The sequence below is a fragment of the Pleurodeles waltl genome, chromosome 12 (assembly GCF_031143425.1).
Source record: "Pleurodeles waltl isolate 20211129_DDA chromosome 12, aPleWal1.hap1.20221129, whole genome shotgun sequence".
Lineage (NCBI taxonomy): Eukaryota > Metazoa > Chordata > Amphibia > Caudata > Salamandridae > Pleurodeles > Pleurodeles waltl.
This window is the reverse complement of record NC_090451.1, coordinates 134,492,918-134,565,006: the sequence shown is the minus strand read 5'-3', so window position 1 is coordinate 134,565,006 and position 72,089 is coordinate 134,492,918. Positions and strand designations below refer to the sequence as shown.

General features: G+C 46.2%; 5 non-coding genes across 5 annotated transcripts; all 5 read right to left on the bottom strand.

Moving 5' to 3' along the window:
* Positions 1–19,331: 19,331 nt before the first annotated feature.
* Positions 19,332–19,405, bottom strand: TRNAI-AAU (transfer RNA isoleucine (anticodon AAU)). The gene has a single exon. It is a non-coding gene; the product is annotated as a tRNA-Ile (tRNA).
* An 11,511-nt stretch (positions 19,406–30,916) lies between these two features.
* On the bottom strand, positions 30,917–30,990 carry TRNAI-AAU (transfer RNA isoleucine (anticodon AAU)). The gene has a single exon. It is a non-coding gene; the product is annotated as a tRNA-Ile (tRNA).
* Positions 30,991–42,505: 11,515 nt separating this feature from the next.
* TRNAI-AAU (transfer RNA isoleucine (anticodon AAU)) lies at positions 42,506–42,579 on the bottom strand. Its single transcript has one exon. It is a non-coding gene; the product is annotated as a tRNA-Ile (tRNA).
* Positions 42,580–54,083: 11,504 nt separating this feature from the next.
* TRNAI-AAU (transfer RNA isoleucine (anticodon AAU)) lies at positions 54,084–54,157 on the bottom strand. Its single transcript has one exon. It is a non-coding gene; the product is annotated as a tRNA-Ile (tRNA).
* Positions 54,158–65,669: 11,512 nt separating this feature from the next.
* Positions 65,670–65,743, bottom strand: TRNAI-AAU (transfer RNA isoleucine (anticodon AAU)). Its single transcript has one exon. It is a non-coding gene; the product is annotated as a tRNA-Ile (tRNA).
* Between the last annotated feature and the right edge of the window lie 6,346 nt (positions 65,744–72,089).

Below are 72,089 nucleotides of genomic sequence, written 5' to 3'. Positions count from 1 at the left end.
AGACCAGGGAAGATTTATTTTTCAAAAAAACAGGGTGGGGGTCTGGCTATTCGAGCAGCAGTAACCCCCCCCTTTCCCCTAGCGCCTTGAGACCCGCACGGGTGAGTAGCGCGCTTTATAAATGTTAATGATTTGATTTGATATGATTTGGTGTGGTCATCCCACACAGAAATGAAGGAAAAATGTCATTTTTTTAACCTAAATTTGAGGTTTGCTGCGGATTTTGGATAAGAAAACACTGGGGTATCCACGTAAATCACACCACCCTGGACTTCCTCGGATGTCTAGTTTTCAGAAATGTCTGGGCTTGGTAGGTTTCCCTGTACGGCTGCTGAGCCCAGGACCAAAAACGCAGGCGCCCCCGCAAAAACAGGTAGTTTTGTATTTGATCATTTTGATGTGTCCAGATAGTGTTTTGGGGCCTTTCCTTTTGCGGGCACTAGGCCTACCCACACAAGTGAGGTAACATTTCTATCGGGAGACCTCAGGGAACGCTGGGTGGAAGGAAATTTGTGGCTCCTCTCAGATTCCAGAACTTTCTGTCACCAAAATGTGAGGAAAATGTGTTTTTGTTGGTCGAATATTGAAGTTTGCAAAGGATTCTGGGTAACCGAACCTGCTGACAGCCCCACAAGTCACCCTGTCTTGGATTCCCTTAGGTGTCTAGTTTTCAAAAATGCACAGGTTTGGTAGGTTTCCCTAGCTGCCGGCTGAGCTAGTGGCCAAAATCCACAGCTAGGCACTTTCCAAAAAACACATCAGTTTTCAAAGTAAAAATGTGATGTGTCCATGTTGCATTCCTGTTGCGGGCATTAGGCCTACCCACGCAATTGTGAGGTACGATTTCTATTGGCAGACTTGGGGAAACACAGAATAGCAGAACAAGTGTTATTGCCCCCTATCTTTCTCTACATTTTTTCCTTTCAAATGTAACACAGTGTGTTTAAAAAGAACGTCTATTTGAGAAATGCCCTGTAATTCACAGGCTTGCATGGACACCCCAGAATTCAGAGATATGCAAATAACCACTGCTTCTCAACACCTTATCTTGCGCCCATTTCGGAAATACAAAGGTTTTCTTGATATCTATTTTCACTCTTTATATTTCAGAAAATGAATTGCTGTATACCCGGCATAGAATGAAAACTCATTGCAAGGTGCAGCTCGTTTTTGGCTCTGAGTACCTAGGGTTCTTGATGAACCTATAAGCCATATATATCCCCGCAATGAGAAGAGTCCAGCAGATGTAATGGTTTATTGCTTTCAAAAATCTGACATTGCACGAAAAAGTTACATAGTAAAACGTGTAGAAAAATATCTGGTTGTTTTCACCTCAATTTCAATATTTTTTTATTTCAGCTGTTATTTTCTGTAGGGAAACCTTGTTGGATCTACACACATGACCCCTTGCTCAATTGAGAATTTTGTGAATTTTCCGGAAATGTTTTTGTTTCCACAATCCAGCACTGGTTTTTCACACCCATTTCTGTCACTAACTGGAAGGAGGCTGAAAGCTCAAAAAATAGTAAAATTAGGTATGGGGAACCAGTAAAATGCCAAAATTGTGTTGAAAAATGTGGTTTTCTGATTCAAGTCTGCCTGTTCCTTAAAGCTGGGAAGATGGTGATTTTCGCATTGCAAATCCTTTGTTGATGCCATTTTCAGGGAAAAAAACACAAGCCTTCTTCTGCAACCCTTTTTTCCCATTTTTTGGAAAAAAACAAAAAACAATTGCTGCATTTTGGCTAATTTCTTTGTCTCCTTCTGGGGAACCCACAAACTCTGGATACCTCTAGAATCCCTAGGATGTTGGTAAAAAAGAATGCAAATTTGGCGTGGGTAGCTTATGTGGACAAAACGTTATGAGGGCCTAAGCATGAACTGCCCCAAATAGCCAAAAAAATGACCTGGCACCTGAGGAGGAAAAGGTATGGCAGTGAAGGGGTTAAGAACAACTGCTCTAGAATCACATAAAGTTGACGGCCAACCGCCTCACACCTGCATCAAGCAACAACATACAAAAAACATCCATCCACTGCGCACCTGACACCACTTAAGTCAGCCAAACCTAAATCAGTCACATTCCCAAGATGATGCCCCAACATTTGGGGAAGAGAGGTGGGGAACAAATAGTGCTCCAGCCACTTGGACTCCTATACCTTTGGCAGCATTTATACTTGGGCTATCTACTTCTCAAAAGTGAAGCACAAACATAACCCAACTGTAGCCTGGGCTGAATATAGGAGGCTGGCCTGGCGTATAATGGGTACCTGATGGTACTTACACCTTGGGCCAGGTCCAGTTATGCCTTATTAGTAGATTAGTAGTGTTCTAGCAGCATAGGCTGATAGAGGTAGCTATAGCAGAGCAGCTTAGGCTGAACTAGGAGACATGTAAAGCTCCTACCATACCACTTATATCATATAGGACTATATCATAAGAATCACAATACTCAGAGTTACTAAAAATAAAGGTACTTTATTTTAGTGACAATGTGTCAGAAATATCTCAGAGGATATACTCCCTTAGGAGGTAACTAAAATACACAAAATATACACACAAACCAAAATCAGGGAAGTAAACAGTTAGAAAAGTAGTGCAAACACTGTAGAATACAATAGGATGCAATAGGCCTAGGTGCAACACAAATCATATACTCTAAAAGTGGAATGCGAACCACGATTGGACCCCAGGCCTAGTGTAGTGTGTAGAGGGTCGCTGGGAGTGTAAGGAAACACTAAGGGTGTCCAAGATACCCCACGCCAAGACCCTGAAAAGTAGGAGTAAAGTTACCCTACTTCCCCAGAAACCCACTAAAGTTGTGATAGAGGATTCTGCAAAGACAACAACTGACTGCTAAGCACTGAACATGGATTTCTGGACCTGAGGACCTGCAAAGGAAGGGGACCAAGTCCAAGAGTCTCGAAAGTGTCCGAGGGGGGGCAGGAGCCCACTGAACCCCCGATGAAGGTGCAAAATGGCTGCCCCGGGTGGAAGAAGCTGAAGATTCTGCAACAATGAAAGATGGTGCATTAGCAGGGGGAAGATTCTTTCCGCCCACAGGAGATTTCTTCTTGGCTTCCAGTGCAGGGTGAAGGCAGACAGCCCTCAGAGCATGCAGCACCAGGAAACAGTCAAGAAAGCTGGCAGGATTAGGCGCTACAATGTTGCTGGTAGTCTTCTTGCTACTTTGTTGCTGTTTTGAAGGCGTCCTGGAGCAGTCAGCGGTCGATCCTTGGGAGAAGTGGAAGAGAGAGATGCAGAGGAGCTCTGGTGAGCTCTTGCATTCGTTATCTGAAGAAAAACCCACAGGAGAGACCCTAAATAGCCCTCAGAGGAGTACTGGCCACCTAACCAGGTAAACACCTTTCAGGAGGAGTCTCTGACGTCACCTGCTGGCACTGGCCACTCAGAGGCCTCCATTGTGCCCTCACACCTCTGCATTCATGATGGCAGAGGTCTGGGACACACTGGAGGAGCTCTGGGCACCACCCCTGGGAGGTGCTGGTCAGGGGAGTGGTCACTCCCCTTTCCTTTGTCCAGTTTAGTGCCAGAGCAGGGGTTGGGGGATCTCTGAATGGGTGTAGACTGGCTTTTGCAAGGAGGGCACTATCTGTGCCCTTCAAAGTATTTCCAGAGGCTGGGGAGGCTACTCCTCCCCAGCCCTTAACACCTATTTCCAAAGGGAGAGGGTGTAAAACCCTCTCTCAGAGGAAATTCTTTGTTCTGCCTTCCTGGGACTGGGATGCCCAGACCCCATGAGGACAGAAACCTGTCTGTGGGTTGGCAGCAGCGGTAGCTGCAGTGAAAACCCCAGAGAGCTAGTTTGGCAGTACCCGGGGTCCTTGCTGGAGCCCCGGGGATGCATGAGATTGGCACCCCAACACCAGATTTGGTATAGGGGGACAATGCCATGATTTTAGACATGTTACATGGCCATATTCGGAGTTACCATTGTGAAGCTACATATAGTTTTTGACCTATATGTAGTGCACGCCTGTAATTGTAATCGTATTTATATAGCGCTTACTACCCCTGACGAGGCGTCAAAGCGCTTTTCGATGAGTAGTACGCTACTCCGGTACCCAACAAGAATTAGTGATGGATTAGTATAATTTAATAAGGAGTACAGTTTTAGTATTATTATGAGTTAATTTGAGTTGCAGATATGAGAGTTTGTTAGTTAGATTGACTGGAGTAATGGAGGGGTGGAGGAGGAAAGAAATCTAGAAGTGTTAATTGGGAGTTTATCCTTCATTTACCCAATCCAAAGGCTTGAGATGAATAATAGGGGAGCGGAGGGGAAAGAGGATGTGGATGGGTTAGGGAGAGCATAGAAGTAGGGTGAGACGAATGCAGGAGAATTTAGTAGGGTTGTGTGGGAGGTCACAGAGGTAGGGTGAGGTTTGGTGAGTTAGATGTGGAGGTGGAGGGGAAGAGCTTAGGCAGAGATATTTAGGAGATGAAAGTGGTCGAAGGGATTTGGGATGAGTCCGAGTGAGAATGGAGGATAGTTTGATAGAGACATGACATAAGAGTGATGGGTAGATAAGTGTGATAAAAAGAGAGCAGAAATTCATAGATATCAGGAGCCATGCAATGATCCACAAACATGCCAGGCACAGAAACAACATATACACATGCATACACATATATATATATATTTATACACACACACACATGAATAAAACACACATATGCACATACAATACATAATTAGAATCATGGGTAAAAAATACTTAGTCAGACAGGTTTAAAAGAGTGTGTGTGTATTTTATTGTTATTGGTTTAGTTTCTGTAAAATGAGCATCGTGGCCTACCCAACCGGAGTATTTTCTACGAGTATGTCAGTAAGCGTTACCTAGCATGTTTTATACGCCCCGTTTATATTGTACAGTAAGAGTACGTGATGGGCCACGGGGTAAAAAAAAACGTCTCCAGCAAACCTTGTGTGCCATTGGCAATGTGATTGTTACTAGTGCGTCTTTGTGGATATGTCCTCGTGCTTCTGAGCATCAACAACGCACCCCCGGAATCGGCGGTAAATGCAGTGGGGTCGTTTGGAAAGCTGTCCATCATCGTGGTAAAAGGCGGGGAATTCCTTTACCTACTTCGAGGGTGGGCGGGGCGTGGCTCAGCGGGCGGAGCTTACAGGTGCTTTATAAAGGGAGAAACCTTCTACTCTGTGTCTCCAGCAGAGGGAGATAGAAACCTGCGCGTCACAGTCAGATACAGATTACGCTCTAGTACATCATCAGTTCACCTCCAGGATGGATTCTAGATCTTTTCTGCTATGGGATCTCTGAGCGCACAGCCTTGCTTTATCCTTGCCAAGCCCAAGAGTTAGGGTGGCTTGTCCTTTCCAGAAGCTGAGCTTCAACTGCGGCACCTGCTACGATTATATTTGTAAGTGCTTCTTTTGAGGTTTAGTTTCTGTAAAATTGAGTATTGTGGCCTACCCAACCGGAGTATTTTCTACGAGTATGTCAGTAAGCGTAACCTAGCATGTTTTATGCGCCCCGTTTATATTGTACACTAAGGGTACGTGATGGGCCACGGGGTAAAACGTCTCCAGCAACCTTGTGTTCCTTTGGCAATATGATTGTTACTAGTGCGTCTTTGTGGAGATGTCCTCGTGCTTCTGAGCATCAGCAACGCACCACCGGAATCGGCGGTAAACGCATTGGGGTCGTTTTGGAAAGCTGTCCATCATCCTGGTAAAAAGGCGGGAGTTCCTTTACCTACTTCGAGGGTGGACGGGGCGTGGCTCAGCGGGCGGAGCTTACAGGTGCTTTATAAAGGGAGAACCTACTACAAAAACGATTTTGTGTTTATATTGTACACTAGGGGTACGTGATGGGCCACGGGGTAAACGTCTCCAGCAACCTTGTGTGCCTTTGGGAATGTTATTGTTACTAGTGCGTCTTTGTGGAGATGTCCTCGTGCTTCTGCGCATCAACAACGCACATCTTGAATCGGCGGTAAAACGCAGTGGGGTCATTTTGGAAAGCTGTCCATCATCCTGGTAAAAAGGTAAAAGGCGGGAATTCCTTTACCTACTTCGAGGGTGGACGGGGCGTGGCTCAGCGGGCGGAGCTTACAGGTGCTTTATAAAGGGAGAACCTTCAACTCTGTTTCTCCAGGAGAGGAAGATAGAAACCGCGCGTCACAGTCAGATACAGATTACGCTCCAGTACATCATCAGTTCACCTCCAGGAAGGATTCTAGATTGTTTTCTGCTTTGGAATCTCTGAGCGCACAGCCTTGCTTTATCTTTGCCAAGCCCAGGAGTTAGGGTGGTTTGTCCTTTCCAGAAGCTGAGCTTCAACTGGGGCACCTGCTACATTTATATTTGTAAGTGCTTCCTGTTGAGGTTTAGTGTCTGTAAAATGAGCATCGTGGCCTACCCAACCGGATTATTTTCTACGAGTAATTCAGTAAGCGTTACCTAGCATGTTTTATATGCCCCGTTTATGTTGTACACTGAGGCTACTAATGGTGTCCCCACACTCACAAAGTCCGCGGAAATTGCCCAGAACATTGTGGGGGCACCTTGGCTAGTACCAGGGTGCCCTCACACTTAGTAACTTTGCACCTAACCTTCACCAAGTGAGGTTTAGCCATATAGGTGACTTATAAGTTACTTAAGTCAGCGTAAAATGGCTGTGAAATAACGTGGACATTATTTCACTCATGCTGCAGAGGCAGTCCTGTGTAAGAATTGTCTGAGCTCCCTATGGGTGGCAAAAGAAATGCTGCAGCTCATAGAGATTTCCTGGAACCCCAATACCCTGGATACCTAGGTACCATATACAAGGTGTTGGACTTTTGGCCATACGCATGGTCATCCCTAGTCTTTTTGCCTCCTTCCTCCTGGTTTTTCTGACCTCTCGCTGTTGGCTCTAGGACTCTGAGCACTTTATCACTGCTGACCAGTGCTAAAGTGCAGGTGCTCTCCCATCTAAAGTTGGTATGATTGGCTTATACCTAATTGGCATATTTAATTTACCTATAAGTCCCTTGTACAGTGGTATCTCTATTCCCAGGGCCTGTAAATTAAATACTACTAGTGGGCCTGCAGCGCTGCTTGCGCCACCCACTGAAGTAGACTTTCAAACCTGTCTCAGGCCTGCTAGCGCAGGGCCTGTGTGCGCAGTTTTCTGCCACAGGGACCTGGCATCTAAATTTACTTGCCAGGCCCAGAACTCCCCTTTTACTACATGTAAGTCACCCCTAAAGTACGCCCTAGCTAGCCCTATGGGCAGGGTGCCATGTATGTAGAAAGGCAGGACATTTGCCATATTGCATGGCCTGTCCTAGTAGTGACAAACAGCCTAACTTGGTGTCTCACTGCTGTGAGTGCTGCCTTCTCATAGGATTGCATTAGAAATGCCCTGTCTTATGTGTAAGGGGTATTGTCTGATTTATGAGGGGTAGCGTATGTGTGTTTGCTATGGTTGTGATGGTGATAATAAATACTGCTTACTGGTGTGGGTGTATTTTTTATTACTATCACAGAAATGCCACTTCTAGAAAGTGCGCATTTATCTGTGCTTATAATTCTGGTGTTTTGCAGCTTGACTCCAATCCACGTCTGGGCAGAGTGACAGTTGTGGCTTTGTGCATACTTTTCAGACAGCCTGTACACAGGGAGGGTGGAGGTGTCACCGAGGTGCATCTGCATACTGAATAGTCTTCCTGGGCTGAGAGAAGGGGGAGGCGGGGCACACCTGCATTTGTAAAGACTGTGCCCTGGTCTCACACAATAGGGTCGTTAACCCCCCACTGATGTTTGGAGCCTGTGCTGAAAGGAGAGAGGGGGCACTCCCAGAACCAGTTGTAACTGGCTGGAACCTCCTCTCCCTACCATTGTAAAACACTGTAAGAACTGACTATAAGTACAGGGGAATTTTCCCCACAATTTGAACATTCTTGGAACTTGAAACTGGACACAGAACGCTGATGAATGGACTCACCAGGAAACCGCCATGGACTGCTGCTGCTGTGCTGACCTGTGACCTGCCTGGTCACTAGGAGGAACTGCCACCATCTGCACCCCTTGTGCTGGCCTGTAGCTGGGCCCACCAGCCCTGTGCTCCTTCTTGTTTAGTTGTTCCCAGGGGCAGGGTGCTGTGGCCCCTGACCCCTGCAACGATCTTTTACATCTTTGCCAGGAGGGAGCGCGAGGCGCCCCCCTCCCCCTTTAAAGGATTTCCCTGACTTGGGCCCCCCCTTGGAGAGGTCAGGTGGAGGCCCGGGGGGCCCCCCAGTGATCACGGGTCCCAGAAGGGGCCGTCAAAAATTCAGAGAGGGTGCGTGCCGCCCCTCTCGGTCTGCCATGTTGAGGGAGGCCCCTGTTTTTGCGCAGAGGAGCGCCGGGGGCCCCATTAGTTGTTTTAGGCACTGGAAGTGCCTCCCCATCAAGACAGGTACTTTTAAATGGACCAATATGTTCCTAATCTAAAGTTCTTTCTACAGACTTTGCGATTATGATACATTGCCTACCTGTTCTATGATGCTTTTACATATGTGTGCACATGTTCCTTTTATGGGCGTGACTTGCTAATATGTTTCCCTAACTTGCCATAGGTTTTCTAATGTTCCTACTATGGGCGTTTTATGATATTCTTATGACAAGTGTTCTAATGTGATTACGTGTTTCCTGACTACTGCTTATGTTGCAGAATACTGAGTAACCTGTGTGTTATGTGTGACTACTGCTAGTTTGCAGAGTAACTAATGTGTAACGTTCTGACAACTGCTAAGGTAGCAGGATAGTACTATTATGTGATGTTGGTCTGATAATTACGTTGTGTACAATACAGTATATTTTCATATAATCTGGTGTTGTGTTTCCTTTGTGGTGGGGATATTGCGTCACATGTATGTGTGTGTTGTGCAAACGCTTTACGCATTGCCTCCGGGTTAAGCCTGACTGCTCGTGCCAAGCTACCAAGGGGGTGAGCAGGGGTTATCTTGGACGTGTAACTCCCTTGCCCTGACTAGAGTGGGTAAGTTCTGCCTGGCTGAGGTGATGTCCTCCCCACATCCTCGAGGTTTCGCCAGCACAATCTTCTTAGTCCAAAAGAAGGGCGGGGGAGCCAGATTGGTCCTGAATCTCAAACATTTCAACTCCTGGATGGTGTATCGCCATTTCAAGATGGAGGGCATTTACCTCCTCAGAGATCTTTTAAGAGACAAAGACTGGATGGTGCGCCTAGACCTCAAGGACGCTTACCTCTCAGTTCCAATTTTTGCTCCTCACAGGCGTTTCCTCCAATTTCAATGGGGTTCCCATTGGTTCGAGTTCAAGGTTCTTCCCTTCGGCCTCTCCTCAGCACCCTGGTGCTTCACCAAACTCTTGCGCCCTGTGGTACAATTCTTAAGAGAACGAGGAGTACGTCTAATTATTTACCTGGACGACATTCTAATTATGGCCCAAGAGAGGGATCTCGTTCTGACCCATTTAAATTGGACATTGCAATTACTCCAGTTTGTCATAAATTCCGAAAAGTCCTGTCTAGTACCAACTCAGAAGATAGAATTCCTGGGGTTCCAAATAAATTCTTTGGCAGCCCTATTAATTCTTCCGAGCAGCAAACGAAACCTGATCAAGAAAGAGTTGAGGAGAGCGCTTGCCTCTCCGACTATGTCATTGAGGACGTTAGCACGCCTTTGCACAGAAGATGTCCCACGGCGTGCTGGAGGATGCAGAGTTGTTTCCAAGCAGAAAGACCGCAAACATGCCTTGCTAGCTGCAAAGGTCGCAGTTGAAGAAAATGGGTGCTGCCTGGGCCCAGGAAGGACTAGGAGGTTGCCCCTTGGAGGAGGAGACGGAGGGGGTGCTCAGCAGCACAGAGAGCCCAGGCAGAAGCAGGCAGCACCCGCAGAAATCTGAGCACGGCGGTCATCTCAACACTACAAAGGAGGGTCCCACGAAGTCGGTGGTCAACTCAGTGAGTTGAGCAATGCAGGACGGAGTGCTGGGGACCTGGGCTATGCTGTGCAAGAAGGATTCCTTGCAAAAGTGTGCAGAAGCCCTAGCAGCTGCAGTTCACGCAGTACACAGGATTACTGTCTGGCGTGGGGAGGCAAGGACTTACCTCCACCAAATTTGGACAGATGGACCACTGGACTGTCGGGGTCACTTGGATCCAGCTCCTGCGTTCCAGGGACCACGCTCGTTGAGATGAGAGGGGACCCAGAGGACCGGTGAAGCAGAAGTTTGGTGCCTGCATTAGCAGGGGGAAGATTCTGTCCGCCCACAGGAGATTTCTTCTTGGCTTCCAGTGCAGGGTGAAGGCAGACAGCCCTCAGAGCATGCAGCACCAGGAAACAGTCAAGAAAGCTGGCAGGATTAGGCGCTACAATGTTGCTGGTAGTCTTCTTGCTACTTTGTTGTTGTTTTGCAGGCGTCCTGGAGCAGTCAGCGGTCGATCCTTGGGAGGAGTGGAAGAGAGAGATGCAGAGGAGCTCTGGTGAGCTCTTGCATTTGTTATCTGAAGAAAAACCCACAGGAAAGACCCTAAATAGCCCTCAGAGGAGTACTGGCCACCTAACCAGGTAAACACCTTTCAGGAGGAGTCTCTGACGTCACCTGCTGGCACTGGCCACTCAGAGGCCTCCATTGTGCCCTCACACCTCTGCATTCATGATGGCAGAGGTCTGGGACACACTGGAGGAGCTCTGGGCACCACCCCTGGGAGGTGCTGGTCAGGGGAGTGGTCACTCCCCTTTCCTTTGTCCAGTTTAGTGCCAGAGCAGGGGTTGGGGGATCTCTGAATGGGTGTAGACTGGCTTTTGCAAGGAGGGCACTATCTGTGCCCTTCAAAGTATTTCCAGAGGCTGGGGAGGCTACTCCTCCCCAGCCCTTAACACCTATTTCCAAAGGGAGAGGGTGTAACACCCTCTCTCAGAGGAAATTCTTTGTTCTGCCTTCCTGGGACTGGGATGCCCAGACCCCATGAGGACAGAAACCTGTCTGTGGGTTGGCAGCAGCGGTAGCTGCAGTGAAAACCCCAGAGAGCTAGTTTGGCAGTACCCGGGGTCCTTGCTGGAGCCCCGGGGATGCATGAGATTGGCACCCCAACACCAGATTTGGTATAGGGGGACAATGCCATGATTTTAGACATGTTACATGGCCATATTCGGAGTTACCATTGTGAAGCTACATATAGTTTTTGACCTATATGTAGTGCACGCCTGTAATTGTAATTGTAATTGTAATTGTAATCGTATTTATATAGCGCTTACTACCCCTGATGAGGCGTCGAAGCGCTTTTCGATGAGTAGTACGCTACTCCGGTACCCAACAAGAATTAGTGATGGATTAGTATAATTTAATAAGGAGTACAATTTTAGTATTATTATGAGTTAATTTGAGTTGCAGATATGAGAGTTTGTTAGTTAGATTGACTGGAGTAATGGAGGGGTGGAGGAGGAAAGAAATCCAGAAGTGTTAATTGGGAGTTTATCCTTCATTTACTCAATCCAAAGGCTTGAGATGAATAATAGGGGAGCGGAGGGGAAAGAGGATGTGGATGGGTTAGGGAGAGCATAGAAGTAGGGTGAGACGAATGCAGGAGAATTTAGTAGGGTTGTGTGGGAGGTCACAGAGGTAGGGTGAGGTTTGGTGAGTTAGATGTGGAGGTGGAGGGGAAGAGCTTAGGCAGAGATATTTAGGAGATGAAAGTGGTCGAAGGGATTTGGGATGAGTCCGAGTGAGAATGGAGGATAGTTTGATAGAGACATGACATAAGAGTGATGGGTAGATAAGTGTGATAAAAAGAGAGCAGAAATTCATAGATATCAGGAGCCATGCAATGATCCACAAACATGCCAGGCACAGAAACAACATATACACATGCATACACATATATATATATATATTTATACACACACACACATGAATAAAACACACATATGCACATACAATACATAATTAGAATCATGGGTAAAAAATACTTAGTCAGACAGGTTTAAAAGAGTGTGTGTGTATTTTATTGTTATTGGTTTAGTTTCTGTAAAATGAGCATCGTGGCCTACCCAACCGGAGTATTTTCTACGAGTATGTCAGTAAGCGTTACCTAGCATGTTTTATACGCCCCGTTTATATTGTACAGTAAGAGTACGTGATGGGCCACGGGGTAAAAAAAAACGTCTCCAGCAAACCTTGTGTGCCATTGGCAATGTGATTGTTACTAGTGCGTCTTTGTGGATATGTCCTCGTGCTTCTGAGCATCAACAACGCACCACCGGAATCGGCGGTAAATGCAGTGGGGTCGTTTGGAAAGCTGTCCATCATCGTGGTAAAAGGCGGGGAATTCCTTTACCTACTTCGAGGGTGGGCGGGGCGTGGCTCAGCGGGCGGAGCTTACAGGTGCTTTATAAAGGGAGAAACCTTCTACTCTGTGTCTCCAGCAGAGGGAGATAGAAACCTGCGCGTCACAGTCAGATACAGATTACGCTCTAGTACATCATCAGTTCACCTCCAGGATGGATTCTAGATCTTTTCTGCTATGGGATCTCTGAGCGCACAGCCTTGCTTTATCCTTGCCAAGCCCAAGAGTTAGGGTGGCTTGTCCTTTCCAGAAGCTGAGCTTCAACTGCGGCACCTGCTACGATTATATTTGTAAGTGCTTCTTTTGAGGTTTAGTTTCTGTAAAATTGAGTATCGTGGCCTACCCAACCGGAGTATTTTCTACGAGTATGTCAGTAAGCGTAACCTAGCATGTTTTATGCGCCCCGTTTATATTGTACACTAAGGGTACGTGATGGGCCACGGGGTAAAACGTCTCCAGCAACCTTGTGTTCCTTTGGCAATATGATTGTTACTAGTGCGTCTTTGTGGAGATGTCCTCGTGCTTCTGAGCATCAGCAACGCACCACCGGAATCGGCGGTAAACGCATTGGGTTCGTTTTGGAAAGCTGTCCATCATCCTGGTAAAAAGGCGGGAGTTCCTTTACCTACTTCGAGGGTGGACGGGGTGTGGCTCAGCGGGCGGAGCTTACAGGTGCTTTATAAAGGGAGAACCTACTACAAAAACGATTTTGTGTTTATATTGTACACTAGGGGTACGTGATGGGCCACGGGGTAAACGTCTCCAGCAACCTTGTGTGCCTTTGGGAATGTTATTGTTACTAGTGCGTCTTTGTGGAGATGTCCTCGTGCTTCTGTGCATCAACAACGCACCTCTTGAATCGGCGGTAAAACGCAGTGGGGTCATTTTGGAAAGCTGTCCATCATCCTGGTAAAAAGGTAAAAGGCGGGAATTCCTTTACCTACTTCGAGGGTGGACGGGGTGTGGCTCAGCGGGCGGAGCTTACAGGTGCTTTATAAAGGGAGAACCTTCAACTCTGTTTCTCCAGGAGAGGAAGATAGAAACCGCGCGTCACAGTCAGATACAGATTACGCTCCAGTACATCATCAGTTCACCTCCAGGAAGGATTCTAGATTGTTTTCTGCTTTGGAATCTCTGAGCGCACAGCCTTGCTTTATCTTTGCCAAGCCCAGGAGTTAGGGTGGTTTGTCCTTTCCAGAAGCTGAGCTTCAACTGGGGCACCTGCTACGTTTATATTTGTAAGTGCTTCCTGTTGAGGTTTAGTGTCTGTAAAATGAGCATCGTGGCCTACCCAACCGGATTATTTTCTACGAGTAATTCAGTAAGCGTTACCTAGCATGTTTTATATGCCCCGTTTATGTTGTACACTGAGGCTACTAATGGTGTCCCCACACTCACAAAGTCCGCGGAAATTGCCCAGAACATTTTGGGGGCACCTTGGCTAGTACCAGGGTGCCCTCACACTTAGTAACTTTGCACCTAACCTTCACCAAGTGAGGTTTAGCCATATAGGTGACTTATAATTTAATTAAGTCAGCGTAAAATGGCTGTGAAATAACGTGGACATTATTTCACTCATGCTGCAGAGGCAGTCCTGTGTAAGAATTGTCTGAGCTCCCTATGGTTGGCAAAAGAAATGCTGCAGCTCATAGAGATTTCCTTGAACCCCAATACCCTGGCTACCTAAGTACCATATACAAGGGAATTATAAGGGTGTTCCAGTGTGCCAATCAGAATTGGTAAAAATGGTCACTAGCCTGCAGTGACAATTTTAAAAGCAGAGAGAGCATAAGCACTGAGATTCTGGTTAGCAGAGTCTCAGTGACACAGTTAGGCACCACACCGGGAACACATTTATGCCACAAACTATGAGCACTGGGGTCCTGGCTAGCAGGATCCCAATGAGACAGGCAAAAACAAACTGACACACAAGTAAAAAATGGGGGTTACATGCCAGGCAAGATGTACTTTCCTACACTGAAATATTCCCCCAATCAACCAGGGGGCAAGCCTCCTTCCATCAGCTACCCCCCAAAACCGATTATGATGTTCTCTTGTCCGCTGCATTGCCAAGGGGAGAGGAAATCTGCTGTCATGGGTATTAATGCCTCGGTAGTCTGACTCAGATGGATATTTATCATGGTTTTAAGATGACTTTCACCCATTATGGCTTCATGATCGAGTTCTCAACCAGGCACCATCAGTATCTGGGCGGGCTCTACCCTTATCATCAGGAGAGTACATTTGGGAATGGGGATCTAAGATTGTAAGTGCCTATGGGGTGCCCCAGTTGTTACCGCTCACTCTATTACAGGTCTACTGGCAAGAGTAACAAGCACTGGCAATGCCAATAGGTCATGCCTATTTCCAAATTACCTTAGCTATGTAACTTTCTTCTAAAACAAAGACAACATCCTTCTTTTACAATTTAGTGTGATCACGTTAGTGCTGTGTTTTAGATTATCAGTGATGTTGAAGTTATTCTAAAAGGTATTGTTTGTAGCTCGCAGCATGAATGTAATAAAGAGCGTTTCACCGATTTAACTGCTCTTTTTTTTTCTTCTTCAAAGTAGACATAAAGTAACATATGTTGGTAGCTGTAAAACTGTCCCATGGTCTATGCCTCAGAGGATGAAGCAGGGAGATGTGATTACATGAGCAGAGCTGGGAACTTTGAAACCCAGAAACTTGGTTCGAGTCTCAGCATCAGCTGAGCATTCTGTGATTCTGGACACATCATTTAATCTCCTTGTTCATAGAACATACATGTGATAAATCAACCTGACAGCTCTTAAAATGATTTAAATCCATCCCAACACTGTGCATGGGAGAACAGCACAAGCCTCATGGTATGTGAGTGTGAGACGTTTTATGCTTGCTAGAGGATTCCAGTAGCAAGTCAAAGGTGGCATGTGTGCCCACCAGGTTGGTGGCTTGATGCTCTACTGGGTTTTAGCTGGAGCAATTAACATGCCGAGGTGGGGATATTTTATGCATATACCATTGTAGTGTGGTGTTTACTATTACAACATTGTACCCGCACTGGAAATGTATGTACATTTCAAAGTAAATGGTGTTGCATCATGAGTTAAACACGGTCCCTTAAGGTAAAAGAGAAACTCTATTTAGTTGAGATTGGCATCTCACCTTGAGCACAACTACAGTGGGGTAAAGGGAAAATGAAGAGACGCTGTGAAGTGAAGGCTGATATGTTAATCACGTGCATCTCTGAGTGCGCCAAGGCAGGGACCAACTGCTAACAAGCATTTGCAATGCAATGGATCTCACGTTTGCTCGAGTTAGAGCTAGTAGCGTTGCAAATTCCTAACTGGACTTTTCTTACCACATAAATTGAAAATGAAAAGTAAAACAGTTGACATAAGTGAGCCGATTCAAAGCACCACGGCCGCCATGAGCATAAAGGAGAGACAAAAAAGGAAAAATAAATTTGCTCACAGTCAAACGTATTGGCAAATGTGCAATTATCCATGTTACAGGGTCAATGGCCAAGGCAATAACAATACTGTCCCAAGGAGGGACAAACATAAAGCATTTACCAATGATAACAAAGGATTTTTCAAAGGCAAGCCCATGAATAAGTGATAGTGATGGGGGTGCGGGAGGCGTGGTCAAAAGCCCATAGATAGATTACAACTGGTATATGTATGGTAGAGGCATGAATGATAAAGGTTTTGTGTTGTAAACGCATTTCATGGTAAAGGTTTCTCGGTAAAGGCATTTTATTGTAAAAATATTGTTCCAAAGGATGTCTCTCACTAGATTTCCAGTTATCACAGTATAAATACTACATAATGCAGTTTTTAAAGGAGAAATTGGAAATAACTTAGGGCCTGATTTACAGGTTGGAGGAGGTGTCACTAGTCACATTTGTCATATGACTGGTATCTCGAACGCCATATTGCCATACCATAATAACCTATTCAGCGGATGGGATATTCATCACCTTTGTGACAAGTAACTCACAAGCCAAACTCTAACTCAGGCTCTTAAATTTATTTTTGGTTTGCAGGGATCTTTGAGTACCAATGAAAGTGTCACAGTGCCACCTAGAGGTCAGACTGTAAACTGTCTATTTATTGTATTGATAATTTTTTTAAGAAACTGAGCTAAGTAAGATTTTTCTTACTTAATTTACTAAACTTTGGCCCATATTTATACTTTTTTAGCGCCGCACTTGAGACACTTTTTGACGCAAAAGCGGCGCAAACTAACAAAATACAATTGTATTTTGTTAGTTTGCGCCACTTTTGCGTCACATAATGACGCAAATGCAGTGCTAAAAAAGTATAAATATGGGCTTTTATGTCATAAATAAGCTTATGCATCAGGAGCATAACGCAGGCCCCTACAGTCCCTATAGCACAGCGGGGGCTACTTGCCAGTTTAAACCTTATAAATAAATATTCGTGAGGTATGGAAGTCTGAGGGGCCATTCGACTCATTTTCCAGGACTGGGGTGAGGGTGGGGACGCTATTTCCCGTTATACCACTGTGTGTAGCAAGTAGAATGCACATGACTGCTGCAGAAAACAAGCATTTGCAATGCAATGATTCTCTTGTTTGCTCGAGTTAGAGCTATTAGCATTGTAAATTCCTAACTGGACTTTTCTTGCCACATAAATTGAAAATGTAAAGTAAAACAGTTGAGATAAGCAAGTCAGTTTAAAGCACCACAGCCGGCATGAGCATGAAGGAGAGACTAAAAAGGAAAAAGAAGTTTGCTTGCAGTCAAACATATCGGCAAACATGCAGTTATCCATGTAACAGGGTTGCTCCCCAGGGTGGTAAGAAGACCACCCCAAGGCGGGAAAAAGGTAACGCATTTATCAATGTCGTCAAAGGATTTTTGAAAGTCAAGCCATGAATGAGTGAAAGTGATGGGCGTGAGGTGGGCATGGTATAAATCCCACATAGATACCAACAAGTCAGAAAGGCAGCGCTTGCAAGCTGCTATGCTGGACCTAAAGTGACCCAGTCATTTGTTCAAGATTGGTCGAGGGGTCAGGCTGCAGATAATAGTAAGAGAGCCCACAGACTAGAATTAATAGAGCGGCTACTCTTGCTCCTGGCAGTCTGCAATTCTTAAAATACTTTACAGAGACTAAGGAATTCGGAGGAATTGATCCTTAATCAACAGTTTAAGAAATTAAAACCCTGGGGTAGCACTTTCTATATTTTAGCACCATCAATGCAATGCCCTACTGAATGTCCTATGTCAGTGAAGTAGTCTGCGTGTTTTCTTTTAGGAAAGAGTTGAAAATATATCAGTTTTACTGATATAGGCGGCTGACGCGGTAGAAAATCTTACAGAAATTTCTTTGTAGCGCTGAGGAACGTCAGAGCGTACCTTTTGCGCTTTATAAGTGTTTCTCTCTCGCTCACTCATGGCTATGAGACGCAGTAAAGTCAACAGAAAGGGAGGCGGTGAGGACTCCATGGAGAGACAGACTGTGCATTTTTTCTGCACAAAGACTTACAGGAAAAATGTCTAAGGATTGCGAGTGTTCAGCCCACGGAGCTCCTCTATAAATCTCTCTGACAATCACATCTATGGAGGCAGAAGTTTCCTTTGATCTAGCGGGGAAATAGGACGAGCGTGGAAAGACCCCTTGATTAGTGCCATGTAATTCACTGAGAAAGAAAATAAGCATTTGCAATGCAAAGGGTCTTGGGTTTGCTTGAGTTAGAGCTATTAGCGTTGTAAGCTGATTCAAAGCATCATGGCCGCCATGAATGTGAGTGCGAAAGAGAGACACAAACAGAAAAAGAAGTTTGCTCGCAGTTAAACGTATCAGCAAACGTGCAATTATCCATGTAACAAGGCCACTGGCCAAGACGGCAACAAAATAAATGTAAAGCATGTACCAGTGATAACAAAGGATATTTGGAAGGCAAGCACATGAAGGAGTGATAGTGACGGCCGTGCGGTGGGTGTGGTTGAAAGCCTACAGATAGATTACAACAAGAAAGACCGCTTGCGCGTTCGACCCAGTGCTTAATTTGTGCTTGTTGGTTCCAGTGCTGAGCACTGGCACTTATTTTTGAGGGCTGGCGCTTAATTTTCTGCCTCAAGCCTTTATTGCGAACAAAAGACACATTTGGGAAAGACGGAGGAAGAGAAAAACGAAAAAGCGTTAAAAGGGGATAGAGCAGAAAGCTGTAGGAGTGAGCTAAAGGGGCAGGGAGTGGCTGTAAATGGAGTGAAGAGGCCTGAGATGATTTTAGGATTATGCTGCTTCAGTATTTTGTGTTTGCACATTTAATTGCAACAGCCGCGTATTTAAGATGCGGGCTTTGGGCACCAAGGCACGTTTTTACTTACAAATTAAGCGCTGGCTCGACCTAAAAAGCCACACTGTGCCTGCTTGTCTGGTGGGACTGTGAAACACCACACATTTTTCGGAAAATAAAACCTTGATAATTTTTCTCCACCTCTCTACAGGAAGAATAACAAAACCTGATATAAGAATAGAAAGACTGCAAAGGGTGTCATGGAAAACGTACACATCTGTATATATTTTGAAATATGAAGACCATACTCTGGAGGAGGAAGTGCTCAAAAATACTTTAAACGAGCGATCACTGATATAAATGTTATCAATCTCACTCATGCTTCCACAACCCATGTGCTCTTTCCTTCACCCCTTGTGACCGCTGGACATCCCACCTAGAAGTCGAGGAACCGCCACTCTCGGGGTGAAAATGTGACCGTTAGTCGCGCAAGCACCGGTTCAAAGAGCGCTTCAAAAAGTGCACTTTGAGAGCCCCATGAAAGCGGGGTGGAGGATGGTGTCACAAGAGGAAAAGTCCTGGGGGCCAGCAGTGTCCACTACATGGCACTAGCAACAGACGTAGCGCTCGTGGTTTAAACATCAGCCACCACAGTCAATTATTTACTAAATTAACAGCAAACACTTATAACACTGTATGCACGACTTTCTCTTTTACTGGGATAAATGGAAAAACTACTGGCCCGTACGGGGATCGAACCCGCGACCTTGGCGTTATTAGCACCACGCTCTAACCAACTGAGCTAACCGGCCGGCTAAAAACATGATGCACAAAACCAGACAAGTTCAGTGACCAAGACAGGCCCGCAATTATTTCTTTTTTATGGGCATTGATTAAACATTCCCAGCCCAGCATAATTTCGCCCCAAGACATTCAGGCGCTGGTACAGTCATGATCTTACCAAGGACATGCACACACAAGGAACGATCACCAGAAAACACATACAATATTTCTTGAATTGCACTGAACGCGCTTCACTAAGAAGAGCTACATGATCGTCACTTCCGGGAAAAGATGGATTGAAGATCAGAATCTCTCTATAGTCCCCAGTTCCATACTCACCCACAAAAAGACGTCTCAGCCCTGCAGTACCGCGCATGCGCTTTGTTCTTCTCACTCCCGAGTTCAATCCTTACCGCAAAATATCACAACTGAGTTCTCCGTTCGTAGCCCTTCACTCCCTGTACCCCGTTCCCTGTACTTATTTCCCCCTTCGCCCCCCTCCAACATACGTTCATAGACCTTGATCATTTGCTGCACTTGTTCTATGATCCCCTCGAGTACACAGTTTACACGTTTCCAACCCTATGCTATGCCTTGTAGCCCATTATTCCCTACGCCGACCGATCAGGAATTATCCGAGCTTTGTTCTCCTCCGTCTACCGGGTGACAACACATCAACTATATTATAGTGGATTACAGGGCAGTGATTGCTGCTAGTAGGTGGAGAGTGGGTAAGGCGATAGAACGAAAATGTATAGGAGTCTCCGCAGTTAACAAGTTCCTATCTTGCTAACTGCCTTGTATTCTCAACAGATAATTCACGTTTTAGATTATCAGCCACATGCCCCCAAAGAGAAAAATATTGCGGAGTGAACGCTTTTCAAGTTCAGTCTTTCGTGAATTCACAGCCGCACTAGTACTAGTCAGTAACATGCATTGAGATTACCACAGGCCCCGTTCTAGCAGGGGGTCCGGGGGGGCCACTCAAACATGACCTTTGGCCCACTCAGTCACCGCAGAAGAGGCAATGGAGAAGGGACATATTAAGTGCTTCCTCCATCTCAACATTAGAACGTTCTAATGTTGTTTTCAGTGTTTAAAACTGCAACCGAGCGCTGTGTGGTGGGAACACAGCACTATTAACAGGGGAGCCAAGCCAGAGCCGAGCTAAGGGTCTGACTTGTCTACTAGAGCCCATGCACGGGCAGAGCCATTTTACTATGTAATACATACAACAAACCACTTAAACTACGGTACATTCTCTTCAAAATTCCAAAACGTGCATTTCCTTAACACATGAAAGCTTTGAATTTAATGTCACAACATAGTCCTGCATTGAAAAGTACTTATTAAAAGTTATACTTTTTAAACATTAGCTTAGAGTCCAAAATTTTCTAGCTTATGCAACAAGAATTTTCAATTCTATTAAGGACACGGAGTGAGGATTCTATGTCAGGACCGGAGGCTTCGGATTATGCTTCTCTTCACTTTACTGACAAACACAGCACCCAATGAAAGTGTAACAAATTCAAAAACTACAAATCCCATGAACCCCAGTCCACCAATCATGGGTCTATACTGTCCATAAATAGCCTGAACTCTATAGTCCTTCCTCTTTCTTTGCTGCTCCAGCAGCCAGTTAAGTGCAGCGCGCCTCTTGTGCTTGTCTTTATACATTGATTCTTGTTTAACGGCAGCGAACGCGAGCGCGCTGGCGAGCGCTTCTTGTTGACAGAGTGCCTCGTCCGTATAATAGTTCCAAAACTAGTGTTTTCTCGCCGGCGTGGAGTGGGGGCAGGCCGTTCTCAACGAGCCTAGGCTCGCCGAGAAGAGGACGTTGTCCTCTTTCTACTTCCTCGCTCGCGCATGCGAGTTGAGAGGAATCGGAAAATCTTCATTCCGACCGGCTCTCTCAACGCACGTGTGCTTCGGGGAAGGCAGATCTTTAAAAGTTATTATCCAAACAGCTAACAATCGCCCGTAGGGGCTGTAATAATACATTGAGAGCTCTGCTCAGGGGACTAAAGAGTATTTTTCCTGGTTAGCTCCTTTTTTAGCATAACACAGGTTAAACTCTGTAAGCAGGTGGCTCCCTCCACAACAGATTGCCGGCTGTACAGCTACTAACTGTACAATTTAATTATAAAAATCTCCTGCTCAGGGCTTTTTGTCCCCCCCTGCTAACTCCTCCCTTATCACTACCTTTAACATGGCGTACTACGCCAATGATGATGAGCAGTATGACGAACTGCAAGTGATGCCAGCTGAGCACCAAATGGAGGAAAGGCTTGTGAAGGCAATTGGTCATCATGTGCAAGACTCCGTGAATTGGGCCCTAATCCAGGCCCTGAAACCCTTTACACAACCCCTGTTGAACTTTGCTAAAAGGGAATTTTTGGGCAAAAATAGCCAGCAGCCTCGCCTTCAATCCGGAGATTCCGGGGAAACTATGGCTTTACACCTGCAACGTTCAAATAGCAGTTCCTCTGCAGAAATCCTGTTGCAAATGGCAACCTCTGTGTTGCGCGACCATGCCTATGGAGGTTATCCCCAACCTCAAGAGCCATCATCTAACTTCCTGCAATCCTCGCGATCTAGCTATCAAGATCCTTCTTCCTCAAAATCAGACTCAGACGAGTCTCAGGCAGATCCCCAGACGTGCAAAAAACAGCGCAAGACCCGACACAATATGCCCGAGAACAACCCCCCCCCCGGCAAAAACCTGCTATTTTCACCAGAGGATATTATCCATCCTCGCTCCACAGAATGGACCCCTAACCAGGAGGTCGCCAGCTACGAAAAAGTTTTGAGAAGGAGGTGCGCAACACCCTTCGGTCAGAATGTCCTCGGCCTTCCCTTCTCGGTAACGTAGCAGAAACTCCCGAGTTAGATCCAAACATGGCGACTTTTCTCCGAAAGTTCGCTAAAGACCCAAAGAAGGGTCTGGATCATGCATGGAGAGGATGCCAGGACAAATTACTGGACGTGTCAGGTCCCTTAACGAAAATTTTGGATCTAGCCATTCAATCTAAGGAAACAGAGGCTCCGTTAGACACAGACGCAATCCTACAATGGGCGCAGAGAGCAATCTGCCTTCTTGGCAATGCCAACTGCGCCATGTCAACGGAACGGCGACGATCCTTCCTCATTCGCTGAGACCCAAAACTTGCAGATTTGGCCACTAATGAGGCTGGGCCCTCGGCCAATGGTATGCTCCTTTGGAGATAAATTCATTTCCAATTTGAGCAAGTATGTGGCTATCTTTACAGCCCTGGACAAGGCTCAATCCAACATCAAAAAGGTGTTCAACAACGCTCTTTTTATCCGGGCCGGATGTTTCAGGGGCCGAGCGTCAGGCCGAAGATATCAGGCTCCCAAACACGCCGCTCAAGGCAATCATGGGGGTTACTCAGACCAACACAACTTCTACCCCAATTGCTACAGGGGTCGTGGTCGATCCTCCAGAGGATATCGTGGAAGTAACTCCAATCAGGACAACTCAAACTCAGGTGAGAATTATTCCTCCTTCGGAGGTCATTTTGGGGGGCAGGATACAACAATTTCTCCCAGCCTGGAGACTAATTACACAAGACTCATGGGTTCTTCAGACAGTTCAAGGTTTTCAACTAGAATTTTACGCCCCTCCGAAGCAATCGACTCCTCCCATGCCTCTCCTTTTTTCCCTTGCAGATCGCAAATTTATAGAAGAAGAAATATTCTCGCTCCTTCAAAAAGGAGCGGTGGTGATGTCCTCTCCACATCCTCGAGGTTTCGCCAGCACAATCTTCTTAGTCCAGAAGAAGGGTGGGGGAGCCAGATTGGTCCTGAATCTCAAACATTTCAACTCCTGGATGGTGTATCGCCATTTCAAGATGGAGGGCATTCACCTCCTCAGAGATCTTTTAAGAGACAAAGACTGGATGGTGCGCCTAGACCTCAAGGACGCTTACCTCTCAGTTCCAATTTTTGTTCCTCACAGGCGTTTCCTCCAATTTCAATGGGGTTCCCATTGGTTCGAGTTCAAGGTTCTTCCCTTCGGCCTCTCCTCAGTACCCTGGTGCTTCACCAAACTCTTGCGCCCTGTGGTACAATTCTTAAGAGAACGAGGAGTACGTCTAATTATTTACCTGGACGACGTTCTAATTATGGCCCAAGAGAGGGATCTCGTTCTGACCCATTTAAATTGGAAATTGCAATTACTCCAGGACCTCGGGTTTGTCATAAATTCCGAAAAGTCCTGTCTAGTACCAACTCAGAAGATAGAATTCCTGGGGTTCCAAATAGATTCTTTGGCAGCCCTATTAATTCTTCCGAGCAGCAAACGAAACCTGATCAAGAAAGAGTTGAGGAGAGCGCTTGCCTCTCCGACTATGTCTTTGAGGACGTTAGCACGCCTTTGAACAGAAGATGTCCCACGGCGTGCTGGAGGATGCAGAGTTGTTTCCAAGCAGGAAGACCGCAAACATGCCTTGCGAGCTGCAAAGGTCGCAGTTGAAGAAAATGGGTGCTGCCTGGGCCCAGGAAGGACTAGGAGGTTGCCCCTTGGAGGAGGAGACGGAGGGGGTGCTCAGCAGCACGGAGAGCCCAGGCAGAAGCAGGCAGCACCCGCAGAAATCTGAGCACGGCGGTCATCTCAACACTACAATGGAGGGTCCCACGAAGTCGGTGGTCAACTCAGTGAGTTGAGCAATGCAGGACGGAGTGCTGGGGACCTGGGCTATGCTGTGCAAGAAGGATTCCTTGCAAAAGTGTGCAGAAGCCCTAGCAGCTGCAGTTCACGCAGTACACAGGATTACTGTCTGGCGTGGGGAGGCAAGGACTTACCTCCACCAAATTTGGACAGATGGACCACTGGACTGTCGGGGTCACTTGGATCTAGCTCCTGCGTTCCAGGGACCACGCTCCTTGAGATGAGAGGGGACCCAGAGGACCGGTGAAGCAGAAGTTTGGTGCCTGCATTAGCAGGGGGAAGATTCTGTCCGCCCACAGGAGATTTCTTCTTGGCTTCCAGTGCAGGGTGAAGGCAGACAGCCCTCAGAGCATGCAGCATCAGGAAACAGTCAATAAAGCTGGCAGGATTAGGCGCTACAATGTTGCTGGTAGTCTTCTTGCTACTTTGTTGCTGTTTTGCAGGCGTCCTGGAGCAGTCAGCGGTCGATCCTTGGGAGAAGTGGAAGAGAGAGATGCAGAGGAGCTCTGGTGAGCTCTTGCATTCGTTATCTGAAGAAAAACCCACAGGAGAGACCCTAAATAGCCCTAAGAGGAGTACTGGCCACCTAACCAGGTAAACACCTTTCAGGAGGAGTCTCTGACGTCACCTGCTGGCACTGGCCACTCAGAGGCCTCCATTGTGCCCTCACACCTCTGCATTCATGATGGCAGAGGTCTGGGACACACTGGAGGAGCTCTGGGCACCACCCCTGGGAGGTGCTGGTCAGGGGAGTGGTCACTCCCCTTTCCTTTGTCCAGTTTAGTGCCAGAGCAGGGGTTGGGGGATCTCTGAATGGGTGTAGACTGGCTTTTGCAAGGAGGGCACTATCTGTGCCCTTCAAAGTATTTCCAGAGGCTGTGGAGGCTACTCCTCCCCAGCCCTTAACACCTATTTCCAAAGGGAGAGGGTGTAACACCCTCTCTCAGAGGAAATTCTTTGTTCTGCCTTCCTGGGACTGGGATGCCCAGACCCCATGAGGACAGAAACCTGTCTGTGGGTTGGCAGCAGCGGTAGCTGCAGTGAAAACCCCAGAGAGCTAGTTTGGCAGTACCCGGGGTCCTTGCTGGAGCCCCGGGGATGCATGAGATTGGCACCCCAACACCAGATTTGGTATAGGGGGACAATGCCATGATTTTAGACATGTTACATGGCCATATTCGGAGTTACCATTGTGAAGCTACATATAGTTTTTGACCTATATGTAGTGCACGCCTGTAATGGTGTCCCCACACTCACAAAGTCCGCGGAAATTGCCCAGAACATTGTGGGGGCACCTTGGCTAGTACCAGGGTGCCCTCACACTTAGTAACTTTGCACCTAACCTTCACCAAGTGAGGTTTAGCCATATAGGTGACTTATAAGTTACTTAAGTCAGCGTAAAATGGCTGTGAAATAACGTGGACATTATTTCACTCATGCTGCAGAGGCAGTCCTGTGTAAGAATTGTCTGAGCTCCCTATGGGTGGCAAAAGAAATGCTGCAGCTCATAGGGATTTCCTGGAACCCCAATACCCTGGGTACCTAGGTACCATATACAAGGGAATTATAAGGGTGTTCCAGTGTGCCAATCAGAATTGGTAAAAATGGTCACTAGCCTGCAGTGACAATTTTGAAAGCAGAGAGAGCATAAGCACTGAGATTCTGGTTAGCAGAGTCTCCGTGACACAGTTAGGCACCACACAGGGAACACATTTAGGCCACAAACTATGAGCACTGGGGTCCTGGCTAGCAGGATCCCAATGAGACAGGCAAAAACAAACTGACACACAAGTAAAAAATGGGGGTTACATGCCAGGCAAGATGTACTTTCCTACACTGAAATATTCCCCCAATCAACCAGGGGGCAAGCCTCCTTCCATCAGCTACCCCCCAAAACCGATTATGATGTTCTCTTGTCCGCTGCATTGCCAAGGGGAGAGGAAATCTGCTGTCATGGGTATTAATGCCTCCGTAGTCTGACTCAGATGGATATTTATCATGGTTTTAAGATGACTTTCACCCATTAGGGCTTCATGATCGAGTTCTCAACCAGGCACCATCAGTATCTGGGCGGGCTCTACCCTTATCATCAGGAGAGTACATTTGGGAATGGGTATCTAAGATAGTAAGTGCCTACGGGGTGCCCCAGTTGTTACCGCTCACTCTATTACAGGTCTACTGGCAAGAGTAACAAGCACTGGCAATGCCAATAGGTCATGCCTATTTCCAAATTACCTTAGCTATGTAACTTTCTTCTAAAACAAAGACAACATCCTTCTTTTACAATTTAGTGTGATCACGTTAGTGCTGTGTTTTAGATTATCAGTGATGTTGAAGTTATTCTAAAAGGTATTGTTTGTAGCTCGCAGCATGAATGTAATAAAGAGCGTTTCACCGATTTAACTGCTGTTTTTTTTTCTTCGTCAAAGTAGACATAAAGTAACATATGTTGGTAGCTGTAAAACTGTCCCATGGTCTATGCCTCAGAGGATGAAGCAGGGAGATGTGATTACATGAGCAGAGCTGGGAACTTTGAAACCCAGAAACTTGGTTCGAGTCTCAGCATCAGCTGAGCATTCTGTGATTCTGGACACATCATTTAATCTCCTTGTTCATAGAACATACATGTGATAAATCAACCTGACAGCTCTTAAAATGATTTAAATCCATCCCAACACTGTGCATGGGAGAACAGCACAAGCCTCATGGTATGTGAGTGTGAGACGTTTTATGCTTGCTAGAGGATTCCAGTAGCAAGTCAAAGGTGGCATGTGTGCCCACCAGGTTGGTGGCTTGATGCTCTACTGGGTTTTAGCTGGAGCAATTAACATGCCGAGGTGGGGATATTTTATGCATATACCTTTGTAGTGTGGTGTTTACTATTACAACATTGTACCCGCACTGGAAATGTATGTAGATTTCAAAGTAAATGGTGTTGCATCATGAGTTAAACACGGTCCCTTAAGGTAAAAGAGAAACTCTATTTAGTTGAGATTGGCATCTCACCTTGAGCACAACTACAGTGGGGTAAAGGGAAAATGAAGAGACGCTGTGAAGTGAAGGCTGATATGTTAATCACGTGCATCTCTGAGTGCGCCAAGGCAGGGACCAACTGCTAACAAGCATTTGCAATGCAATGGATCTCGCGTTTGCTCGAGTTAGAGCTAGTAGCGTTGCAAATTCCTAACTGGACTTTTCTTGCCACATAAATTGAAAATGAAAAGTAAAACAGTTGACATAAGTGAGCCGATTCAAAGCACCACGGCCGCCATGAGCATAAAGGAGAGACAAAAAAGGAAAAATAAATTTGCTCACAGTCAAACGTATTGGCAAATGTGCAATTATCCATGTTACAGGGTCAATGGCCAAGGCAATAACAATACTGTCCCAAGGAGGGACAAACATAAAGCATTTACCAATGATAACAAAGGATTTTTCAAAGGCAAGCCCATGAACAAGTGATAGTGATGGGGGTGCGGGAGGCGTGGTCAAAAGCCCATAGATAGATTACAACTGGTATATGTATGGTAGAGGCATGAATGATAAAGGTTTTGTGTTGTAAACGCATTTCATGGTAAAGGTTTCTCGGTAAAGGCATTTTATTGTAAAAATATTGTTCCAAAGGATGTCTCTCACTAGATTTCCAGTTATCACAGTATAAATACTACATAATGCAGTTTTTAAAGGAGAAATTGGAAATAACTTAGGGCCTGATTTACAGGTTGGAGGAGGTGTCACTAGTCACAAATGTCATATGACTGGTATCTCGAACGCCATATTGCCATACCATAATAACCTATTCAGCGGATGGGATATTCATCAGCTTTGTGACAAGTAACTCACAAGCCAAACTCTAACTCAGGCTCTTAAATTTATTTTTGGTTTGCAGGGTCTCTGAGTACCAATGAAAGTGTCACAGTGCCACCTAGAGGTCAGACTGTAAACTGTCTATTTATTGTATTGATAATTTTTTTAAGAAACTGAGCTAAGTAAGATTTTTCTTACTTAATTTACTAAACTTTGGCCCATATTTATACTTTTTTAGCGCCGCATTTGAGCCACTTTTTGACGCAAAAGCGGCGCAAACTAACAAAATACAATTGTATTTTGTTAGTTTGCGCCACTTTTGCGTCACATAATGACGCAAATGCAGTGCTAAAAAAGTATAAATATGGGCTTTTATGTCATAAATAAGCTTATGCATCAGGAGCATAACGCTAGCCCCTACAGTCCCTATAGCACAGCGGGGGCTACTTGCCAGTTTAAACCTTATAAATAAATATTCGTGAGGTATGGAAGTCTGAGGGGCCATTCGGCTCATTTTCCAGGACTGGGGTGAGGGTGGGGACGCTATTTCCCGTTATACCACTGTGTGTAGCAAGTAGAATGCACATGACTGCTGCAGAAAACAAGCATTTGCAATGCAATGATTCTCTTGTTTGCTCGAGTTAGAGCTATTAGCATTGTAAATTCCTAACTGGACTTTTCTTGCCACATAAATTGAAAATGTAAAGTAAAACAGTTGAGATAAGCAAGTCAGTTTAAAGCACCACAGCCGGCATGAGCATGAAGGAGAGACTAAAAAGGAAAAAGAAGTTTGCTTGCAGTCAAACATATCGGCAAACATGCAGTTATCCATGTAACAGGGTTGCTCCCCAGGGTGGTAAGAAGACCACCCCAAGGCGGGAAAAAGGTAACGCATTTATCAATGTCGTCAAAGGATTTTTGAGAGTCAAGCCCATGAATGAGTAAAAAAGTGATGGGCGTGAGGTGGGCATGGTATAAATCCCACATAGATACCAACAAGTCAGAAAGGCAGCGCTTGCAAGCTGCTATACTGGACCTAAAGTGACCCAGTCATTTGTTCAAGATTGGTCAAGGGGTCAGGCTGCAGATAATAGTAAGAGAGCCCACAGACTAGAATTAATAGAGCAGCTACTCCTGCTCCTGGCAGTCTGCAATTCTTAAAATACTTTACAGAGACTAAGGAAATCGGAGGAATTGATCCTTAATCAACAGTTTAAGAAATTAAAACCCTGGGGTAGCACTTTCTATATTTTAGCACCATCAATGCAATGCCCTACTGAATGTCCTATGTCAGTGAAGTAGTCTGCGTGTTTTCTTTTAGGAAAGAGTTGAAAATATATCAGTTTTACTGATATAGGCGGCTGACGCGGTAGAAAATCTTACAGAAATTTCTTTGTAGCGCTGAGGAACGTCAGAGCGTACCTTTTGCGCTTTATAAGTGTTTCTCTCTCGCTCACTCATGGCTATGAGACGCAGTAAAGTCAACAGAAAGGGAGGCGGTGAGGACTCCATGGAGAGACAGACTGTGCATTTTTTCTGCACAAAGACTTACAGGAAAAATGTCTAAGGATTGCGAGTGTTCAGCCCACGGAGCTCCTCTATAAATCTCTCTGACAATCACATCTATGGAGGCAGAAGTTTCCTTTGATCTAGCGGGGAAATAGGACGAGCGTGGAAAGACCCCTTGATTAGTGCCATGTAATTCACTGAGAAAGAAAATAAGCATTTGCAATGCAAAGGGTCTTGGGTTTGCTTGAGTTAGAGCTATTAGCGTTGTAAGCTGATTCAAAGCATCATGGCCGCCATGAATGTGAGTGCGAAAGAGAGACACAAACAGAAAAAGAAGTTTGCTCGCAGTTAAACGTATCAGCAAACGTGCAATTATCCATGTAACAAGGCCACTGGCCAAGGCTGCAACAAAATAAATGTAAACATGTACCAGTGATAACAAAGGATTTTTGGAAGGCAAGCACATGAAGGAGTGATAGTGACGGCCGTGCGGTGGGTGTGGTTGAAAGCCTACAGATAGATTACAACAAGAAAGACCGCTTGCGCGTTCGACCCAGTGCTTAATTTGTGCTTGTTGGTTCCAGTGCTGAGCACTGGCACTTATTTTTGAGGGCTGGCGCTTAATTTTCTGCCTCAAGCCTTTATTGCGAACAAAAGACACATTTGGGAAAGACGGAGGAAGAGAAAAACAAAAAAGCGTTAAAAGGGGATAGAGCAGAAAGCTGTAGGAGTGAGCTAAAGGGGCAGGGAGTGGCTGTAAATGGAGTGAAGAGGCCTGAGATGATTTTAGGATTATGCTGCTTCAGTATTTTGTGTTTGCACATTTAATTGCAACAGCCGCGTATTTAAGATGCGGGCTTTGGGCACCAAGGCACGTTTTTACTTACAAATTAAGCGCTGGCTCGACCTAAAAAGCCACACTGTGCCTGCTTGTCTGGTGGGACTGTGAAACACCACACATTTTTCGGAAAATAAAACCTTGATAATTTTTCTCCACCTCTCTACAGGAAGAATAACAAAACCTGATATAAGAATAGAAAGACTGCAAAGGGTGTCATGGAAAACGTACACATCTGTATATATTTTGAAATATGAAGACCATACTCTGGAGGAGGAAGTGCTCAAAAATACTTTAAACGAGCGAGCACTGATATAAATGTTATCAATCTCACTCATGCTTCCACAACCCATGTGCTCTTTCCTTCACCCCTTGTGACCGCTGGACATCCCACCTAGAAGTCGAGGAACCGCCACTCTCGGGGTGAAAATGTGACCGTTAGTCGCGCAAGCACCGGTTCAAAGAGCGCTTCAAAAAGTGCACTTTGAGAGCCCCATGAAAGCGGGTTGGAGGATGGTGTCACAAGAGGAAAAGTCCTGGGGGCCAGCAGTGTCCACTACATGGCACTAGCAACAGACGTAGCGCTCGTGGTTTAAACATCAGCCACCACAGTCAATTATTTACTAAATTAACAGCAAACACTTATAACACTGTATGCACGACTTTCTCTTTTACTGGGATAAATGGAAAAACTACTGGCCCGTACGGGGATCGAACCCGCGACCTTGGCGTTATTAGCACCACGCTCTAACCAACTGAGCTAACCGGCCGGCTAAAAACATGATGCACAAAACCAGACAAGTTCAGTGACCAAGACAGGCCCGCAACTATTTCTTTTTTAAGGGCATTGATTAAACATTCCCAGCCCAGCATAATTTCGCCGCCAAGACATTCAGGCGCTGGTACAGTCATGATCTTACCAAGGACATGCACACACAAGGAACGATCACCAGAAAACACATACAATATTTCTTGAATTGCACTGAACGCGCTTCACTAAGAAGAGCTACATGATCGTCACTTCCGGGAAAAGATGGATTGAAGATCAGAATCTCTCTATAGTCCCCAGTTCCATACTCACCCACAAAAAGACGTCTCAGCCCTGCAGTACCGCGCATGCGCTTTGTTCTTCTCACTCCCGAGTTCAATCCTTACCGCAAAATATCACAACTGAGTTCTCCGTTCGTAGCCCTTCACTCCCTGTACCCCGTTCCCTGTACTTATTTCCCCCTTCGCCCCCCTCCAACATACGTTCATAGACCTTGATCATTTGCTGCACTTGTTCTATGATCCCCTCGAGTACACAGTTTACACGTTTCCAACCCTATGCTATGCCTTGTAGCCCATTATTCCCTACGCCGACCGATCAGGAATTATCCGAGCTTTGTTCTCCTCCGTCTACCGGGTGACAACACATCAACTATATTATAGTGGATTACAGGGCAGTGATTGCTGCTAGTAGGTGGAGAGTGGGTAAGGCGATAGAACGAAAATGTATAGGAGTCTCCGCAGTTAACAAGTTCCTATCTTGCTAACTGCCTTGTATTCTCAACAGATAATTCACGTTTTAGATTATCAACCACATGCCCCCAAAGAGAAAAATATTGCGGAGTGAACGCTTTTCAAGTTCAGTCTTTCGTGAATTCACAGCCGCACTAGTACTAGTCAGTAACATGCATTGAGATTACCACAGGCCCCGTTCTAGCAGGGGGTCCGGGGGGGCCACTCAAACATGACCTTTGGCCCACTCAGTCACCGCAGAAGAGGCAATGGAGAAGGGACATATTAAGTGCTTCCTCCATCTCAACATTAGAACGTTCTAATGTTGTTTTCAGTGTTTAAAACTGCAACCGAGCGCTGTGTGGTGGGAACACAGCACTATTAACAGGGGAGCCAAGCCAGAGCCGAGCTAAGGGTCTGACTTGTCTACTAGAGCCCATGCACGGGCAGAGCCATTTTACTATGTAATACATACAACAAACCACTTAAACTACGGTACATTCTCTTCAAAATTCCAAAACGTGCATTTCCTTAACACATGAAAGCTTTGAATTTAATGTCACAACATAGTCCTGCATTGAAAAGTACTTATTAAAAGTTATACTTTTTAAACATTAGCTTAGAGTCCAAAATTTTCTAGCTTATGCAACAAGAATTTTCAATTCTATTAAGGACACGGAGTGAGGATTCTATGTCAGGACCGGAGGCTTCGGATTATGCTTCTCTTCACTTTACTGACAAACACAGCACCCAATGAAAGTGTAACAAATTCAAAAACTACAAATCCCATGAACCCCAGTCCACCAATCATGGGTCTATACTGTCCATAAATAGCCTGAACTCTATAGTCCTTCCTCTTTCTTTGCTGCTCCAGCAGCCAGTTAAGTGCAGCGCGCCTCTTGTGCTTGTCTTTATACATTGATTCTTGTTTAACGGCAGCGAACGCGAGCGCGCTGGCGAGCGCTTCTTGTTGACAGAGTGCCTCGTCCGTATAATAGTTCCAAAACTAGTGTTTTCTCGCCGGCGTGGAGTGGGGGCAGGCCGTTCTCAACGAGCCTAGGCTCGCCGAGAAGAGGACGTTGTCCTCTTTCTACTTCCTCGCTCGCGCATGCGAGTTGAGAGGAATCGGAAAATCTTCATTCCGACCGGCTCTCTCAACGCACGTGTGCTTCGGGGAAGGCAGATCTTTAAAAGTTATTATCCAAACAGCTAACAATCGCCCGTAGGGGCTGTAATAATACATTGAGAGCTCTGCTCAGGGGACTAAAGAGTATTTTTCCTGGTTAGCTCCTTTTTTAGCATAACACAGGTTAAACTCTGTAAGCAGGTGGCTCCCTCCACAACAGATTGCCGGCTGTACAGCTACTAACTGTACAATTTAATTATAAAAATCTCCTGCTCAGGGCTTTTTGTCCCCCCCTGCTAACTCCTCCCTTATCACTAACTTTAACATGGCGTACTACGCCAATGATGATGAGCAGTATGACGAACTGCAAGTGATGCCAGCTGAGCACCAAATGGAGGAAAGGCTTGTGAAGGCACTTGGTCATCATGTGCAAGACTCCGTGAATTGGGCCCTAATCCAGGCCCTGAAACCCTTTACACAACCCCTGTTGAACTTTGCTAAAAGGGAATTTTTGGGCAAAAATAGCCAGCAGCCTCGCCTTCAATCCGGAGATTCCGGGGAAACTATGGCTTTACACCTGCAACGTTCAAATAGCAGTTCCTCTGCAGAAATCCTGTTGCAAATGGCAACCTCTGTGTTGCGCGACCATGCCTATGGAGGTTTTCCCCAACCTCAAGAGCCATCATCTAACTTCCTGCAATCCTCGCGATCTAGCTATCAAGATCCTTCTTCCTCAAAATCAGACTCAGACGAGTCTCAGGCAGATCCCCAGCCGTGCAAAAAACAGCGCAAGACCCGACACAATATGCCCGAGAACAACCCCCCCCCCCCCGGCAAAAACCTGCTATTTTCACCAGAGGATATTATCCATCCTCGCTCCACAGAATGGACCCCTAACCAGGAGGTCGCCAGCTACGTAAAAGTTTTCAGAAGGAGGTGCGCAACACCCTTCGGTCAGAATGTCCTCGGCCTTCCCTTCTCGGTAACGTAGCAGATACTCCCGAGTTAGATCCAAACATGGCGACTTTTCTCCGAAAGTTCGCTAAAGACCCAAAGAAGGGTCTGGATCATGCATGGAGACGATGCCAGGACAAATTACTGGACGTGTCAGGTCCCTTAACGAAAATTTTGGATCTAGCCATTCAATCTAAGGAAACAGAGGCTCCGTTAGACACAGACGCAATCCTACAATGGGCGCAGAGAGCAATCTGCCTTCTTGGCAATGCCAACTGCGCCATGTCAACGGAACGGCGACGATCCTTCCTCATTCGCTTAGACCCAAAACTTGCAGATTTGGCCACTAATGAGGCTGGGCCCTCGGCCAATGGTATGCTCTTTGGAGATAAATTCATTTCCAATTTGAGCAAGTATGTGGCTATCTTTACAGCCCTCGACAAGGCTCAATCCAACATCAAAAAGGTGTTCAACAACGCTCTTTTTATCCGGGCCGGATGTTTCAGGGGCCGAGCGTCAGGCCGAAGATATCAGGCTCCCAAACACGCCGCTCAAGGCAATCATGGGGGTTACTCAGACCAACACAACTTCTACCCCAATTGCTACAGGGGTCGTGGTCGATCCTCCAGAGGATATCGTGGAAGTAACTCCAATCAGGACAACTCAAACTCAGGTGAGAATTATTCCTCCTTCGGAGGTCATTTTGGGGGGCAGGATACAACAATTTCTCCCAGCCTGGAGACTAATTACACAAGACTCATGGGTTCTTCAGACAGTTCAAGGTTTTCAACTAGAATTTTACGCCCCTCCGAAGCAATCGACTCCTCCCATGCCTCTCCTTTTTTCCCTTGCAGATCGCAAATTTATAGAAGAAGAAATATTCTCGCTCCTTCAAAAAGGAGCGGTGGTGATGTCCTCTCCACATCCTCGAGGTTTCGCCAGCACAATCTTCTTAGTCCAGAAGAAGGGTGGGGGAGCCAGATTGGTCCTGAATCTCAAACATTTCAACTCCTGGATGGTGTATCGCCATTTCAAGATGGAGGGCATTCACCTCCTCAGAGATCTTTTAAGAGACAAAGACTGGATGGTGCGCCTAGACCTCAAGGACGCTTACCTCTCAGTTCCAATTTTTGTTCCTCACAGGCGTTTCCTCCAATTTCAATGGGGTTCCCATTGGTTCGAGTTCAAGGTTCTTCCCTTCGGCCTCTCCTCAGTACCCTGGTGCTTCACCAAACTCTTGCGCCCTGTGGTACAATTCTTAAGAGAACGAGGAGTACGTCTAATTATTTACCTGGACGACATTCTAATTATGGCCCAAGAGAGGGATCTCGTTCTGACCCATTTAAATTGGAAATTGCAATTACTCCAGGACCTCGGGTTTGTCATAAATTCCGAAAAGTCCTGTCTAGTACCAACTCAGAAGATAGAATTCCTGGGGTTCCAAATAGATTCTTTGGCAGCCCTATTAATTCTTCCGAGCAGCAAACGAAACCTGATCAAGAAAGAGTTGAGGAGAGCGCTTGCCTCTCCGACTATGTCTTTGAGGACGTTAGCACGCCTTTGCACAGAAGATGTCCCACGGCGTGCTGGAGGATGCAGAGTAGTTTCCAAGCAGAAAGACTGCAAACATGCCTTGCGAGCTGCAAAGGTCGCAGTTGAAGAAAATGGGTGCTGCCTGGGCCCAGGAAGGACTAGGAGGTTGCCCCTTGGAGGAGGAGACGGAGGGGGTGCTCAGCAGCACGGAGAGCCCAGGCAGAAGCAGGCAGCACCCGCAGAAATCTGAGCACAGCGGTCATCTCAACACTACAAAGGAGGGTCCCACGAAGTCGGTGGTCAACTCAGTGAGTTGAGGAATGCAGGACGGAGTGCTGGGGACCTGGGCTATGCTGTGCAAGAAGGATTCCTTGCAAAAGTGTGCAGAAGCCCTAGCAGCTGCAGTTCACGCAGTACACAGGATTACTGTCTGGCGTGGGGAGGCAAGGACTTACCTCCACCAAATTTGGACAGATGGACCACTGGACTGTCGGGGTCACTTGGATCCAGCTCCTGCGTTCCAGGGACCACGCTCGTTGAGATGAGAGGGGACCCAGAGGACCGGTGAAGCAGAAGTTTGGTGCCTGCATTAGCAGGGGGAAGATTCTGTCCGCCCACAGGAGATTTCTTCTTGGCTTCCAGTGCAGGGTGAAGGCAGACAGCCCTCAGAGCATGCAGCATCAGGAAACAGTCAATAAAGCTGGCAGGATTAGGCGCTACAATGTTGCTGGTAGTCTTCTTGCTACTTTGTTGCTGTTTTGCAGGCGTCCTGGAGCAGTCAGCGGTCGATCCTTGGGAGAAGTGGAAGAGAGAGATGCAGAGGAGCTCTGGTGAGCTCTTGCATTCGTTATCTGAAGAAAAACCCACAGGAGAGACCCTAAATAGCCCTCAGAGGAGTACTGGCCACCTAACCAGGTAAACACCTTTCAGGAGGAGTCTCTGACGTCACCTGCTGGCACTGGCCACTCAGAGGCCTCCATTGTGCCCTCACACCTCTGCATTCATGATGGCAGAGGTCTGGGACACACTGGAGGAGCTCTGGGCACCACCCCTGGGAGGTGCTGGTCAGGGGAGTGGTCACTCCCCTTTCCTTTGTCCAGTTTAGTGCCAGAGCAGGGGTTGGGGGATCTCTGAATGGGTGTAGACTGGCTTTTGCAAGGAGGGCACTATCTGTGCCCTTCAAAGTATTTCCAGAGGCTGTGGAGGCTACTCCTCCCCAGCCCTTAACACCTATTTCCAAAGGGAGAGGGTGTAACACCCTCTCTCAGAGGAAATTCTTTGTTCTGCCTTCCTGGGACTGGGATGCCCAGACCCCATGAGGACAGAAACCTGTCTGTGGGTTGGCAGCAGCGGTAGCTGCAGTGAAAACCCCAGAGAGCTAGTTTGGCAGTACCCGGGGTCCTTGCTGGAGCCCCGGGGATGCATGAGATTGGCACCCCAACACCAGATTTGGTATAGGGGGACAATGCCATGATTTTAGACATGTTACATGGCCATATTCGGAGTTACCATTGTGAAGCTACATATAGTTTTTGACCTATATGTAGTGCACGCCTGTAATGGTGTCCCCACACTCACAAAGTCTGCGGAAATTGCCCAGAACATTGTGGGGGCACCTTGGCTAGTGCCAGGGTGCCCTCACACTTAGTAACTTTGCACCTAACCTTCACCAAGTGAGGTTTAGCCATATAGGTGACTTATAAGTTACTTAAGTCAGCGTAAAATGGCTGTGAAATAACGTGGACATTATTTCACTCATGCTGCAGAGGCAGTCCTGTGTAAGAATTGTCTGAGCTCCCTATGGGTGGCAAAAGAAATGCTGCAGCTCATAGGGATTTCCTGGAACCCCAATACCCTGGGTACCTAGGTACCATATACAAGGGAATTATAAGGGTGTTCCAGTGTGCCAATCAGAATTGGTAAAAATGGTCACTAGCCTGCAGTGGCAATTTTAAAAGCAGAGAAAGCATAAGCACTGAGATTCTGGTTAGCAGAGTCTCCGTGACACAGTTAGGCACCACACAGGGAACACATTTAGGCCACAAACTATGAGCACTGGGGTCCTGGCTAGCAGGATCCCAATGAGACAGGCAAAAACAAACTGACACACAAGTAAAAAATGGGGGTTACATGCCAGGCAAGATGTACTTTCCTACACTGAAATATTCCCCCAATCAACCAGGGGGCAAGCCTCCTTCCATCAGCTACCCCCCAAAACCGATTATGATGTTCTCTTGTCCGCTGCATTGCCAAGGGGAGAGGAAATCTGCTGTCATGGGTATTAATGCCTCCGTAGTCTGACTCAGATGGATATTTATCATGGTTTTAAGATGACTTTCACCCATTATGGCTTCATGATCGAGTTCTCAACCAGGCACCATCAGTATCTGGGCGGGCTCTACCCTTATCATCAGGAGAGTACATTTGGGAATGGGTATCTAAGATAGTAAGTGCCTACGGGGTGCCCCAGTTGTTACCGCTCACTCTATTACAGGTCTACTGGCAAGAGTAACAAGCACTGGCAATGCCAATAGGTCATGCCTATTTCCAAATTACCTTAGCTATGTAACTTTCTTCTAAAACAAAGACAACATCCTTCTTTTACAATTTAGTGTGATCACGTTAGTGCTGTGTTTTAGATTATCAGTGATGTTGAAGTTATTCTAAAAGGTATTGTTTGTAGCTCGCAGCATGAATGTAGTAAAGAGCGTTTCACTGATTTAACTGCTGTTTTTTTTTCTTCTTCAAAGTAGACATAAAGTAACATATGTTGGTAGCTGTAAAACTGTCCCATGGTCTATGCCTCAGAGGATGAAGCAGGGAGATGTGATTACATGAGCAGAGCTGGGAACTTTGAAACCCAGAAACTTGGTTCGAGTCTCAGCATCAGCTGAGCATTCTGTGATTCTGGACACATCATTTAATCTCCTTGTTCATAGAACATACATGTGATAAATCAACCTGACAGCTCTTAAAATGATTTAAATCCATCCCAACACTGTGCATGGGAGAACAGCACAAGCCTCATGGTATGTGAGTGTGAGACGTTTTATGCTTGCTAGAGGATTCCAGTAGCAAGTCAAAGGTGGCATGTGTGCCCACCAGGTTGGTGGCTTGATGCTCTACTGGGTTTTAGCTGGAGCAATTAACATGCCGAGGTGGGGATATTTTATGCATATACCTTTGTAGTGTGGTGTTTACTATTACAACATTGTACCCGCACTGGAAATGTATGTAGATTTCAAAGTAAATGGTGTTGCATCATGAGTTAAACACGGTCCCTTAAGGTAAAAGAGAAACTCTATTTAGTTGAGATTGGCATCTCACCTTGAGCACAACTACAGTGGGGTAAAGGGAAAATGAAGAGACGCTGTGAAGTGAAGGCTGATATGTTAATCACGTGCATCTCTGAGTGCGCCAAGGCAGGGACCAACTGCTAACAAGCATTTGCAATGCAATGGATCTCGCGTTTGCTCGAGTTAGAGCTAGTAGCGTTGCAAATTCCTAACTGGACTTTTCTTGCCACATAAATTGAAAATGAAAAGTAAAACAGTTGACATAAGTGAGCCGATTCAAAGCACCACGGCCGCCATGAGCATAAAGGAGAGACAAAAAAGGAAAAATAAATTTGCTCACAGTCAAACGTATTGGCAAATGTGCAATTATCCATGTTACAGGGTCAATGGCCAAGGCAATAACAATACTGTCCCAAGGAGGGACAAACATAAAGCATTTACCAATGATAACAAAGGATTTTTCAAAGGCAAGCCCATGAACAAGTGATAGTGATGGGGGTGCGGGAGGCGTGGTCAAAAGCCCATAGATAGATTACAACTGGTATATGTATGGTAGAGGCATGAATGATAAAGGTTTTGTGTTGTAAACGCATTTCATGGTAAAGGTTTCTCGGTAAAGGCATTTTATTGTAAAAATATTGTTCCAAAGGATGTCTCTCACTAGATTTCCAGTTATCACAGTATAAATACTACATAATGCAGTTTTTAAAGGAGAAATTGGAAATAACTTAGGGCCTGATTTACAGGTTGGAGGAGGTGTCACTAGTCACAAATGTCATATGACTGGTATCTCGAACGCCATATTGCCATACCATAATAACCTATTCAGCGGATGGGATATTCATCAGCTTTGTGACAAGTAACTCACAAGCCAAACTCTAACTCAGGCTCTTAAATTTATTTTTGGTTTGCAGGGTCTCTGAGTACCAATGAAAGTGTCACAGTGCCACCTAGAGGTCAGACTGTAAACTGTCTATTTATTGTATTGATAATTTTTTTAAGAAACTGAGCTAAGTAAGATTTTTCTTACTTAATTTACTAAACTTTGGCCCATATTTATACTTTTTTAGCGCCGCATTTGAGCCACTTTTTGACGCAAAAGCGGCGCAAACTAACAAAATACAATTGTATTTTGTTAGTTTGCGCCACTTTTGCGTCACATAATGACGCAAATGCAGTGCTAAAAAAGTATAAATATGGGCTTTTATGTCATAAATAAGCTTATGCATCAGGAGCATAACGCTGGCCCCTACAGTCCCTATAGCACAGCGGGGGCTACTTGCCAGTTTAAACCTTATAAATAAATATTCGTGAGGTATGGAAGTCTGAGGGGCCATTCGGCTCATTTTCCAGGACTGGGGTGAGGGTGGGGACGCTATTTCCCGTTATACCACTGTGTGTAGCAAGTAGAATGCACATGACTGCTGCAGAAAACAAGCATTTGCAATGCAATGATTCTCTTGTTTGCTCGAGTTAGAGCTATTAGCATTGTAAATTCCTAACTGGACTTTTCTTGCCACATAAATTGAAAATGTAAAGTAAAACAGTTGAGATAAGCAAGTCAGTTTAAAGCACCACAGCCGGCATGAGCATGAAGGAGAGACTAAAAAGGAAAAAGAAGTTTGCTTGCAGTCAAACATATCGGCAAACATGCAGTTATCCATGTAACAGGGTTGCTCCCCAGGGTGGTAAGAAGACCACCCCAAGGCGGGAAAAAGGTAACGCATTTATCAATGTCGTCAAAGGATTTTTGAGAGTCAAGCCCATGAATGAGTAAAAAAGTGATGGGCGTGAGGTGGGCATGGTATAAATCCCACATAGATACCAACAAGTCAGAAAGGCAGCGCTTGCAAGCTGCTATGCTGGACCTAAAGTGACCCAGTCATTTGTTCAAGATTGGTCAAGGGGTCAGGCTGCAGATAATAGTAAGAGAGCCCACAGACTAGAATTAATAGAGCAGCTACTCCTGCTCCTGGCAGTCTGCAATTCTTAAAATACTTTACAGAGACTAAGGAAATCGGAGGAATTGATCCTTAATCAACAGTTTAAGAAATTAAAACCCTGGGGTAGCACTTTCTATATTTTAGCACCATCAATGCAATGCCCTACTGAATGTCCTATGTCAGTGAAGTAGTCTGCGTGTTTTCTTTTAGGAAAGAGTTGAAAATATATCAGTTTTACTGATATAGGCGGCTGACGCGGTAGAAAATCTTACAGAAATTTCTTTGTAGCGCTGAGGAACGTCAGAGCGTACCTTTTGCGCTTTATAAGTGTTTCTCTCTCGCTCACTCATGGCTATGAGACGCAGTAAAGTCAACAGAAAGGGAGGCGGTGAGGACTCCATGGAGAGACAGACTGTGCATTTTTTCTGCACAAAGACTTACAGGAAAAATGTCTAAGGATTGCGAGTGTTCAGCCCACGGAGCTCCTCTATAAATCTCTCTGACAATCACATCTATGGAGGCAGAAGTTTCCTTTGATCTAGCGGGGAAATAGGACGAGCGTGGAAAGACCCCTTGATTAGTGCCATGTAATTCACTGAGAAAGAAAATAAGCATTTGCAATGCAATGGGTCTTGGGTTTGCTTGAGTTAGAGCTATTAGCGTTGTAAGCTGATTCAAAGCATCATGGCCGCCATGAATGTGAGTGCGAAAGAGAGACACAAACAGAAAAAGAAGTTTGCTCGCAGTTAAACGTATCAGCAAACGTGCAATTATCCATGTAACAAGGCCACTGGCCAAGGCGGCAACAAAATAAATGTAAAGCATGTACCAGTGATAACAAAGGATTTTTGGAAGGCAAGCACATGAAGGAGTGATAGTGACGGCCGTGCGGTGGGTGTGGTTGAAAGCCTACAGATAGATTACAACAAGAAAGACCGCTTGCGCGTTCGACCCAGTGCTTAATTTGTGCTTGTTGGTTCCAGTGCTGAGCACTGGCACTTATTTTTGAGGGCTGGCGCTTAATTTTCTGCCTCAAGCCTTTATTGCGAACAAAAGACACATTTGGGAAAGACGGAGGAAGAGAAAAACAAAAAAGCGTTAAAAGGGGATAGAGCAGAAAGCTGTAGGAGTGAGCTAAAGGGGCAGGGAGTGGCTGTAAATGGAGTGAAGAGGCCTGAGATGATTTTAGGATTATGCTGCTTCAGTATTTTGTGTTTGCACATTTAATTGCAACAGCCGCGTATTTAAGATGCGGGCTTTGGGCACCAAGGCACGTTTTTACTTACAAATTAAGCGCTGGCTCGACCTAAAAAGCCACACTGTGCCTGCTTGTCTGGTGGGACTGTGAAACACCACACATTTTTCGGAAAATAAAACCTTGATAATTTTTCTCCACCTCTCTACAGGAAGAATAACAAAACCTGATATAAGAATAGAAAGACTGCAAAGGGTGTCATGGAAAATGTACACATCTGTATATATTTTGAAATATGAAGACCATACTCTGGAGGAGGAAGTGCTCAAAAATACTTTAAACGAGCGAGCACTGATATAAATGTTATCAATCTCACTCATGCTTCCACAACCCATGTGCTCTTTCCTTCACCCCTTGTGACCGCTGGACATCCCACCTAGAAGTCGAGGAACCGCCACTCTCGGGGTGAAAATGTGACCGTTAGTCGCGCAAGCACCGGTTCAAAGAGCGCTTCAAAAAGTGCACTTTGAGAGCCCCATGAAAGCGTGGTGGAGAATGGTGTCACAAGAGGAAAAGTCCTGGGGGCCAGCAGTGTCCACTACATGGCACTAGCAACAGACGTAGCGCTCGTGGTTTAAACATCAGCCACCACAGTCAATTATTTACTAAATTAACAGCAAACACTTATTACACTGTATGCACGACTTTCTCTTTTACTGGGATAAATGGAAAAACTACTGGCCCGTACGGGGATCGAACCCGCGACCTTGGCGTTATTAGCACCACGCTCTAACCAACTGAGCTAACCGGCCGGCTAAAAACATGATGCACAAAACCAGACAAGTTCAGTGACCAAGACAGGCCCGCAATTATTTCTTTTTTATGGGCATTGATTAAACATTCCCAGCCCAGCATAATTTCGCCCCAAGACATTCAGGCGCTGGTACAGTCATGATCTTACCAAGGACATGCACACACAAGGAACGATCACCAGAAAACACATACAATATTTCTTGAATTGCACTGAACGCGCTTTACTAAGAAGAGCTACATGATCGTCACTTCCGGGAAAAGATGGATTGAAGATCAGAATCTCTCTATAGTCCCCAGTTCCATACTCACCCACAAAAAGACGTCTCAGCCCTGCAGTACCGCGCATGCGCTTTGTTCTTCTCACTCCCGAGTTCAATCCTTACCGCAAAATATCACAACTGAGTTCTCCGTTCGTAGCCCTTCACTCCCTGTACCCCGTTCCCTGTACTTATTTCCCCCTTCGCCCCCCTCCAACATACGTTCATAGACCTTGATCATTTGCTGCACTTGTTCTATGATCCCCTCGAGTACACAGTTTACACGTTTCCAACCCTATGCTATGCCTTGTAGCCCATTATTCCCTACGCCGACCTAGCAGGAATTATCCGAGCTTTGTTCTCCTCCGTCTACCGGGTGACAACACATCAACTATATTATAGTGGATTACAGGGCAGTGATTGCTGCTAGTAGGTGGAGAGTGGGTAAGGCGATAGAACGAAAATGTATAGGAGTCTCCGCAGTTAACAAGTTCCTATCTTGCTAACTGCCTTGTATTCTCAACAGATAATTCACGTTTTAGATTATCAGCCACATGCCCCCAAAGAGAAAAATATTGCGGAGTGAACGCTTTTCAAGTTCAGTCTTTCGTGAATTCACAGCCGCACTAGAACATCACGTCAGTAACATGCATTGAGATTACCACAGGCCCCGTTCTAGCAGGGGGGCCACTCAAACATGACCTTTGGCCCACTCAGTCACCGCAGAAGAGGCAATGGAGAAGGGACATATTAAGTGCTTCCTCCATCTCAACATTAGAACGTTCTAATGTTGTTTTCAGTGTTTAAAACTGCAACGGAGCGCTGTGTGGTGGGAACACAGCACTATTAACAGGGGAGCCAAGCCAGAGCCGAGCTAAGGGTCTGACCTGTCTACTAGAGCCCATGCACGGGCAGAGCCATTTTACTATGTAATACATACAACAAACCACTTAAACTACGGTACATTCTCTTCAAAATTCCAAAACGTGCATTTCCTTAACACTTGAAAGCTTTGAATTTAATGTCACAACATAGTCCTGCATTGAAAAGTACTTATTAAAAGTTATACTTTTTAAACATTAGCTTAGAGTCCAAAATTTTCTAGCTTATGCAACAAGAATTTTCAATTCTATTAAGGACACAGAGGCGAGGATTCTATGTCAGGACCGGAGGCTTCGGATTATGCTTCTCTTCACTTTACTGACAAACACAGCACCCAATGAAAGTGTAACAAATTCAAAAACTACAAATCCCATGAACCCCAGTCCACCAATCATGGGTCTATACTGTCCATAAATAGCCTGAACTCTATAGTCCTTCCTCTTTCTTTGCTGCTCCAGCAGCCAGTTAAGTGCAGCGCGCCTCTTGTGCTTGTCTTTATACATTGATTCTTGTTTAACGGCAGCGAACGCGAGCGCGCTGGCGAGCGCTTCTTGTTGACAGAGTGCCTCGTCCGTATAATAGTTCCAAAACTAGTGTTTTCTCGCCGGCGTGGAGTGGGGGCAGGCCGTTCTCAATGAGCCTAGGCTCGCCGAGTAGAGGACGTTGTCCTCTTTCTACTTCCTCGCTCGCGCATGCGAGTTGAGAGGAATCGGAAAATCTTCATTCCGACCGGCTCTCTCAACGCGCGTGTGCTTCGGGGAAGGCAGATCTTTAAAAGTTATTATCCAAACAGCTAACAATCGCCCGTAGGGGCTGTAATAATACATTGAGAGCTCTGCTCAGGGGACTAAAGAGTATTTTTCCTGGTTAGCTCCTTTTTTAGCATAACACAGGTTAAACTCTGTAAGCAGGTGGCTCCCTCCACAACAGATTGCCGGCTGTACAGCTACTAACTGTACAATTTAATTATAAAAATCTCCTGCTCAGGGCTTTTTGTCCCCCCCTGCTAACTCCTCCCTTATCACTACCTTTAACATGGCGTACTACGCCAATGATGATGAGCAGTATGACGAACTGCAAGTGATGCCAGCTGAGCACCAAATGGAGGAAAGGCTTGTGAAGGCACTTGGTCATCATGTGCAAGACTCCGTGAATTGGGCCCTAATCCAGGCCCTGAAACCCTTTACACAACCCCTGTTGAACTTTGCTAAAAGGGAATTTTTGGGCAAAAATAGCCAGCAGCCTCGCCTTCAATCCGGAGATTCCGGGGAAACTATGGCTTTACACCTGCAACGTTCAAATAGCAGTTCCTCTGCAGAAATCCTGTTGCAAATGGCAACCTCTGTGTTGCGCGACCATGCCTATGGAGGTTTTCCCCAAACTCAAGAGCCATCATCTAACTTCCTGCAGTCCTCGCGATCTAGCTATCAAGATCCTTCTTCCTCAAAATCAGACTCAGACGAGTCTCAGGCAGATCCCCAGGCGTGCAAAAAACAGCGCAAGACCCAACACAATATGCCCGAGAACAACCCCTCCCCCGGGCAAAAACCTTCTATTTTCACGAGAGGATATTATCCATCCTCGCTCCACAGAATGGACCCCTAACCAGGAGGTCGCCAGCTACGTAAAAGTTTTGAGAAGGAGGTGCGCAACACCCTTCGGTCAGAATGTCCTCGGCCTTCCCTTTTCGGTAAGGTAGCAGAAACTCCCGAGTTAGATCCAAACATGGCGACTTTTCTCCGAAAGTTCGCTAAAGACCCAAAGAAGGGTCTGGATCATGCATGGAGAGGATGCCAGGACAAATTACTGGACGTGTCAGGTCCCTTAACGAAAATTTTGGATCTAGCCATTCAATCTAAGGAAACAGAGGCTCCGTTAGACACAGACGCAATCCTACAATAGGCGCAGAGAGCAATCTGCCTTCTTGGCAATGCCAACTGCGCCATGTCAACGGAACGGCGACGATCCTTCCTCATTCGCTTAGACCCAAAACTTGCAGATTTGGCCACTAATGAGGCTGGGCCCTCGGCCAATGGTATGCTCTTTGGAGATAAATTCATTTCCAATTTGAGCAAGTATGTGGCTATCTTTACAGCCCTCGACAAGGCTCAATCCAACATCAAAAAGGTGTTCAACAACGCTCTTTTTATCCGGGCCGGATGTTTCAGGGGCCAAGCGTCAGGCCGAAGATATCAGGCTCCCAAACACGCCGCTCAAGGCAATCATGGGGGTTACTCAGACCAACACAACTTCTACCCCAATTGCTACAGGGGTCGTGGTCGATCCTCCAGAGGATATCGTGGAAGTAACTCCAATCAGGACAACTCAAACTCAGGTGAGAATTATTCCTCCTTCGGAGGTCATTTTGGGGGGCAGGATACAACAATTTCTCCCAGCCTGGAGACTAATTACACAAGACTCATGGGTTCTTCAGACAGTTCAAGGTTTTCAACTAGAATTTTACGCCCCTCCGAAGCAATCGACTCCTCCCATGCCTCTCCTTTTTTCCCTTGCAGATCGCAAATTTATAGAAGAAGAAATATTCTCGCTCCTTCAAAAAGGAGCGGTGGTGATGTCCTCTCCACATCCTCGAGGTTTCGCCAGCACAATCTTCTTAGTCCAGAAGAAGGGTGGGGGAGCCAGATTGGTCCTGAATCTCAAACATTTCAACTCCTGGATGGTGTATCGCCATTTCAAGATGGAGGGCATTCACCTCCTCAGAGATCTTTTAAGAGACAAAGACTGGATGGTGCGCCTAGACCTCAAGGACGCTTACCTCTCAGTTCCAATTTTTGTTCCTCACAGGCGTTTCCTCCAATTTCAATGGGGTTCCCATTGGTTCGAGTTCAAGGTTCTTCCCTTCGGCCTCTCCTCAGTACCCTGGTGCTTCACCAAACTCTTGCGCCCTGTGGTACAATTCTTAAGAGAACGAGGAGTACGTCTAATTATTTACCTGGACGACATTCTAATTATGGCCCAAGAGAGGGATCTCGTTCTGACCCATTTAAATTGGACATTGCAATTACTCCAGGACCTCGGGTTTGTCATAAATTCCGAAAAGTCCTGTCTAGTACCAACTCAGAAGATAGAATTCCTGGGGTTCCAAATAGATTCTTTGGCAGCCCTATTAATTCTTCCGAGCAGCAAACGAAACCTGATCAAGAAAGAGTTGAGGAGAGCGCTTGCCTCTCCGACTATGTCATTGAGGACGTTAGCACGCCTTTGCACAGAAGATGTCCCACGGCGTGCTGGAGGATGCAGAGTTGTTTCCAAGCAGAAAGACCGCAAACATGCCTTGCGAGCTGCAAAGGTCGCAGTTGAAGAAAATGGGTGCTGCCTGGGCCCAGGAAGGACTAGGAGGTTGCCACTTGGAGGAGGGGACGGAGGGGGTGCTCAGCAGCACGGAGAGCCCAGGCAGAAGCAGGCAGCACCCACAGAAATCTGAGCACGGCGGTCATCTCAACACTACAAAGGAGGGTCCCACGAAGTCGGTGGTCAACTCAGTGAGTTGAGCAATGCAGGACGGAGTGCTGGGGACCTGGGCTATGCTGTGCAAGAAGGATTCCTTGCAAAAGTGTGCAGAAGCCCTAGCAGCTGCAGTTCACGCAGTACACAGGATTACTGTCTGCCGTGGGGAGGCAAGGACTTACCTCCACCAAATTTGGACAGATGGACCACTGGACTGTCGGGGTCACTTGGATCCAGCTCCTGCGTTGCAGGGACCACGCTCGTTGAGATGAGAGGGGACCCAGAGAACCGGTGAAGCAGAAGTTTGGTGCCTGCATTAGCAGGGGGAAGATTCTGTCCGCCCACAGGAGATTTCTTCTTGGCTTCCAGTGCAGGGTGAAGGCAGACAGCCCTCAGAGCATGCAGCATCAGGAAACAGTCAATAAAGCTGGCAGGATTAGGCGCTACAATGTTGCTGGTAGTCTTCTTGCTACTTTGTTGCTGTTTTGCAGGCGTCCTGGAGCAGTCAGCGGTCGATCCTTGGGAAAAGTGGAAGAGAGAGATGCAGAGGAGCTCTGGTGAGCTCTTGCATTCGTTATCTGAAGAAAAACCCACAGGAGAGACCCTAAATAGCCCTCAGAGGAGTACTGGCCACCTAACCAGGTAAACACCTTTCAGGAGGAGTCTCTGACGTCACCTGCTGGCACTGGCCCCTCAGAGGCCTCCATTGTGCCATCACACCTCTGCATTCATGATGGCAGAGGTCTGGGACACACTGGAGGAGCTCTGGGCACCACCCCTGGGAGGTGCTGGTCAGGGGAGTGGTCACTCCCCTTTCCTTTGTCCAGTTTAGTGCCAGAGCAGGGGTTGGGGGATCTCTGAATGGGTGTAGACTGGCTTTTGCAAGGAGGGCACTATCTGTGCCCTTCAAAGTATTTCCAGAGGCTGTGGAGGCTACTCCTCCCCAGCCCTTAACACCTATTTCCAAAGGGAGAGGGTGTAACACCCTCTCTCAGAGGAAATTCTTTGTTCTGCCTTCCTGGGACTGGGATGCCCAGACCCCATGAGGACAGAAACCTGTCTGTGGGTTGGCAGCAGCGGTAGCTGCAGTGAAAACCCCAGAGAGCTAGTTTGGCAGTACCCGGGGTCCTTGCTGGAGCCCCGGGGATGCATGAGATTGGCACCCCAACACCAGATTTGGTATAGGGGGACAATGCCATGATTTTAGACATGTTACATGGCCATATTCGGAGTTACCATTGTGAAGCTACATATAGTTTTTGACCTATATGTAGTGCACGCCTGTAATGGTGTCCCCACACTCACAAAGTCCGCGGAAATTGCCCAGAACATTGTGGGGGCACCTTGGCTAGTACCAGGGTGCCCTCACACTTAGTAACTTTGCACCTAACCTTCACCAAGTGAGGTTTAGCCATATAGGTGACTTATAAGTTACTTAAGTCAGCGTAAAATGGCTGTGAAATAACGTGGACATTATTTCACTCATGCTGCAGAGGCAGTCCTGTGTAAGAATTGTCTGAGCTCTTGGGTGGCAAAAGAAATGCTGCAGCTCATAGGGATTTCCTGGAACCCCAATACCCTGGGTACCTAGGTACCATATACAAGGGAATTATAAGGGTGTTCCAGTGTGCCAATCAGAATTGGTAAAAATGGTCACTAGCCTGCAGTGACAATTTTAAAAGCAGAGAGAGCATAAGCACTGAGATTCTGGTTAGCAGAGTCTCCGTGACAAAGTTAGGCACCACACAGGGAACACATTTAGGCCACAAACTATGAGCACTGGGGTCCTGGCTAGCAGGATCCCAATGAGACAGGCAAAAACAAACTGACACACAAGTAAAAAATGGGGGTTACATGCCAGGCAAGATGTACTTTCCTACACTGAAATATTCCCCCAATCAACCAGGGGGCAAGCCTCCTTCCATCAGCTACCCCCCAAAACCGATTATGATGTTCTCTTGTCCGCTGCATTGCCAAGGGTAGAGGAAATCTGCTGTCATGGGTATTAATGCCTCCGTAGTCTGACTCAGATGGATATTTATCATGGTTTTAAGATGACTTTCACCCATTATGGCTTCATGATCGAGTTCTCAACCAGGCACCATCAGTATCTGGGCGGGCTCTACCCTTATCATCAGGAGAGTACATTTGGGAATGGGTATCTAAGATAGTAAGTGCCTACGGGGTGCCCCAGTTGTTACCGCTCACTCTATTACAGGTCTACTGGCAAGAGTAACAAGCACTGGCAATGCCAATAGGTCATGCCTATTTCCAAATTACCTTAGCTATGTAACTTTCTTCTAAAACAAAGACAACATCCTTCTTTTACAATTTAGTGTGATCACGTTAGTGCTGTGTTTTAGATTATCAGTGATGTTGAAGTTATTCTAAAAGGTATTGTTTGTAGCTCGCAGCATGAATGTAATAAAGAGCGTTTCACCGATTTAACTGCTGTTTTTTTTTCTTCTTCAAAGTAGACATAAAGTAACATATGTTGGTAGCTGTAAAACTGTCCCATGGTCTATGCCTCAGAGGATGAAGCAGGGAGATGTGATTACATGAGCAGAGCTGGGAACTTTGAAACCCAGAAACTTGGTTCGAGTCTCAGCATCAGCTGATCATTCTGTGATTCTGGACACATCATTTAATCTCCTTGTTCATAGAACATACATGTGATAAATCAACCTGACAGCTCTTAAAATGATTTAAATCCATCCCAACACTGTGCATGGGAGAACAGCACAAGCCTCATGGTATGTGAGTGTGAGACGTTTTATGCTTGCTAGAGGATTCCAGTAGCAAGTCAAAGGTGGCATGTGTGCCCACCAGGTTGGTGGCTTGATGCTCTACTGGGTTTTAGCTGGAGCAATTAACATGCCGAGGTGGGGATATTTTATGCATATACCTTTGTAGTGTGGTGTTTACTATTACAACATTGTACCCGCACTGGAAATGTATGTACATTTCAAAGTAAATGGTGTTGCATCATGAGTTAAACACGGTCCCTTAAGGTAAAAGAGAAACTCTATTTAGTTGAGATTGGCATCTCACCTTGAGCACAACTACAGTGGGGTAAAGGGAAAATGAAGAGACGCTGTGAAGTGAAGGCTGATATGTTAATCACGTGCATCTCTGAGTGCGCCAAGGCAGGGACCAACTGCTAACAAGCATTTGCAATGCAATGGATCTCGCGTTTGCTCGAGTTAGAGCTAGTAGTGTTGCAAATTCCTAACTGGACTTTTCTTGCCACATAAATTGAAAATGAAAAGTAAAACAGTTGACATAAGTGAGCCGATTCAAAGCACCACGGCCGCCATGAGCATAAAGGAGAGACAAAAAAGGAAAAATAAATTTGCTCACAGTCAAACGTATTGGCAAAAGTGCAATTATCCATGTTACAGGGTCAATGGCCAAGGCAATAACAATACTGTCCCAAGGAGGGACAAACATAAAGCATTTACCAATGATAACAAAGGATTTTTCAAAGGCAAGCCCATGAACAAGTGATAGTGATGGGGGTGCGGGAGGCGTGGTCAAAAGCCCATAGATAGATTACAACTGGTATATGTATGGTAGAGGCATGAATGATAAAGGTTTTGTGTTGTAAACGCATTTCATGGTAAAGGTTTCTCGGTAAAGGCATTTTATTGTAAAAATATTGTTCCAAAGGATGTCTCTCACTAGATTTCCAGTTATCACAGTATAAATACTACATAATGCAGTTTTTAAAGGAGAAATTGGAAATAACTTAGGGCCTGATTTACAGGTTGGAGGAGGTGTCACTAGTCACAAATGTCATATGACTGGTATCTCGAACGCCATATTGCCATACCATAATAACCTATTCAGCGGATGGGATATTCATCACCTTTGTGACAAGTAACTCACAAGCCAAACTCTAACTCAGGCTCTTAAATTTATTTTTGGTTTGCAGGGTCTCTGAGTACCAATGAAAGTGTCACAGTGCCACCTAGAGGTCAGACTGTAAACTGTCTATTTATTGTATTGATAATTTTTTTAAGAAACTGAGCTAAGTAAGATTTTTCTTACTTAATTTACTAAACTTTGGCCCATATTTATACTTTTTTAGCGCCGCATTTGAGCCACTTTTTGACGCAAAAGCGGCGCAAACTAACAAAATACAATTGTATTTTGTTAGTTTGCGCCACTTTTGCGTCACATAATGACGCAAATGCAGTGCTAAAAAAGTATAAATATGGGCTTTTATGTCATAAATAAGCTTATGCATCAGGAGCATAACGCTGGCCCCTACAGTCCCTATAGCACAGCGGGGGCTACTTGCCAGTTTAAACCTTATAAATAAATATTCGTGAGGTATGGAAGTCTGAGGGGCCATTTGGCTCATTTTCCAGGACTGGGGTGAGGGTGGGGACGCTATTTCCCGTTATACCACTGTGTGTAGCAAGTAGAATGCACATGACTGCTGCAGAAAACAAGCATTTGCAATGCAATGATTCTCTTGTTTGCTCGAGTTAGAGCTATTAGCATTGTAAATTCCTAACTGGACTTTTCTTGCCACATAAATTGAAAATGTAAAGTAAAACAGTTGAGATAAGCAAGTCAGTTTAAAGCACCACAGCCGGCATGAGCATGAAGGAGAGACTAAAAAGGAAAAAGAAGTTTGCTTGCAGTCAAACATATCGGCAAACATGCAGTTATCCATGTAACAGGGTTGCTCCCCAGGGTGGTAAGAAGACCACCCCAAGGCGGGAAAAAGGTAACGCATTTATCAATGTCGTCAAAGGATTTTTGAAAGTCAAGCCCATGAATGAGTAAAAAAGTGATGGGCGTGAGGTGGGCATGGTATAAATCCCACATAGATACCAACAAGTCAGAAAGGCAGCGCTTGCAAGCTGCTATGCTGGACCTAAAGTGACCCAGTCATTTGTTCAAGATTGGTCGAGGGGTCAGGCTGCAGATAATAGTAAGAGAGCCCACAGACTAGAATTAATAGAGCAGCTACTCCTGCTCCTGGCAGTCTGCAATTCTTAAAATACTTTACAGAGACTAAGGAAATCGGAGGAATTGATCCTTAATCAACAGTTTAAGAAATTAAAACCCTGGGGTAGCACTTTCTATATTTTAGCACCATCAATGCAATGCCCTACTGAATGTCCTATGTCAGTGAAGTAGTCTGCGTGTTTTCTTTTAGGAAAGAGTTGAAAATATATCAGTTTTACTGATATAGGCGGCTGACGCGGTAGAAAATCTTACAGAAATTTCTTTGTAGCACTGAGGAACGTCAGAGCGTACCTTTTGCGCTTTATAAGTGTTTCTCTCTCGCTCACTCATGGCTATGAGACGCAGTAAAGTCAACAGAAAGGGAGGCGGTGAGGACTCCATGGAGAGACAGACTGTGCATTTTTTCTGCACAAAGACTTACAGGAAAAATGTCTAAGGATTGCGAGTGTTCAGCCCACGGAGCTCCTCTATAAATCTCTCTGACAATCACATCTATGGAGGCAGAAGTTTCCTTTGATCTAGCGGGGAAATGGGACGAGCGTGGAAAGACCCCTTGATTAGTGCCATGTAATTCACTGAGAAAGAAAATAAGCATTTGCAATGCAATGGGTCTTGGGTTTGCTTGAGTTAGAGCTATTAGCGTTGTAAGCTGATTCAAAGCATCATGGCCGCCATGAATGTGAGTGCGAAAGAGAGACACAAACAGAAAAAGAAGTTTGCTCGCAGTTAAACGTATCAGCAAACGTGCAATTATCCATGTAACAAGGCCACTGGCCAAGGCGGCAACAAAATAAATGTAAAGCATGTACCAGTGATAACAAAGGATTTTTGGAAGGCAAGCCCATGAAGGAGTGATAGTGACGGCCGTGCGGTGGGTGTGGTTGAAAGCCTACAGATAGATTACAACAAGAAAGACCGCTTGCGCGTTCGACCCAGTGCTTAATTTGTGCTTGTTGGTTCCAGTGCTGAGCACTGGCACTTATTTTTGAGGGCTGGCGCTTAATTTTCTGCCTCAAGCCTTTATTGCGAACAAAAGACACATTTGGGAAAGACGGAGGAAGAGAAAAACGAAAAAGCGTTAAAAAGGGATAGAGCAGAAAGCTGTAGGAGTGAGCTAAAGGGGCAGGGAGTGGCTGTAAATGGAGTGAAGAGGCCTGAGATGATTTTAGGATTATGCTGCTTCAGTATTTTGTGTTTGCACATTTAATTGCAACAGCCGCGTATTTAAGATGCGGGCTTTGGGCACCAAGGCACGTTTTTACTTACAAATTAAGCGCTGGCTCGACCTAAAAAGCCACACTGTGCCTGCTTGTCTGGTGGGACTGTGAAACACCACACATTTTTCGGAAAATAAAACCTTTATAATTTTTCTCCACCTCTCTACAGGAAGAATAACAAAACCTGATATAAGAATAGAAAGACTGCAAAGGGTGTCATGGAAAACGTACACATCTGTATATATTTTGAAATATGAAGACCATACTCTGGAGGAGGAAGTGCTCAAAAATACTTTAAACGAGCGAGCACTGATTTAAATGTTATCAATCTCACTCATGCTTCCACAACCCATGTGCTCTTTCCTTCACCCCTTGTGACCGCTGGACATCCCACCTAGAAGTCGAGGAACCGCCACTCTCGGGGTGAAAATGTGACCGTTAGTCGCGCAAGCACCGGTTCAAAGAGCGCTTCAAAAAGTGCTCTTTGAGAGCCCCATGAAAGCGGGGTGGAGGATGGTGTCACAAGAGGAAAAGTCCTGGGGGCCAGCAGTGTCCACTACATGGCACTAGCAACAGACGTAGCGCTCGTGGTTTACACATCAGCCACCACGGTCAATTATTTACTAAATTAACAGCAAACACTTATTACACTGTATGCACGACTTTCTCTTTTACTGGGATAAATGGAAAAACTACTGGCCCGTACGGGGATCGAACCCGCGACCTTTGCGTTATTAGCACCACGCTCTAACCAACTGAGCTAACCGGCCGGCTGAAAACATGATGCACAAAACCAAACAAATTCAGTGACCAAGACAGGCCCTCAATTATTTCTTTTTTATGGGCATTGATTAAACATTCCCAGCCCAGCATAATTTCGCCCCAAGACATTCAGGCGCTGGTACAGTCATGATCTTACCAAGGACATGCACACACAAGGAACGATCACCAGAAAACACATACAATATTTCTTGAATTGCACTGAACGCGCTTCACTAAGAAGAGCTACATGATCGTCACTTCCGGGAAAAGATGGATTGAAGATCAGAATCTCTCTATAGTCCCCAGTTCCATACTCACCCACAAAAAGACGTCTCAGCCCTGCAGTACCGCGCATGCGCTTTGTTCTTCTCACTCCCGAGTTCAATCCTTACCGCAAAATATCACAACTGAGTTCTCCGTTCGTAGCCCTTCACTCCCTGTACCCCGTTCCCTGTACTTATTTCCCCCTTCGCCCCCCTCCAACATACGTTCATAGACCTTGATCATTTGCTGCACTTGTTCTATGATCCCCTCGAGTACACAGTTTACACGTTTCCAACCCTATGCTATGCCTTGTAGCCCATTATTCCCTACGCCGACCGATCAGGAATTATCCGAGCTTTGTTCTCCTCCGTCTACCGGGTGACAACACATCAACTATATTATAGTGGATTACAGGGCAGTGATTGCTGCTAGTAGGTGGAGAGTGGGTAAGGCGATAGAACGAAAATGTATAGGAGTCTCCGCAGTTAACAAGTTCCTATCTTGCTAACTGCCTTGTATTCTCAACAGATAATTCACGTTTTAGATTATCAGCCACATGCCCCCAAAGAGAAAAATATTGCGGAGTGAACGCTTTTCAAGTTCAGTCTTTCGTGAATTCACAGCCGCACTAGTACATCACGTCAGTAACATGCATTGAGATTACCACAGGCCCCGTTCTAGCAGGGGGTCCGGGGGGCCACTCAAACATGACCTTTGGCCCACTCAGTCACCGCAGAAGAGGCAATGGAGAAGGGACATATTAAGTGCTTCCTCCATCTCAACATTAGAACGTTCTAATGTTGTTTTCAGTGTTTAAAACTGCAACCGAGCGCTGTGTGGTGGGAACACAGCACTAGTAACAGGGGAGCCAAGCCAGAGCCGAGCTAAGGGTCTGACTTGTCTACTAGAGCCCATGCACGGGCAGAGCCATTTTACTATGTAATACATACAACAAACCACTTAAACTACGGTACATTCTCTTCAAAATTCCAAAACGTGCATTTCCTTAACACATGAAAGCTTTGAATTTAATGTCACAACATAGTCCTGCATTGAAAAGTACTTATTAAAAGTTATACTTTTTAAACATTAGCTTAGAGTCCAAAATTTTCTAGCTTATGCAACAAGAATTTTCAATTCTATTAAGGACACGGAGGCGAGGATTCTATGTCAGGACCGGAGGCTTCGGATTATGCTTCTCTTCACTTTACTGACAAACACAGCACCCAATGAAAGTGTAACAAATTCAAAAACTACAAATCCCATGAACCCCAGTCCACCAATCATGGGTCTATACTGTCCATAAATAGCCTGAACTCTATAGTCCTTCCTCTTTCTTTGCTGCTCCAGCAGCCAGTTAAGTGCAGCGTGCCTCTTGTCCTTGTCTTTATACATTGATTCTTGTTTAACGGCAGCGAACGCAAGCGCGCTGGCGAGCGCTTCTTGTTGACAGAGTGCCTCGTCCGTATAATAGTTCCAAAACTAGTGTTTTCTCGCCGGCGTGGAGTGGGGGCAGGCCGTTCTCAACGAGCCTAGGCTCGCTGAGTAGAGGACGTTGTCCTCTTTCTACTTCCTCGCTCGCGCATGCGAGTTGAGAGGAATCGGAAAATCTTCATTCCGACCGGCTCTCTCAACGCGCGTGTGCTTCGGGGAAGGCAGATCTGTAAAAGTTATTATCCAAACAGCTAACAATCGCCCGTAGGGGCTGTAATAATACATTGAGAGCTCTGCTCAGGGGACTAAAGAGTATTTTTCCTGGTTAGCTCCTTTTTTAGCATAACACAGGTTAAACTCTGTAAGCAGGTGGCTCCCTCCACAACAGATTGCCGGCTGTACAGCTACTAACTGTACAATTTAATTATAAAAATCTCCTGCTCAGGGCTTTTTGTCCCCCCCTGCTAACTCCTCCCTTATCACTACCTTTAACATGGCGTACTACGCCAATGATGATGAGCAGTAAGACAAACTGCAAGTGATGCCAGCTGAGCACCAAATGGAGGAAAGGCTTGTGAAGGCACTTGGTCATCACGTACAAGACTCCGTGAATTGGGCCCTAATCCAGGCCCTGAAACCCTTTTCACAACCCCTGTCGAACTTTGCTAAAAGGGAATTTTTGGGCGAGAATAGCCAGCAGCCTCGCCTTCAATCCGGAGATTCCAGGGAAACTATGGCTTTACACCTGCAACGTTCAAATAGCAGTTCCTCTGCAGAAATCCTGTTGCAAATGGCAACCTCTGTGTTGCGTGACCATGCCTATGGAGGTTTTCCCCAACCTCAAGAGCCATCATCTAACTTCCTGCAATCCTCGCGATCTAGCTATCAAGATCCTTCTTCCTCAAAATCAGACTCAGACGAGTCTCAGGCAGATCCCCAGGCGTGCAAAAAACAGCGCAAGACCCGACACAATATGCCCGAGAACAACCCCTCCCCCGGGCAAAAACCTGCTATTTTCACCAGAGGATATTATCCATCCTCGCTCCACAGAATGGACCCCTAACCAGGAGGTCGCCAGCTACGTAAAAGTTTTGAGAAGGAGGTGCGCAACACCCTTCGGTCAGAATGTCCTCGGCCTTCCCTTCTCGGTAAGGTAGCAGAAACTCCTGAGTTAGATCCAAACATGGCGACTTTTCTCCGAAAGTTCGCTAAAGACCCAAAGAAGGGTCTGGATCATGCATGGAGAGGATGCCAGGACAAATTACTGGACGTGTCAGGTCCCTTAACGAAAATTTTGGATCTAGCCATTCAATCTAAGGAAACAGAGGCTCCGTTAGACACAGACACAATCCTACAATGGGCGCAGAGAGCAATCTGCCTTCTTGGCAATGCCAACTGCGCCATGTCAACGGAACAGCGACGATCCTTCCTCATTCGCTTAGACCCAAAACTTGCAGATTTGGCCACTAATGAGGCTGGGCCCTCGGCCAATGGTATGCTCTTTGGAGATAAATTAATTTCCAATTTGAGCAAGTATGTGGCTATCTTTACAGCCCTCGACAAGGCTCAATCCAACATCAAAAAGGTGTTCAACAACGCTCTTTTTATCCGGGCCGGACGTTTCAGGGGCCGAGCGTCAGGCCGAAGATATCAGGCTCCCAAACACGCCGCTCAAGGCAATCATGGGGGTTACTCAGACCAACACAACTTCTACCCCAATTGCTACAGGGGTCGTGGTCGATCCTCCAGAGGATATCGTGGAAGTAACTCCAATCAGGACAACTCAAACTCAGGTGAGAATTATTCCTCCTTCGGAGGTCATTTTGGGGGGCAGGATACAACAATTTCTCCCAGCCTGGAGACTAATTACACAAGACTCATGGGTTCTTCAGACAGTTCAAGGTTTTCAACTAGAATTTTATGCCCCTCCGAAGCAATCGACTCCTCCCATGCCTCTCCTTTTTTCCCTTGCAGATCGCAAATTTATAGAAGAAGAAATATTCTCGCTCCTTCAAAAAGGAGCGGTGGTGATGTCCTCTCCACATCCTCGAGGTTTCACCAGCACAATCTTCTTAGTCCAGAAGAAGGGTGGGGGAGCCAGATTGGTCCTGAATCTCAAACATTTCAACTCCTGGATGGTGTATCGCCATTTCAAGATGGAGGGCATTCACCTCCTCAGAGATCTTTTAAGAGACAAAGACTGGATGGTGCGCCTAGACCTCAAGGACGCTTACCTCTCAGTTCCAATTTTTGCTCCTCACAGGCGTTTCCTCCAATTTCAATGGGGTTCCCATTGGTTCGAGTTCAAGGTTCTTCCCTTCGGCCTCTCCTCAGCACCCTGGTGCTTCACCAAACTCTTGCGCCCTGTGGTACAATTCTTAAGAGAACGAGGAGTACGTCTAATTATTTACCTGGATGACATTCTAATTATGGCCCAAGAGAGGGATCTCGTTCTGACCCATTTAAATTGGACATTGCAATTACTCCAGGACCTCGGGTTTGTCATAAATTCCGAAAAGTCCTGTCTAGTACCAACTCAGAAGATAGAATTCCTGGGGTTCCAAATAGATTCTTTGGCAGCCCTATTAATTCTTCCGAGCAGCAAACGAAACCTGATCAAGAAAGAGTTGAGGAGAGCGCTTGCCTCTCCGACTATGTCATTGAGGACGTTAGCACGCCTTTGCACAGAAGATGTCCCACGGCGTGCTGGAGGATGCAGAGTTGTTTCCAAGCAGAAAGACCGCAAACATGCCTTGCGAGCTGCAAAGGTCGCAGTTGAAGAAAATGGTTGCTGCCTGGGCCCAGGAAGGACTAGGAGGTTGCCCCTTGGAGGAGGAGACGGAGGGGGTGCTCAGCAGCACAGAGAGCCCAGGCAGAAGCAGGCAGCACCCGCAGAAATCTGAGCACGGCGGTCATCTCAACACTACAAAGGAGGGTCCCACGAAGTCGGTGGTCAACTCAGTGAGTTGAGCAATGCAGGACGGAGTGCTGGGGACCTGGGCTATGCTGTGCAAGAAGGATTCCTTGCAAAAGTGTGCAGTAGCCCTAGCAGCTGCAGTTCACGCAATACACAGGATTACTGTCTGGCGTGGGGAGGCAAGGACTTACCTCCACCAAATTTGGACAGATGGACCACTGGACTGTCGGGGTCACTTGGATCCAGCTCCTGCGTTCCAGGGACCACGCTCGTTGAGATGAGAGGGGACCCAGAGGACCGGTGAAGCAGAAGTTTGGTGCCTGCATTAGCAGGGGGAAGATTCTGTCCGCCCACAGGAGATTTCTTCTTGGCTTCCAGTGCAGGGTGAAGGCAGACAGCCCTCAGAGCATGCAGCATCAGGAAACAGTCAATAAAGCTGGCAGGATTAGGCGCTACAATGTTGCTGGTAGTCTTCTTGCTACTTTGTTGCTGTTTTGCAGGCGTCCTGGAGCAGTCAGCGGTCGATCCTTGGGAGAAGTGGAAGAGAGAGATGCAGAGGAGCTCTGGTGAGCTCTTGCATTCGTTATCTGAAGAAAAACCCACAGGAGAGACCCTAAATAGCCCTCAGAGGAGTACTGGCCACCTAACCAGGTAAACACCTTTCAGGAGGAGTCTCTGACGTCACCTGCTGGCACTGGCCACTCAGAGGCCTCCATTGTGCCCTCACACCTCTGCATTCATGATGGCAGAGGTCTGGGACACACTGGAGGAGCTCTGGGCACCACCCCTGGGAGGTGCTGGTCAGGGGAGTGGTCACTCCCCTTTCCTTTGTCCAGTTTAGTGCCAGAGCAGGGGTTGGGGGATCTCTGAATGGGTGTAGACTGGCTTTTGCAAGGAGGGCACTATCTGTGCCCTTCAAAGTATTTCCAGAGGCTGTGGAGGCTACTCCTCCCCAGCCCTTAACACCTATTTCCAAAGGGAGAGGGTGTAACACCCTCTCTCAGAGGAAATTCTTTGTTCTGCCTTCCTGGGACTGGGATTCCCAGACCCCATGAGGACAGAAACCTGTCTGTGGGTTGGCAGCAGGGGTAGCTGCAGTGAAAACCCCAGAGAGCTAGTTTGGCAGTACCCGGGGTCCTTGCTGGAGCCCCGGGGATGCATGAGATTGGCACCCCAACACCAGATTTGGTATAGGGGGACAATGCCATGATTTTAGACATGTTACATGGCCATATTCGGAGTTACCATTGTGAAGCTACATATCGTTTTTGACCTATATGTAGTGCACGCCTGTAATGGTGTCCCCACACTCACAAAGTCCGCGGAAATTGCCCAGAACATTGTGGGGGCACCTTGGCTAGTACCAGGGTGCCCTCACACTTAGTAACTTTGCACCTAACCTTCACCAAGTGAGGTTTAGCCATATAGGTGACTTATAAGTTACTTAAGTCAGCGTAAAATGGCTGTGAAATAACGTGGACATTATTTCACTCATGCTGCAGAGGCAGTCCTGTGTAAGAATTGTCTGAGCTCCCTATGGGTGGCAAAAGAAATGCTGCAGCTCATAGGGATTTCCTGGAACCCCAATACCCTGGGAACCTAGGTACCATATACAAGGGAATTATAAGGGTGTTCCAGTGTGCCAACCAGAATTGGTAAAAATGGTCACTAGCCTGCAGTGACAATTTTAAAAGCAGAGAGAGCATAAGCACTGAGATTCTGGTTAGCAGAGTCTCAGTGACACAGTTAGGCACCACACATGGAACACATTTAGGCCACAAACTATGAGCACTGGGGTCCTGGCTAGCAGGATCCCAATGAGACAGGCAAAAACAAACTGACACACAAGTAAAAAATGGGGGTTACATGCCAGGCAAGATGTACTTTCCTACACTGAAATATTCCCCCAATCAACCAGGGGGCAAGCCTCCTTCCATCAGCTACCCCCCAAAACCGATTATGATGTTCTCTTGTCTGCTGCATTGCCAAGGGGAGAGGAAATCTGCTGTCATGGGTATTAATGCCTCCGTAGTCTGACTCAGATGGATATTTATCATGGTTTTAAGATGACTTTCACCCATTATGGCTTCATGGTCGAGTTCTCAACCAGGCACCATCAGTATCTGGGAGGGCTCTACCCTTATCATCAGGAGAGTACATTTGGGAATGGGGATCTAAGATTGTAAGTGCCTACGGGGTGCCCCAGTTGTTACCGCTCACTCTATTACAGGTCTACTGGCAAGAGTAACAAGCACTGGCAATGCCAATAGGTCATGCCTATTTCCAAATTACCTTAGCTATGTAACTTTCTTCTAAAACAAAGACAACATCCTTCTTTTACAATTTAGTGTGATCACGTTAGTGCTGTGTTTTAGATTATCAGTGATGTTGAAGTTATTCTAAAAGGTATTGTTTGTAGCTCGCAGCATGAATGTAATAAAGAGCGTTTCACCGATTTAACTGCTGTTTTTTTTTCTTCTTCAAAGTAGACATAAAGTAACATATGTTGGTAGCTGTAAAACTGTCCCATGGTCTATGCCTCAGAGGATGAAGCAGGGAGATGTGATTACATGAGCAGAGCTGGGAACTTTGAAACCCAGAAACTTGGTTCGAGTCTCAGCATCAGCTGAGCATTCTGTGATTCTGGACACATCATTTAATCTCCTTGTTCATAGAACATACATGTGATAAATCAACCTGACAGCTCTTAAAATGATTTAAATCCATCCCAACACTGTGCATGGGAGAACAGCACAAGCCTCATGGTATGTGAGTGTGAGACGTTTTATGCTTGCTAGAGGATTCCAGTAGCAAATCAAAGGTGGCATGTGTGCCCACCAGGTTGGTGGCTTGATGCTCTACTGGGTTTTAGCTGGAGCAATTAACATGCCGAGGTGGGGATATTTTATGCATATACCTTTGTAGTGTGGTGTTTACTATTACAACATTGTACCCGCACTGGAAATGTATGTACATTTCAAAGTAAATGGTGTTGCATCATGAGTTAAACACGGTCCCTTAAGGTAAAAGAGAAACTCTATTTAGTTGAGATTGGCATCTCACCTTGAACACAACTACAGTGGGGTAAAGGGAAAATGAAGAGACGCTGTGAAGTGAAGGCTGATATGTTAATCACGTGCATCTCTGAGTGCGCCAAGGCAGGGACCAACTGCTAACAAGCATTTGCAATGCAATGGATCTCGCGTTTGCTCGAGTTAGAGCTAGTAGCGTTGCAAATTCCTAACTGGACTTTTCTTGCCACATAAATTGAAAATGAAAAGTAAAACAGTTGACATAAGTGAGCCGATTCAAAGCACCACGGCCGCCATGAGCATAAAGGAGAGACAGAAAAGGAAAAATAAATTTGCTCACAGTCAAACGTATTGGCAAATGTGCAATTATCCATGTTACAGGGTCAATGGCCAAGGCAATAACAATACTGTCCCAAGGAGGGACAAACATAAAGCATTTACCAATGATAACAAAGGATTTTTCAAAGGCAAGCCCATGAACAAGTGATAGTGATGGGGGTGCGGGAGGCGTGGTCAAAAGCCCATAGATAGATTACAACTGGTATATGTATGGTAGAGGCATGAATGATAAAGGTTTTGTGTTGTAAACGCATTTCATGGTAAAGGTTTCTCGGCAAAGGCATTTTATTGTAAAAATATTGTTCCAAAGGATGTCTCTCACTAGATTTCCAATTATCACAGTATAAATACTACATAATGCAGTTTTTAAAGGAGAAATTGGAAATAACTTAGGGCCTGATTTACAGGTTGGAGGAGGTGTCACTAGTCACAAATGTCATATGACTGGTATCTCGAACGCCATATCGCCATACCATAATAACCTATTCAGCGGATGGGATATTCATCACCTTTGTGACAAGTAACTCACAAGCCAAACTCTAACTCAGGCTCTTAAATTTATTTTTGGTTTGCAGGGTCTCTGAGTACCAATGAAAGTGTCACAGTGCCACCTAGAGGTCAGACTGTAAACTGTCTATTTATTGTATTGATAATTTTTTTAAGAAACTGAGCTAAGTAAGATTTTTCTTACTTAATTTACTAAACTTTGGCCCATATTTATACTTTTTTAGCGCCGCATTTGAGCCACTTTTTGACGCAAAAGCGGCGCAAACTAACAAAATACAATTGTATTTTGTTAGTTTGCGCCACTTTTGCGTCACATAATGACGCAAATGCAGTGCTAAAAAAGTATAAATATGGGCTTTTATGTCATAAATAAGCTTATGCATCAGGAGCATAACGCTGGCCCCTACAGTCCCTATAGCACAGCGGGGGCTACTTGCCAGTTTAAACCTTATAAATAAATATTCGTGAGGTATGGAAGTCTGAGGGGCCATTCGGCTCATTTTCCAGGACTGGGGTGAGGGTGGGGACGCTATTTCCGTTATACCACTGTGTGTAGCAAGTACAATGCACATGACTGCTGCAGAAAACAAGCATTTGCAATGCAATGATTCTCTTGTTTGCTCGAGTTAGAGCTATTAGCATTGTAAATTCCTAACTGGACTTTTCTTGCCACATAAATTGAAAATGTAAAGTAAAACAGTTGAGATAAGCAAGTCAGTTTAAAGCACCACAGCCGGCATGAGCATGAAGGAGAGACTAAAAAGGAAAAAGAAGTTTGCTTGCAGTCAAACATATCGGCAAACATGCAGTTATCCATGTAACAGGGTTGCTCCCCAGGGTGGTAAGAAGACCACCCCAAGGCGGGTAAAAGGTAACGCATTTATCAATGTCGTCAAAGGATTTTTGAAAGTCAAGCCCATGAATGAGTGAAAGTGATGGGCGTGAGGTGGGCATGGTATAAATCCCACATAGATACCAACAAGTCAGAAAGGCAGCGCTTGCAAGCTGCTATGCTGGACCTAAAGTGACCCAGTCATTTGTTCAAGATTGGTCGAGGGGTCAGGCTGCAGATAATAGTAAGAGAGCCCACAGACTAGAATTAATAGAGCAGCTACTCCTGCTCCTGGCAGTCTGCAATTCTTAAAATACTTTACAGAGACTAAGGAAATCGGAGGAATTGATCCTTAATCAACAGTTTAAGAAATTAAAACCCTGGGGTAGCACTTTCTATATTTTAGCACCATCAATGCAATGCCCTACTGAATGTCCTATGTCAGTGAAGTAGTCTGCGTGTTTTCTTTTAGGAAAGAGTTGAAAATATATCAGTTTTACTGATATAGGCGGCTGACGCGGTAGAAAATCTTACAGAAATTTCTTTGTAGCACTGAGGAACGTCAGAGCGTACCTTTTGCGCTTTATAAGTGTTTCTCTCTCGCTCACTCATGGCTATGAGACGCAGTAAAGTCAACAGAAAGGGAGGCGGTGAGGACTCCATGGAGAGACAGACTGTGCATTTTTTCTGCACAAAGACTTACAGGAAAAATGTCTAAGGATTGCGAGTGTTCAGCCCACGGAGCTCCTCTATAAATCTCTCTGACAATCACATCTATGGAGGCAGAAGTTTCCTTTGATCTAGCGGGGAAATGGGACGAGCGTGGAAAGACCCCTTGATTAGTGCCATGTAATTCACTGAGAAAGAAAATAAGCATTTGCAATGCAATGGGTCTTGGGTTTGCTTGAGTTAGAGCTATTAGCGTTGTAAGCTGATTCAAAGCATCATGGCCGCCATGAATGTGAGTGCGAAAGAGAGACACAAACAGAAAAAGAAGTTTGCTCGCAGTTAAACGTATCAGCAAACGTGCAATTATCCATGTAACAAGGCCACTGGCCAAGGCGGCAACAAAATAAATGTAAAGCATGTACCAGTGATAACAAAGGATTTTTGGAAGGCAAGCCCATGAAGGAGTGATAGTGACGGCCGTGCGGTGGGTGTGGTTGAAAGCCTACAGATAGATTACAACAAGAAAGACCGCTTGCGCGTTCGACCCAGTGCTTAATTTGTGCTTGTTGGTTCCAGTGCTGAGCACTGGCACTTATTTTTGAGGGCTGGCGCTTAATTTTCTGCCTCAAGCCTTTATTGCGAACAAAAGACACATTTGGGAAAGACGGAGGAAGAGAAAAACGAAAAAGCGTTAAAAAGGGATAGAGCAGAAAGCTGTAGGAGTGAGCTAAAGGGGCAGGGAGTGGCTGTAAATGGAGTGAAGAGGCCTGGGATGATTTTAGGATTATGCTGCTTCAGTATTTTGTGTTTGCACATTTAATTGCAACAGCCGCGTATTTAAGATGCGGGCTTTGGGCACCAAGGCACGTTTTTACTTACAAATTAAGCGCTGGCTCGACCTAAAAAGCCACACTGTGCCTGCTTGTCTGGTGGGACTGTGAAACACCACACATTTTTCGGAAAATAAAACCTTGATAATTTTTCTCCACCTCTCTACAGGAAGAATAACAAAACCTGATATAAGAATAGAAAGACTGCAAAGGGTGTCATGGAAAACGTACACATCTGTATATATTTTGAAATATGAAGACCATACTCTGGAGGAGGAAGTGCTCAAAAATACTTTAAACGAGCGAGCACTGATATAAATGTTATCAATCTCACTCATGCTTCCACAACCCATGTCCTCTTTCTTTCACCCCTTGTGACCGCTGGACATCCCACCTAGAAGTCGAGGAACCGCCACTCTCGGGGTGAAAATGTGACCGTTAGTCGCGCAAGCACCGGTTCAAAGAGCGCTTCAAAAAGTGCACTTTGAGAGCCCCATGAAAGCGGGGTGGAGGATGGTGTCACAAGAGGAAAAGTCCTGGGGGCCAGCAGTGTCCACTACATGGCACTAGCAACAGACGTAGCGCTCGTGGTTTAAACATCAGCCACCACAGTCAATTATTTACTAAATTAACAGCAAACACTTGTTACACTGTATGCACGACTTTCTCTTTTACTGGGATAAATGGAAAAACTACTGGCCCGTACGGGGATCGAACCCGCGACCTTGGCGTTATTAGCACCACGCTCTAACCAACTGAGCTAACCGGCCGGCTGTAAACATGATGCACAATACCAGACAAGTTCAGTGACCAAGACAGGCCCGCAATTATTTCTTTTTTATGGGCATTGATTAAACATTCCCAGCCCAGCATAATTTCGCCCCAAGACATTCAGGCGCTGGTACAGTCATGATCTTACCAAGGACATGCACACACAAGGAACGATCACCAGAAAACACATACAATATTTCTTGAATTGCACTGAACGCGCTTCACTAAGAAGAGCTACATGATCGTCACTTCCGGGAAAAGATGGATTGAAGATCAGAATCTCTCTATAGTCCCCAGTTCCATACTCACCCACAAAAAGACGTCTCAGCCCTGCAGTACCGCGCATGCGCTTTGTTCTTCTCACTCCCGAGTTCAATCCTTACCGCAAAATATCACAACTGAGTTCTCCGTTCGTAGCCCTTCACTCCCTGTACCCCGTTCCCTGTACTTATTTCCCCCTTCGCCCCCCTCCAACATACGTTCATAGACCTTGATCATTTGCTGCACTTGTTCTATGATCCCCTCGAGTACACAGTTTACACGTTTCCAACCCTATGCTATGCCTTGTAGCCCATTATTCCCTACGCCGACCGATCAGGAATTATCCGACCTTTGTTCTCCTCCGTCTACCGGGTGACAACACATCAACTATATTATAGTGGATTACAGGGCAGTGATTGCTGCTAGTAGGTGGAGAGTGGGTAAGGCGATAGAACGAAAATGTATAGGAGTCTCCGCAGTTAACAAGTTCCTATCTTGCTAACTGCCTTGTATTCTCAACAGATAATTCACGTTTTAGATTATCAGCCACATGCCCCCAAAGAGAAAAATATTGCGGAGTGAACGCTTTTCAAGTTCAGTCTTTCGTGAATTCACAGCCGCACTAGTACTAGTCAGTAACATGCATTGAGATTACCACAGGCCCCGTTCTAGCAGGGGGTCCGGGGGGGGCACTCAAACATGACCTTTGGCCCACTCAGTCACCGCAGAAGAGGCAATGGAGAAGGGACATATTAAGTGCTTCCTCCATCTCAACATTAGAACGTTCTAATGTTGTTTTCAGTGTTTAAAACTGCAACGGAGCGCTGTGTGGTGGGAACACAGCACTATTAACAGGGGAGCCAAGCCAGAGCCGAGCTAAGGGTCTGACCTGTCTACTAGAGCCCATGCACGGGCAGAGCCATTTTACTATGTAATACATACAACAAACCACTTAAACTACGGTACATTCTCTTCAAAATTCCAAAACGTGCATTTCCTTAACACATGAAAGCTTTGAATTTAATGTCACAACATAGTCCTGCATTGAAAAGTACTTATTAAAAGTTATACTTTTTAAACATTAGCTTAGAGTCCAACATTTTCTAGCTTATGCAACAAGAATTTTCAATTCTATTAAGGACACGGAGGCGAGGATTCTATGTCAGGACCGGAGGCTTCGGATTATGCTTCTCTTCACTTTACTGACAAACACAGCACCCAATGAAAGTGTAACAAATTCAAAAACTACAAATCCCATGAACCCCAGTCCACCAATCATGGGTCTATACTGTCCATAAATAGCCTGAACTCTATAGTCCTTCCTCTTTCTTTGCTGCTCCAGCAGCCAGTTAAGTGCAGCGCGCCTCTTGTGCTTGTCTTTATACATTGATTCTTGTTTAACGGCAGCGAACGCGAGCGCGCTGGCGAGCGCTTCTTGTTGACAGAGTGCCTCGTCCGTATAATAGTTCCAAAACTAGTGTTTTCTCGCCGGCGTGGAGTGGGGGCAGGCCGTTCTCAATGAGCCTAGGCTCGCCGAGTAGAGGACGTTGTCCTCTTTCTACTTCCTCGCTCGCGCATGCGAGTTGAGAGGAATCGGAAAATCTTCATTCCGACTGGCTCTCTCAACGCGCATGTGCTTCGGGGAAGGCAGATCTTTAAAAGTTATTATCCAAACAGCTAACAATCGCCCGTAGGGGCTGTAATAATACATTGAGAGCTCTGCTCAGGGGACTAAAGAGTATTTTTCCTGGTTAGCTCCTTTTTTAGCATAACACAGGTTAAACTCTGTAAGCAGGTGGCTCCCTCCACAACAGATTGCCGGCTGTACAGCTACTAACTGTACAATTTAATTATAAAAATCTCCTGCTCAGGGCTTTTTGTCCCCCCCTGCTAACTCCTCCCTTATCACTACCTTTAACATGGCGTACTACGCCAATGATGATGAGCAGTATGACGAACTGCAAGTGATGCCAGCTGAGCACCAAATGGAGGAAAGGCTTGTGAAGGCACTTGGTCATCATGTGCAAGACTCCGTGAATTGGGCCCTAATCCAGGCCCTGAAACCCTTTACACAACCCCTGTTGAACTTTGCTAAAAGGGAATTTTTGGGCAAAAATAGCCAGCAGCCTCGCCTTCAATCCGGAGATTCCGGGGAAACTATGGCTTTACACCTGCAACGTTCAAATAGCAGTTCCTCTGCAGAAATCCTGTTGCAAATGGCAACCTCTGTGTTGCGCGACCATGCCTATGGAGGTTTTCCCCAAACTCAAGAGCCATCATCTAACTTCCTGCAGTCCTCGCGATCTAGCTATCAAGATCCTTCTTCCTCAAAATCAGACTCAGACGAGTCTCAGGCAGATCCCCAGGCGTGCAAAAAACAGCGCAAGACCCGACACAATATGCCCGAGAACAACCCCTCCCCCGGGCAAAAACCTTCTATTTTCACCAGAGGATATTATCCATCCTCGCTCCACAGAATGGACCCCTAACCAGGAGGTCGCCAGCTACGTAAAAGTTTTGAGAAGGAGGTGCGCAACACCCTTCGGTCAGAATGTCCTCGGCCTTCCCTTCTCGGTAAGGTAGCAGAAACTCCCGAGTTAGATCCAAACATGGCGACTTTTCTCCGAAAGTTCGCTAAAGACCCAAAGAAGGGTCTGGATCATGCATGGAGAGGATGCCAGGACAAATTACTGGACGTGTCAGGTCCCTTAACGAAAATTTTGGATCTAGCCATTCAATCTAAGGAAACAGAGGCTCCGTTAGACACAGACGCAATCCTACAATGGGCGCAGAGAGCAATCTGCCTTCTTGGCAATGCCAACTGCGCCATGTCAACGGAACGGCGACGATCCTTCCTTATTCGCTTAGACCCAAAACTTGCAGATTTGGCCACTAATGAGGCTGGGCCCTCGGCCAATGGTATGCTCTTTGGAGATAAATTCATTTCCAATTTGAGCAAGTATGTGGCTATCTTTACAGCCCTCGACAAGGCTCAATCCAACATCAAAAAGGTGTTCAACAACGCTCTTTTTATCCGGGCCGGATGTTTCAGGGGCCGAGCGTCAGGCCGAAGATATCAGGCTCCCAAACACGCCGCTCAAGGCAATCATGGGGGTTACTCAGACCAACACAACTTCTACCCCAATTGCTACAGGGGTCGTGGTCGATCCTCCAGAGGATATCGTGGAAGTAACTCCAATCAGGACAACTCAAACTCAGGTGAGAATTATTCCTCCTTCGGAGGTCATTTTGGGGGGCAGGATACAACAATTTCTCCCAGCCTGGAGACTAATTACACAAGACTCATGGGTTCTTCAGACAGTTCAAGGTTTTCAACTAGAATTTTACGCCCCTCCGAAGCAATCGACTCCTCCCATGCCTCTCCTTTTTTCCCTTGCAGATCGCAAATTTATAGAAGAAGAAATATTCTCGCTCCTTCAAAAAGGAGCGGTGGTGATGTCCTCTCCACATCCTCGAGGTTTCGCCAGCACAATCTTCTTAGTCCAGAAGAAGGGTGGGGGAGCCAGATTGGTCCTGAATCTCAAACATTTCAACTCCTGGATGGTGTATCGCCATTTCAAGATGGAGGGCATTCACCTCCTCAGAGATCTTTTAAGAGACAAAGACTGGATGGTGCGCCTAGACCTCAAGGACGCTTACCTCTCAGTTCCAATTTTTGTTCCTCACAGGCGTTTCCTCCAATTTCAATGGGGTTCCCATTGGTTCGAGTTCAAGGTTCTTCCCTTCGGCCTCTCCTCAGTACCCTGGTGCTTCACCAAACTCTTGCGCCCTGTGGTACAATTCTTAAGAGAACGAGGAGTACGTCTAATTATTTACCTGGACGACATTCTAATTATGGCCCAAGAGAGGGATCTCGTTCTGACCCATTTAAATTGGACATTGCAATTACTCCAGGACCTCGGGTTTGTCATAAATTCCGAAAAGTCCTGTCTAGTACCAACTCAGAAGATAGAATTCCTGGGGTTCCAAATAGATTCTTTGGCAGCCCTATTAATTCTTCCGAGCAGCAAACGAAACCTGATCAAGAAAGAGTTGAGGAGAGCGCTTGCCTCTCCGACTATGTCATTGAGGACGTTAGCACGCCTTTGCACAGAAGATGTCCCACGGCGTGCTGGAGGATGCAGAGTTGTTTCCAAGCAGAAAGACCGCAAACATGCCTTGCGAGCTGCAAAGGTCGCAGTTGAAGAAAATGGGTGCTGCCTGGGCCCAGGAAGGACTAGGAGGTTGCCCCTTGGAGGAGGAGACGGAGGGGGTGCTCAGCAGCACGGAGAGCCCAGGCAGAAGCAGGCAGCACCCGCAGAAATCTGAGCACGGCGGTCATCTCAACACTACAAAGGAGGGTCCCACGAAGTCGGTGGTCAACTCAGTGAGTTGAGCAATGCAGGACGGAGTGCTGGGGACCTGGGCTATGCTGTGCAAGAAGGATTCCTTGCAAAAGTGTGCAGAAGCCCTAGCAGCTGCAGTTCACGCAGTACACAGGATTACTGTCTGGCGTGGGGAGGCAAGGACTTACCTCCACCAAATTTGGACAGATGGACCACTGGACTGTCGGGGTCACTTGGATCCAGCTCCTGCGTTCCAGGGACCACGCTCGTTGAGATGAGAGGGGACCCAGAGAACCGGTGAAGCAGAAGTTTGGTGCCTGCATTAGCAGGGGGAAGATTCTGTCCGCCCACAGGAGATTTCTTCTTGGCTTCCAGTGCAGGGTGAAGGCAGACAGCCCTCAGAGCATGCAGCATCAGGAAACAGTCAATAAAGCTGGCAGGATTAGGCGCTACAATGTTGCTGGTAGTCTTCTTGCTACTTTGTTGCTGTTTTGCAGGCGTCCTGGAGCAGTCAGCGGTCGATCCTTGGGAAAAGTGGAAGAGAGAGATGTAGAGGAGCTCTGGTGAGCTCTTGCATTCGTTATCTGAAGAAAAACCCACAGGAGAGACCCTAAATAGCCCTCAGAGGAGTACTGGCCACCTAACCAGGTAAACACCTTTCAGGAGGAGTCTCTGACGTCACCTGCTGGCACTGGCCACTCAGAGGCCTCCATTGTGCCCTCACACCTCTGCATTCATGATGGCAGAGGTCTGGGACACACCGGAGGAGCTCTGGGCACCACCCCTGGGAGGTGCTGGTCAGGGGAGTGGTCACTCCCCTTTCCTTTGTCCAGTTTAGTGCCAGAGCAGGGGTTGGGGGATCTCTGAATGGGTGTAGACTGGCTTTTGCAAGGAGGGCACTATCTGTGCCCTTCAAAGTATTTCCAGAGGCTGTGGAGGCTACTCCTCCCCAGCCCTTAACACCTATTTCCAAAGGGAGAGGGTGTAACACCCTCTCTCAGAGGAAATTCTTTGTTCTGCCTTCCTGGGACTGGGATGCCCAGACCCCATGAGGACAGAAACCTGTCTGTGGGTTGGCAGCAGCGGTAGCTGCAGTGAAAACCCCAGAGAGCTAGTTTGGCAGTACCCGGGGTCCTTGCTGGAGCCCCGGGGATGCATGAGATTGGCACCCCAACACCAGATTTGGTATAGGGGGACAATGCCATGATTTTAGACATGTTACATGGCCATATTCGGAGTTACCATTGTGAAGCTACATATAGTTTTTGACCTATATGTAGTGCACGCCTGTAATGGTGTCCCCACACTCACAAAGTCCGCGGAAATTGCCCAGAACATTGTGGGGGCACCTTGGCTAGTACCAGGGTGCCCTCACACTTAGTAACTTTGCACCTAACCTTCACCAAGTGAGGTTTAGCCATATAGGTGACTTATAAGTTACTTAAGTCAGCGTAAAATGGCTGTGAAATAACGTGGACATTATTTCACTCATGCTGCAGAGGCAGTCCTGTGTAAGAATTGTCTGAGCTCCCTATGGGTGGCAAAAGAAATGCTGCAGCTCATAGGGATTTCCTGGAACCCCAATACCCTGGGTACCTAGGTACCATATACAAGGGAATTATAAGGGTGTTCCAGTGTGCCAATCAGAATTGGTAAAAATGGTCACTAGCCTGCAGTGACAATTTTAAAAGCAGAGAGAGCATAAGCACTGAGATTCTGGTTAGCAGAGTCTCCGTGA